The sequence below is a fragment of the Pristiophorus japonicus genome, chromosome 21 (genome assembly GCF_044704955.1).
Source record: "Pristiophorus japonicus isolate sPriJap1 chromosome 21, sPriJap1.hap1, whole genome shotgun sequence".
Classification (NCBI taxonomy): Eukaryota; Metazoa; Chordata; class Chondrichthyes; family Pristiophoridae; genus Pristiophorus; species Pristiophorus japonicus.
In genome coordinates, this window is record NC_091997.1 from 10,473,788 (window position 1) to 10,545,876 (window position 72,089).

The following is a 72,089-nucleotide window of genomic DNA, read 5'->3' on the forward strand; positions in this document are numbered from 1 at the left end:
AGAGAGAGAAGTGTGAAATTAAATCAAAAAGGCGGGAGTGAAGAACCATCACCATAAATGGGTAAAGTGATTACCAGGAAGAGTGGTGAAGATATGTGGTCCTCGCACATATTTGGTCAAGATGTTTGATAGGTTTGTTCACATTGATCATATTTTACCCACAGACATGGAAGTAGTTGAAGGTGGGAGTGATTCCAATATTTCTGGCTCATCAGATAGTTTTGATACACCAGTACTGGAAACAAATCCAAGAGAAAGTCAGAATTTAAGTCTGAGTCCGAGTCAGGTAAACAAACAGTCTGAAGTTAGAAAGAGTTCAAATGGAAATCAAGGGCATCCCTTGGAGGAAAACTTCCCTCAGGATCAGCCTCGAATGAGTTTAAATTCTACACCATGTTTGGAAGGTTCTGTTCGACAGCAAAGGTATCCTCTTTGAAACAGAAAACCCGTGGTTAAGCTTGGTTTGTAAATATGGCAAAATAAGTCCATATCCTTTGTTATGTATAACCATGCAAGTTATGTATGATGATTGTTTGTTATACTAGCTCTTCATTAAGGAGGGAGAAGTGTAATGAATGTAGCGCCACACTGTGGACGCCTGTGTTACTGCAGCTAGTGCTGTTAATAAAGAGCAGGTCACCTGACCAGCAGGTCAGAGGTTACCAGAACCTGCAGCCATTTTACAGGCTGTGTGATTTGTGTGCTCTCTAAGATATAACATTAGCAAATTTCAATAATGTGCTCCCTACATCCAAATCAATGGCCCCAAACTTGGTAGAAGCTAAGTTCTGCCCAAGTGCTGCCCAAAGGACTACTGAGATAACTGATGATACTTTGGGCGGGAGTTTCATGGCAAAGTCCTGGAAAGACCGCCCGGTGGCAAAAAAATGACTTATGCCATTAATCTGGGGGGCAGCGAGGGGGAACCTCTCAATCTTGCCGCCAAATGCAATCCTCGGCAAAGTGCCGCCGAGGATTGAGTTGAGCGCAGGGAGGGAGGAACATATAAAATAAAAAATTTCAAAAAATGTAAAAAAGCACTTGCAAACCTTCAGCGGACCCCATCCACCTGAATCACTGGAAAAAAAGAAAATAAATTTACTAACTTTTTTGCAGGTCTTCATACTTACCGTTGAGGTTAGACCTGTCTCCAAGTGGCAGTCCTTCCCCCTGCTGCAGCAGACTCCCGCCCAGGCAAAACTGGCAGCTTGGCAGGCGGGAAGACATTTTCGTGAATTGCTCGCCAGCGGAGGTCAGCGGGCGGTTCCCACTGGTCTTCCTTTCCCGCTGGTGGGAGGCCCCCACCAAACTCGCTTGGAGGGGAGACCGCCCAGAAAACTCGCCGGCAGCGAGCGGTGAGAGAGGATCTCATAAAAACATATAAAATTCTGACGGGATTGGACAGGGTAGATGCAGGAAGAATGTTCCCGACGTTGGGGAAGTCCAGAACCAGGGGTCACAGTCGAAGGATAAGGGGTAAGCCATATAGGACCGAGATGAGGAGAAGCTTTTTCACCCAGAGAGTGGTGAACCTGTGGAATTCGCTACCACAGAAAGTTGTGGAGTCCAGTTCATTGGATATATTCAAGAGGGAGTTAGATGTGGCCCTTACGGCTAAGGGGATCAGGGGGTATGGAGAGAAAGCGGGAGTGGGGTACTGAAGCTGTATGATCAGCCATGATCTTATTGAATGGTGGTGCAGGCTCGAAGGGCCGAATGGCCTACTCCTGCATCTATTTTCTATGTGAGTCCACCAGGTTCGGGCCCCATATCTATCGAGAACAAAAGTAGAGCCGGACTGACTCCTCGGGTACACAACTGCCAACCTTTTCCAATCTGAACAATACCCACTAAGCATAACCCTTTGGGGGGAGAAATTCCCCAGTGCCCCATTTGGGGGCGGCAACCCAGTTGGGCAGGGACTTCCTGCGCCCGGCACAGAGGTCCCGCCCCGGCCACGAAATTGGGGTTACCGCCCCTCACAGGAAGTAGAGTGCGAGGTAGGTATTAAGGAGCATCTTAGAAGAGGAGAGAGGTGTAGAACAGGGGCTGAGGTTTATGGAGGGAGTTCCAAAGCTTTGGGCCAAGGCAGCTGAAAGCACGGCCACCAATGGTGAAACGATTATCAGGGGTGCACAAGAGGCCAGAATTGGAACAGCGCAGAGATCTCGAAGGCTTGCAGCAAGATTTTTTTGTATTATTGCAGGGAGGGATGGATAAGTTGTCTTCAGTTACATCACCACATCTCAGTAGGACAGCATGATGATGACAGACTAACTCTAAAAACCCTAGGTGGGCTCAGGAACAAGCAAAAAACATCTCGCAGTTGGACAAAAAACAAACGCTGCCCATAATGATAAGCAACCTTTCAGCTGACCCACAGCTTTAACTTAGCTTTAATTTAGCTCAGGTTGCTTTTTATTTTCATCAAGACATGTATCTGTCAAGAAGTCAACCTAAACCCGAGAGATTCTTAATCGGAGCCTTCAGATATCCAGCTTGTAAGAGTCCCACAGTTTAAAAACTGAATTCCCAATTCACCTTCTTGAAGTGCAGACACAAAGGACTCCTGAAAACTCAATTTATATTCACCACAATTTATCATAATCATTGGACAAGAACATCGTGTTGCTTTCCAATATATGTGTCAGTCTCCCTTCTCCCGTGAGCCATTGCATCGCCACATAATTTCATTTAAACTTTGACTGGAGAACTAGAGGTCATGGTTACAAAACTGACAAGCTCCAAGTGTGACTGAAGGTAGGGACGTTTTTTTTTTAGTAAATGTGTGGAACGGACTTCCATCAAAAGCAATTAACGGTGTTGATTCGCTCCCCTTAAAAAGCCGCTGGGTGAATATCTGTTTCAGGACATTAAAGGTTATAAGGATGATCAAATGCTGCCTGATGCCAGTCCTCTTGGGGCCATGGAAATGTCAACCGTAAACTGAAACTAGGCAAGGTTAAATAATCTGCATCTCAATGGCAGACTGAAATTTTACCTCTGGTTATTCATCTCCCTCAAAGATTAAAGAAGTGTACAGACTGTACATGATTTGGTTGAGAAACAGCCTCAATGGACCAAGGCCTAGAAATTAAGGTTGTTTGCGCCTCCAGGGACACTAGAGGAACACAAGCGACTTTTCGCCTGTGCCCAGCGCCGCTAATGATACCCGCTAAATTCGGCAGGAGTTTAGCGGCGGCGGTAACTGTAGCGCCCCCGTTCTGCCGGCAATGATGACACCATCACCGCGCACGGCACCCTGGACCCTAAATTGGGTATCGCCGGACGGGGATAAGGGGGAGGTGGCGACCGTTGAAAAGAAAACTCACTACTCCCTTCTGCGCCCCATTGGCACTTCGATCACAGGATCCGTGCTGCACCACACCCCTGCTCCCCTGTGCGCCAGGCAGGCCCGTTTCGTCACTGCAGGGTTTGCAGCTTTGGCCCTTCTCTTTAACGAATGAAAGAGCACCTCCTATGCGGCATCGCTATGTGGCCCAGTGCATAACGCTGTGCCCCGCCCCAGAAAGTAGAGCATGTTATTTTACGCTCCACTTCCTTTCGGGGGCGGTAACCGGAATTTTTCAAGCTGTGCAAGACTTCTGTGCCTGGAGCACAATGTCCCACCTCCCGGTTGTTACCGCCCCTAAATAGGGTGCAACGGAATTTCACCTCCCCCACCCCCCCCCCCCCACCGCCCCCCCCCCCCCCCCCCGCAAATTTTTTATTTTTCTCATTTCATGTTTTCTTATATAACTCGATGTTTACCAAATAACTCATGCTTACAATTTTAACTATTGGCCCTTCCACTGAATCTTGCGCTGCACACCTCTCCCAATCTTAGCATCTCATTGCCTCTTTAAAGATTCAAGCTTTTCCCTCCACTCCCCTAGCCAAAAGACCATTCCAGTAGAACTAAAACCTGGAGTGCATTTGTACACGTGGGAATGTCCCACTTTCACAGGCACACATTTCTTGCAAACCAAATCCAAAATGAACTTTATGCAACGAGTTAATTTGTTCCATATCAGGAGGATCACAGGATGGTACTTGTATGTGAACATAGGAACAGGAGTAGACCATTCAGCCCCTCAAGCCTATTCCACCATTCATTGAGATCGTGGCTGATCTGTAGTCTAACTCCATCCCTCAGGCTTGGCTCCATATCCCTTGGCTAGCAAAAATCTATCGATTGCAGATTTAAAATTATAAATTGAGCAAGCGAGAGAATTCCACACTTCTGCCACCCTTTGTGTGAAGAAGTCTTCCCCAACTTATCTCGAGTTCTGATGAAAGGTCATGGACCTGAAACATTAGCCCTGTTTCTCTCTCCACAGATGCTGCCTGACCTGCTGAGTATTTCCACCATTTTCTGTCTTTATTTCAGATTTCCAGCATTCACAGTATTTTTCTTTTGTGTTTATCTCCTGAATGGCCTGGCTCTGATTTTAAGGTTATGTTCCCTTGTCCTGGGCTCCTTCACCAGCGGTAAATGTTTCTCTATCTATCTCATCAATTCCTTTCAAAATCTGAAAAACAACAACAACAACACCTTTTATTTATATAGCGCCTTTAACGTAGTGAAATGTCCTATAGGAGTATTATGTGCTAAAAATTTGACACCGAGCTGCATAAGTAGAAATTAGCGCAGGTCAGCAAAAGCTTGGTCAAAGAGGTACATTTTAAGGAGCATCTTGAAGGAGGAAAGAGAGGTAGAGGGGCGTAGAGGTTTAGGCAGGGAGTTCCAGAGCTTGGGGCCCAGGCAACAGAAGGCATGGCCACCGATGGTTGAGTGATTATAATCAGGGATGCTCAAAAGGGCAGAATTAGAGGAGTGCAGACATCTCGGGGGGGGTTGTGGGACTGGAGAAGATTACAGAGATAGGGAGGGGCGAGGTCATGGAGGGATTTGAAAATAAGGATGAGAATTTTGAAAGCGAGGCGTTGCTTAACCAGGAGCCAATGTAGGTCAGTGAGCACAGGGGGTGATGGATGAGCGGAACTTGGGCAAATCGGGACATGGGCAGCCGAGTTTTGAATGACCTGTAGTTTACGTAGGATAGAATGTGGGAGGCCAGCCAGGAGTGCGTTGGAATAGTCCAGTCTAGAGGTAACAAAGGCATGGATGAGGGCGTCAGCAGCGGATGAGCTGAGGCAAGGGCAGAGACGGGTGATGTTACCGAAGTGGAAATAGGCGGTCTTAGTTATGCTGCGGATGTGTGGTCGAAAGCTCATTTCAGGGTCTAATATGACACCAAGCATGCGAACATTGTGGTTCAGCCTCAGACAGAAGTTGGAGAGAGGGATGGAGCTATTGTGCTACACCATTATGTACAAATTAGTACAAATGTCACTTTAATAGTTTTTTAAAAAGTGTTAGCTCTTTGTTCTGTGTAGAATATAATTTTGAAGAAGTAAAATAATTTGTCTCCAGAAACAATAGCTCCCAAATAGGCTGGCTAATGGCAAATAGGAACCAGTCACATGCAGAGAAAGAAAGAGATAGAGAGAGAGAAAGAGAGAGAGACACACACAACGGATTGGATTACCAATCATATGATGAAAGGACATTGCTGTGTGGAGAGCCATCTTACGATTGCAGCTCAGAGAGCAAGCACACACATGGGAAACCCTTTGAAATGTTATTTTGATGTTGTTATCTTTGCAAATGTAAATAAATATTGATATCTTTACCGTGCAATGTATTCTGTGAAGTGTGACTGGCACATGAAGTGATCAGGTTGGCTCAACTTGGCTGCTCCTGAATGCTAAAACTTCTCACCTTGATCAGCACAAAATTCACCCCCAAAATGAGTAGATATTTGTTATGTATGTAATAAAGGTTCAAACTGAGTACTGTTTAACTGAGCAAGGTACAACCTTGCCTCTGCTTTATTTAGGCCCAAAGTGCCTGACTCGCTAAATGGCTGGCCTTTTATACCAGAGCAGCACCATGTGCGTGCTGCTCAGTGGCCTCCAGCAATGACACCATCTGGTGGCTACAAATAGCAAGTACATACATGACAATATTAAATTATTCTTTTAAAAGATCAATTTAAAGACTACTGGTGCCGAACTTGGTGGACTTACCTGTCCGCTGCCGCTGAGTTTTCTGGGCGGTCTCCCTGCCGAGCGAGTTTGGTGGAGGCCTCCCGCCAGCGGGGAGAGAAGACCGCTGGGGACCGCCCGCTGACATCCGCTGGCGTGCAACGCCGCAAGTGTCCTCCCACCCGCCGAGCTGCCAGTTTGGTCCTGATGGTCTTCCGCTGCAGCAGGGGGAAAGACTGTCGTGTGGAAGCAGGTCTAACCTCAATGGTAAGTATGAAGACTTGCAAAAAAACTGTTAGTACACTCCTTTATTTTTTTTCCAGCGATTCAGGTGGATGGGGTCCCCTGAAGGTTTTCTAGTGTTTTTTTTTTACTTTTTGGAAAATTTTTAATTTTATCTGTTCAACCCCTCCCTGCCGAGGATTGCATTTGCTGCTGTGAATGGGAGCTCCCGCCTGCTGCCACCCAGATGCATGGCCTAAGTCCTTTATTTGCCACCGGACAGTCTTTCCAGGACTTTTTTCATGAAACTTTTGCCCAAAGTACCGTCAGGATCTCAGCAGTTCTTTGGGCAGCACTCAGCTTCCACCAAGTTCGGGCCCATTGTTTCTGGAGGATGGAAACATAGTGTAGTCTTGGTTAATGTTAAAACGAGGGCAGGGTTTACGGGGAACTGACAATGGTTGCTACGAACAGTACAATTTTGTTCTCACTGCTTTCTTCAAGTCTCTCTATTTAATGGAGTGGTTAATAACCAGAGAGAATAACAAATGCCATCAACAGAAGCCTGAGGGAATTGAAGACAAACAGTGTTTGTTTGATAGCTAGGAAGAATGCGAAATATCTTTGACAACACCTGCAAGGATTCGCCATTTCAACATTCCTTTGATCTTTAAGTATCTTGAGTTGTACATTCTTGATAGGTGATAACATTTACATAAATAGGAAAAAAAACAGAACAAAGCATTCTTTCATCTGTACCTTCGAGCTTCCTCTAATTATCTCATCCAAGAAAAGCAGAGAGAAGTGAGACATGGTTCATAAATCATAAGTTTTAGGAAACAAATCATTGAAAGAAAATGGACTCCTACCTGCCCACCTACTGTCTTCCAATTGGAAATGTGAAAAACAAAACAGGTGCCAGGTGTTACCATTGGCAGTAACCTGTGTTTATAGAGGATGCTGGCTGTAATATAGCAATGCCATTAGCTGTTCCATCCTTCTGTTTCCTATGCCGATAATTTGTTCCAGGCAGAGTCCGGTCACTCAGTGGGTTGACAGTATTACTAGCATTTTTTTGGTCAATCTTATCACTCACTGATATCGCCCATATCTAAGCAACAATATAATAGGACTGCCTATGTTCTGAATACAGCCTGTTTATACTATGGGGCAGGTTTGGAGTGCCCATCACAACACTGCAACGGCTGTCTGAGGTTTATGGGCACGCAGCTGCTCACACATCATGTTGCGACTTTATGCTGCTGACTGTGGACCTTCTCAATGTCGCAGGCAAGTGAGTGAAGACCACATAACAGCATCGCCGGCCAGTACAGGTGGGCCGAGGGCGAGCCTGCAAATAGGATAAGGTGGCCCTCCCGACAGCAAGTAATGTTGACAGCAGCCATTTACGTTTTGCAACAGTGTGAATGAAGCCAGCACACACAAGAGTGTTGTCTGCATTTGAAGTCATGGAGAAAGTGAGAGAGGTAATTGCCCAATTGCCCAAACTCTAATGCAGGTGCCCTGCACCACACATGAGCAAATTAACATTTTTTGATCCGGAAAAACTCGCTCAACACAATACTGTAGAAATACGAGATGTTTAGAGCTTGAATATTTGTAATCTGAGCTTGGAGAAGATCACTGATAACAAGTAAATGATGCACTCTGTAAAACAATGGAACTCACTGCAAGGGGTAAATATCTCACTGCCTTTCTGTTCTTGAGAAAGCAAGTGATTACCTGGAAGAACCAAATATAAAGATATACAATTAAGTTTAAGTCAGGTGATACAAAGTGTATTAAGAAATTGGTTTGACATTGTTGTAGAACTGGTAGAAAATGTTAAACAAAGATGTTGGATTGCATTAATCATGAAGTTCATTTCTTCGAAGCTTCCCTTCGCATGTGCTTAAATAAATTGCTTTTGTTTGCACTGTGCAAGTGTCCAATTATATGAACTTGGTGTGGGGGAGTGCTGTGATGAGTATAAAAGTGAGGTGTGGCAGAAGCTGATCTTCTCTTTGCCAGACAGACCACCCCGATTGCACTTTGCTTTTTTTAAAAAGAAAGAATTTGAACGGAAAGAATTAAATCAAAACTGAAGTATTCACAAACAACCCCTCACTTGCCAAGTGTGGATTGTTTCATCCTTTGAGTTCACTTTATTGCTCATGCTTATTCATGTTAAAGTTAGAATAATTGAAAATAATGAGGTGTAAGTATGCCTACCTTGCCTGGGGTGAGGTACATTTTCATTGCTTTCACATGTTCCACTTCTTTGTCATTGGAAATGTGCTATTAAACTACATTGCAGGATTAAGGGTAAAAAGCTTATAGCGTCCACGGAACAAATACATTAAATTATGTGCTGTTTCGTTAAGTATTTGGGAGGGGGTGGGGGGGGGGGTTGGAATTACAAGGCCTGCAAGATCAAACCTATGTACTGCCAGGCTTCATGGTGTCTTGTGCCAGTTACCTGTCCTGCACAGACCTGGGATAAACATCTGCATTCTTTCAAAAGGAAATTAAAGTATTAATGTAAATCTCCTCAGCATTTAACTGATCCTAATGACAAAGTGTCTGTCATTTAAAAAAATATATATCCTGCTTGTGGTAAAATATTATATGTTCCCTGTAAAGAAGACAGGATTCTTATGCCATAATATTGTGCTTCTAGATTTTGGGTGATTGTGGTAAGACCAACAAGTCTGCTCCCAGTCCATGAACATGGCACAGTGATTGCAATATTGCAATTTTTTTTAGTTGTTGTTTGGCCCTGTTGTTTCATAATTGTAAAGCTCTCACTAATAGAATCCTCAGAGAAGCCATGGATTGAGAATCTCTTCCATAAACAGTTCCTTTAGAAACTCAAAGTTAATAGGAAACTGTGGATAAGGTGCTCTTGATAGAGGCAAAGGACAACTTTCCCAGTGCAAAAGAATAACAGTACAGCCAACCAGTAAAAAATGCTCACCGACAACAGAGCAAAATAACTAAAAAAAATAGATTTGCCTATATTGGCAAACTCCAGGCACTTTTTCCTCACACCTCTAATGTATTTGCTTCATGGGTTCTTTTTTTAAGAAGTCATAGCAACACATTGCTATTAAGAACTAGTTGGTTTATTAACAAAGGTTTAACAATCACACTACACATTACCAGTTCATCCACTAAGCTTACAACTGCATCCCTTGTCGTGGATGACCTAGACCCAACTGACTGGGGTTTTATTAAGTCTTGTGAACATCATGTGACTGGCTAACCACTCAATGCAACAGCGCTACAACTGTTTTGGTAAAACTTTTAAATCAAGTGCCCCCTTTCTTAAGGGCACCAAAACTCACAAATTAACAATTAAATATTAAAGAGAACCTTGTCAAATCAAATTAAATTAAAATTTTGTGCCCTGTTGAAATGATGCACTCCAGTCCCTCTGGAGCCCACCTCTTGCGGAAGGCCGCGAGCGTACCGGTGGACACCGCGTGCTCCATCTCCAGGGACACCCTGGCTCAGATGTAACCACAGAAGAGAGGCAGGCAGTCGAGCTGAACGACCCCCTCGGCCGCCCGCTGCCTGGACTGGTTGATGGGCCCCGTGGCCAGGCCCAGGAGCAGTCCTACGAGGAGGCCTTCTGACCTGCCCACTCCCCTCCGCAGCAACAGCTCTACAACTCTTTTGGGAGGGGGGGTACAAAATAAACATTAGATCGAGTGCCCCCCGATCTGGGGGACACTCCAGACACTTATAACTGCCTTCTTTTAAAAAAAATTTTTGGTTTTTTTTTTTTTCTTTTGTGATTTTTTTTGGGGGCATTAAAATCGTATAATTTACAAGTGCTCCCTATAAAAAGAGGGGGAGACACTAAAACCCGGCAATTAAAACAAATTAAACTTTAAAACATAAAATCAAATTAAAGTTTGGTTGCCGGGGGTGACGATGCACTCCAGTCCCTCCGGCGCCCACCTCTCGCGGAAGGCCGCGAGCGTACCGGTGGACACCGCGTGCTCCATCTCCAGGGACACCCTGGCTCGGATGTAACCGCAGAAGAGAGGCAGGCAGTCGGGCTGAACGACCCCCTCGACCGCCCGCTGCCTGGACCGGTTGATGGGCCCCGTGGCCAGGCCCAGGAGCAGTCCTACGAGGAGGCCTTCCGACCTGCCCGCTCCCCTCTGCAGCAACAGCTCCACAAACCAGTGAGCAGACTCACAGGTGCATACAGTACAATCTCCAATGCAAAAGATCACAGGGGTTAAATTGGATAAGACGCCAAATCGGGCACGGGGATTGCGATGCGCCCTTTGACTGCGATGCAGGCAGCACACCAAATTTGTGCTGCCTGCTGTTTTAAATGATTGCTATATGGAGCCAGCGCTCCCCACGCTCAATATCAAGGAGCATGGAGGAGTCCAGCACCAACTTGGCACAGGGCGTTGCGCAGAGCTTGAAGCCGATACTTTCCAAAATGGCAACACACCTGTGGAACTAACCATGATGCAGTGTCTGATGACCGATGTATCAGCTTCCACTGCAGAACTAGCAGCTTCCACCAAAAAAGTCTGAGTGTGATCTCAGCTTGCTGCCATCATGGTTCTGGATACTAGTAGTCAAAGGGGGCTTTCAGGGCATCACAGCGGACCAGCAATCTGTTCTCCCAACAGATCACTCGGATTGCTGAGGCTCCGCCCCGGAGTAGTGGGCAGCGGCTCTACGGCACACGAGCCTGCTGTCCTCTCAGGATTGACAACATTCGTGCCCATAACCCCTGCCACTCCGCCGGTTGTCTCTCAGCCAGCCAGCCACAGCCCAGGCCGAGCTGGTGCAGTCCGCAGCCAGGCCTTCAAGGCCATCTGCAGTCTTCTCAACTGGTCACCAGCCCTGCTGCAGCCACTGGGAAAGTATCTTGTAGACGCACTAGGAGAGGCAAAGGCACACGGAAGAGGATGTGCACACTGGGAATTAGTTCATTTTTTATGCATTATGTCACAATTTAATTTGGATTGAAATGTGTGTTGGGTTGGCTTTTATTTTTGCATTGTGAGAAAGAGGACGATGCGATGGTCAACGACAGAGGAAAGGTAAGGTGTGTGGGACTGTTAGTGAATGAGGAGTTGTGATTGAGGTTACTGGGGTTGCTCATGATTTTATCATGTAGAACCTGGGCGGAATGGGGCTCTCTACATTGCAGTCTCCGTTCCTCTTCCTGTTACTCCACTTCCATCTCCTCGTATTCCTGCTCCTCAGCTTCTTGCCTGATAGGTGTTGGCAAAGGCTGCTCCCTCATGATGGCAAGGCTGTGCAGCATGCAGCAAGCACACTGCCACAAATCTTGAGACCTGCTCAGCCAAGTACCGCAGGACTCCTCCAGAGCGGTCCAGACAGCGGAACCGTTGCTGGAGGATGCCTATGGTGTGCTGTTTAATATTCTTTATGGCAGCATGGCTCTCAATGTAGGCCTGCTGTGCATGTGTTCCATACTGGAGTCATGAGCCATGTCATGGGTAGATAGGCCTTGTCAGCATATATCCACCCTTTGATTTGCGTGGTGGGACAGAGGACACAATGAACGAATCGTGACAATTGCCAGGATTACCAGGCACTGACCTGTATGCTGCACTGCCGAGGTCACACACCAGCTGCACACAGAGTGGAAACCCCTTTGGTTCAGGAAAATGACAGAGTTGACATGAAGTGCACATAAATCAATGTGTGTGCAGTCAATGGCACCCTGTGCAATGGTGCTCTGCTCGGAGCTCCGACACGGCAAGCGAGCAGAGGAAACACATCAAGGACACCCTCACAGCCTCCTTGAAAAAGTGAACCATCCCCACCAACACCTGGGAATCCCTGACCCAAGACTGCCCAAAGTGAAGGAGAAGCATCTAGGTGGGCACCGAACACCGAGACTCTTCGTCGGGAGCAAGCGGAAGCCAAGCGCAAATAGCAGAAGGAGCGTACAACAACCCAAGCATTCCATCCACCTGTCCCCCCAACCACCGTTTGCCTCACCTGCGACAGAGACTGTAGATCCACATTGGTCTCATCAGTCACCTTAGAACTCATTAGTGCGGAAGTAAGTCATCCTCGACTCCGGGGGACTGCCCAAGAAGTACCATAGGAAAGCCTGCAATCCAAGCAAACCCTCGTACTCACTCCACCTGCTTCTCTCTGGCAAGAGGGAATGAGATGAAGCTGTCTCTCTTTGTATAGAGATCCTCAGCGAACCCTTTACTGCAAACTGAGAGATTTTGCTTACATCTCCAGCAGCAGCCTGGACGGAGTCAGACGCAAAGGTTCAGAGCCACAGTGACCTTGACAGCTACAGGCAATGCGATCCTTGCCTTGCTCTGCGGTTGGAGATGTGGCTGCACCGGTTGGCAGTTTCCCCCTAAAAACCCTCTGTGAGGTATGGCCTCTTGATGAGCGTCTTTCTCCCCTACCCCTTCCTCCCTCGTCGAGAAGCTTGTCCTGCTCTGCATGGCCTCTCTTCATTCTCCCAGTCAAGCTCAATTGAAAGAGGAAAGCCTGCTTGGCCAACCATGTCTGTAAGCAACTCTGATATGGAGCTTTTAATTTTGTCTTATGTATATACGCTCTGTCCCTACTTGTCCCACTCTGGTTATCTTTACTCCTATCGCTACCCTGCACTTTTGCCTTCTTTCTTTTTGACTTTTTAAATTTCCACTCACCTGATCCCTCCCCCACAACCCCACTATTTAGTTTAAAGCCCTAGTTATTTGATTCACCAGAACACTGGTGCCAGCCTGGTTCAAGTGAAGTCCATCCTGAGACCAGCTCCCTCCTATCCCAGCACTAGTGCCAGTACCCCATGAATTGAAACCCATTCCTCCCACACCAATCCTTGAGCCATGCGTTCATCTCTCTGATCTTATTTACCCTATGCAAATTTGCTCATGGCTCAGGTAGTAATCCAGAGATTATTACCCTTGTGGTTCTGCTTTTTAATTTAATCCATAGCTGCTCATACTCCCTGAGCAGAACCTCTTTGTTCTACCTATGTCGTTCGTACCCATGTGGACCACGACAACTGGATCTTCCCCTTCCCACTCCAAGTTCCTCTCCAGCCTAGAGGCGGTGTCCTTAACCTTGGCACTGGGCAGGCAACATAGCCTTCGGGATTCACGTTCTCGGCTGCAGAGAACTGTATCTATCCCCCGAACGCTACTGTTGCTTACCGCTATAACGTTTCTTTTTATTCCCCCCCAACTTGAATGGCCCCCTGTACCATGCTGCTGTGGTCAGTTTGCTCACCCTCCCTGCAACCCTTGCTCTCATCCACACAGGGAGCAAGAATCTCATACCTGTTGAACAAGAGCAAGGGCTGAGGCGCCTCCATGACTATCTCCTGGGTCCCCATGCCTGCCTCGCTCATAGCCACACATTCCTGTCCCTGACCACGGAGCAAATTTGAGTTAATTAATCCAATTGGTGTGACTGCCTCCTGGAACACAGCATCCAGGGAACTCTCTCCCTCCTCTGATGTGTCGCTGTATCCGCAGCTCAGATTGCAGCTTATCGACACGGAGCCGGAAGTACCTCGAGCTGCAGACATTTGCCGCAGATGTGGTCGCCGTGGACCTCAATGGTGTCCACCAGCTCCCACATGCAACAGCAGAAACACACCACCTGCCCTGCCATCTCTAATGTATTCAATTAGTTACGATTTGAAGTTTTGAACATTTAGTTTGTAATCCCAGCTCTTAATTTAAACTAATGCCCAAGAAAAGAGAGAAAAGCTGACCAACAGAACTGACCAACCCAGCAGCTAGTGAAACATCACTTACCTATATTTACTTTTTTAATTGATTTTAATCTTCCCCAATTTCCACTCTTTCTAAATTCCCAAATAAACCACTCGGTTTACCTTCACTCCGTTTCAGACCTCTCTGTGCTGATCACTCTCTGCTCTGAAAAACTGTTGACTTTTATACCCTTGGGAGCTATACCCAATTTACAGCTCTTTTGATAGGAGACAAAATTAACCAGTTAAGTCAAGTGCCCCCCAATCTGGGCGACACTCCAAACATTTTTCAAGGTCCTTTTTTTTTGTATTTTTTGTAGTTTGCAACAGCTCCACAACTCTTTTGGGAGGAAAAATTAAACATTAAATTAAACATTAAATCGTGCCCCCCGATCTGGGGGACACACCAAACATTTTTCAAGGCCCTTTTTTGTGGGTTTTTTTGTATTTTTTTTTGGGCACTAAAATCATATTTTTTTCAAGTGCCCCCTATAAAAGGGGAGGGGGACAATACCCAATTTACAAGTGTTGACCCAGCACACCTTCTGTCTGTGATTAATACCTATTCAAGACAAACAATTTCAGCTGACTGACAGTTAACTGCCAGTGGCAGGCAACTTCTGTTACGTACAGTTTTAAAGTTCTAGGTTTAAATCAAGATGTTCAACTAGATTTCACTATGTCCAGCTTCTACTTACCCAATACTTACCAGAAATTCCCACTCTTTCCAAATTCCCAAATAAACCACTCCGTTGAAGACCTCTCTGTGCAAATCATACACATAAGACAAAATTAAAAGCTCTATATCTGAACACACAAAGCATTCGTAACAAGAGAGATGAGTTGACGGCACAAATAGAAATAAATGGGTATAATCTGATTGCCATTACAGAGACGTGGTTGCAAGGTGACCAAGGCTGGGAACTAAATATTCAGGGGTATTTGTCATTTCGTAAGGATAGGCAGAAAGGGAGAGGAGGTGGGATAGCTCTGTTAATAAAGGATGAGATCAGTGCAGTAGTAAGAAATGATATTGGCTCAGAAGATCAAAATGTAACATCAGTTTGGGTGGAGATACAATCGTTAAACAATTTAGCTAGACAGAGGTGACCTTTGGCACATGAGATATATAGTATGGAGGAAAGATTGGCCCCTTTGCGCCTCCCGTTAGCGCCTGTGGGGGGAGGGGGGGCGATAACGGGGTGCTAAGGGGTTACCGACCGGGCGTGCAAAATCACTGACATCCACGAACTTCCCTGGCGGTTTTGGGCAGGCGCTAACACTTACCGCCTCGATCTCTTGCACCCCGGAGATCGTGACGACACCCAGTGTGCAGCGCCCCGTTACCGTCCTGGATGTGATATTCGCTCCTGCCCCCAGCAGCATCGCTGGGCATCAACAACGGCAGCTGCAGGAATCGTTATGACCTCGGCTGGCCACTTGGGGGGGAACTAATTAAAGGCAGTGGTGGTCAGGTAGGGCAACATTTTATTATGACCCAGCCTGTTGCATTTTGCTTCTTTTACCTCCGCGACTGCTCAGTCCTGCACTCTCTTCGAGTGCTTGGGGCTGCAATGTGCGTATCGCAGGTTCCATCGCCCAACATCCGCAGCTTTAGGCTTCAATGAGCGCAGCAATGGCCCTTCCCTTTAAGGGATGGAAGGAGCCTGTAAAACCAACAGTGCTGCATGGAACATTGTGCAGTGCTCTGCCAATACCACCACTCTCACCCCTCCTTCAGCACTCTCAGGGAAGTGGTAGTGCTCTTGGAGCACTAAACCAGAAGTTCCCATCAGAGTCAAGTGTGTAGCCCTTGGTGATACTTTTGCACTCCCACAAAAGTTATCACCCCAAACAGGATGCTACGCAATTTCTAGCCCATAATATATATTATATACACACCATAGGCTGCTTCCAGCAAGCAGCAATCAAGTTAAAGTAGCCATTGTATAGACAGGTCATAGATTCCTTACATATATATAAATGTGCAGAAATTCTTTATTAAACGGACAAAACTAAAATATGTCAGAAGCACCTTCAGGACATTCTAAGCACCTCATTAAATGAATTACTTTTGAGTTGCAGTCACTGTTGTTATGTAGGCAAGCAAGGGCGGCCATTTTGCAAGGTCCAATAAAGAACAATGAGAAGAATTACCAGTTATCTGTTTTTTTTGCTGATGTTGTTTGAGGGAGGAATGTTGGATAGGGCTCTGGGGTAGCTTCATGCTCTTCTTTCAATAGTAGATCCAACCGAATTACCAGAACATGTAAACATGGTCTTGGTTTAAAGTTTCATCCAAAAGCTGGCACCTCCAACACCGCAGCACGGTATTTGACTGTTGAGCTAAATTATTTGCTCAAGTCCTTAGAGGGGGTAGAATTGACAAACTTCTGACTTTGAGGTGAGAGTGCTGCTGACTGAACTAAGCTCACACTGCCATTAAATCAGTCATTAAAAATTAAACAAAGCTATGAGCTCCTTAAATGGAAACTGAGAGCTCTTTGATATGCTTTCAACTTTCCTGTTCCTGTCAGTAATGTGTAATGTTTAATTGGATTAGCCAACGGTGTTTTTCTAATGTAGGTACACATGCATAAATAAAAAACATTAATTATAGATTATAGATACACTGATGAAATGCGCTTTTAAAAAAAAGCCTTATAACACTTCCATGCACATGCTCTGGGCTACAAACTGTGAATGTGCAGAGGGTAGAAGTCAGAAGGATACACTTTTCATATTTATAGAATGATGCAGCACAGAAGGAGGTCAATCGGCCCATCGTTCCTGCACAGGCTCTTTGGTGGAGCTATCCAATTAATCCCAGTCCCCTGTTCTTTCCCCTGTTCTTACTGTAAATTTGTTCCCTTCAAGTATTTATTCAATTGTCTTTTGAATGTTACTGTTGAATCTGCTTCCACCCCCCTCCCCCCCCCCCCATTTTCAGGTAGTGCATTCCAGATCATAACAACTCGTTGTGTAAAAAATGTTTTTCCTCAAATCACCTCTGGTTCTTTTGCCAATCACCTTAAATCTTTGTCCTCTCCAGCAGCGGATGAAACCCTGCAAACCTCTCCAGTTGTGCTGCTGGCAGTGGGAGACGGAGAGGGGGACATCCCAGCAACCTGGTGACAGCATTACATCTCATGCAGACACATGGCACACAGCGGTCACTCATATGGTGACTGATGTCAGCAGCCAATGAAGTTTTATCATGTGCATCATGTTAATGTAACCCATTCTTAATATAACACTTCCAAATCATCTCTTTACTCTCGCACAGGTCCATCAAGTGCTCCCCCACACTGTCCAGCCAGAGGAAGCGCCAGTCTCTGAGGATGCACTGTCAGCAGACACAAGTGCAACCAGAACCAGATATGCATACCTCGGAGGGTCCTGTGCGAGATACTGTTGTCCCCTGGTGCCTCACACTGCACGAGTGAGCAAAAGCAGGTGGTGTTGACAGGGACAGCAGTGGAGAGTCCTCGCTGGAGGGCGCAGGGCACTCCAAGCTCTGTTGGGCTGCATACAGCTGCTGAACCTTGGGGGGGCCATCGAGAAAGAGGGTGAGGTGCATCAGCAATTGCATGAGGCTCTGGCAACTTTTGCAGTGGCGGTGTCTGCAAATGTCCAGAGAATGGAGGAGTCCATCTCCAACATGAGTACCACTATCTCGCAGGCTTTTCAATGGGCAGGATGGCCACCTGCACGGAGCAGGAAATGCACCCGTTACATGAAAACACGCTTGCTGTGGACAACAGACATTCATAGACATCAGCTCTAGGAGGGATATAAACTTAGACTTGGGCATTTAGTGCCCCACTGCTGTGCAGCAAGGTGCTCTCCAGCTCCTTATTAGCAGGGAAATGTGGTGGTCCATGAGAGGGATGATGATGAGAGGGGACACTTCTCCCCATTGCCTCCCTCTCAATCAGAGCCCCAGATGTTTCCTCGGATCCCGATGGCCGAGTCAGCCCCTGCACAGTCGCAGGAGGAGCAGACCAGCAGGGCCATCACCGGCTCCAAAACCCAGAGAATGTCCGCTAAAAGTGTCTGACGTGCTGAAGTCGCAGCAGGGAAGTGAGCAGCCTGCCTATACCTCAGCTGAAGCCACAGGAGTTGCACCTCGTAGGAGCAGTTGGAAACAAAAAAAAGACACAAAAGTAGATGCACAAGGGTATGCACATGGGTTTATGAAAAAATGTTAGCGTTAAGTTTCAGTTATTCTTATGACATAGATAAATGTATTCCTTTGCACCACTTTCCTGTCTTGTTCATTTTTGCCTCCGACCTTGGAAGTGGCTTTGTCACTTGGAGTGAATGGTGAGGCATTAATTAACCTCGAGCAATGGGGGTTTGGGTGAGAGGAATGGCTTGGTCAGTGTTGGGCTGCTTTATGGTATTGTTGTGGGGGGTGTTCCTCGTACAGTATCTGGGAGCCATATGGGTGCACTGGAGCAAGTTAAGTAAACCTTGCCATTACGAGAGCATCCTGGGCCTCCCGGGCAGCAATGCGCACTGCTGCTGGTGCCATCTCCACCTCAGGTTCCCCCTCCTTGTCTTTGCACTCTGCGCCTTGCTCCTCCTGCAGCTCCAATCCTCGCTGCTGTGCTATGTTGTGCAGCGCACAACAAATGACGATCGTTCTGGGGACCCCAGGCTGGTGTGTACTGAAGGACTCCGCCACATCCGTCAAGGCATCTAAGGCGCATCCTCAGCATGCCTGCTGCTTGCTCTATGACACATCTGGTGGACATGTGACTCTCATTTTAACCCTCCTCGACCTCATTGCTTGGCCTCCTCAAGTGTGTCATGAGCCACGTCTTCGATGCACAACCCTTGTCTCCAAGTAGCCAGCCGGTAAATCTGGTTGGAGGTGCGAAGAGCTGAGGGACGGTGGACTGACACAGCACGAAAGAGTCATGGCATGATGATCTTTTTATGGTTGTAGCCAAGCTGCACATTGAGGGAGTGGAAGTCCTTGCAGTTCACAAAAACTCCTCGGTGATGTGAGGGTGACTTGATGGCCACATGTGTGCAGCTGATGTGGGGAAGCCAGCCAGAGCCGCAAGGTCGTGCGCCTGCTCAGTAACACTGGCTTCAATCAGTGGCAAAGTTGACATTGGCTGATTTGTCAAACAGGGTATTGGTCACGTGGGTGACCAGCTGACTGAGAGATGCCGCAAATGTCTGCTACAGATCCCTGGAATGAGCCGGAGGCGAAGAAGTTGAGGGCAGTGGTGACTTTGACAGCCACTGGTAAGGTGTGTCCACCAGGTCCTCTGGGTAGCAGGCCTTTTTCCAGCAAGCTACAAATGTCTGAGATGGCCTGGCACGATAACCTGAGCCTCCTGAAGCACTGTTGTTCAGTCATGTCCAGAAAGCCCATCCGCTGCTTGTATACCCTGTGTTGAGGATATCGCCTCCAGTGTGGTTCAGCCCTGTGCTGACCCCCTCTCTCCTGTGCAGCATCAGGTTGTTGAGGGGAAGGCTGCTGTTGTGGCTGCTGCTGGTATTTTGGCTGTTGCTGGTGTGGCTGGTGATGTTGCTGCTGGGGCTCAGCTTGGTCCGATTCTGAGGTTTAAGGTGTGAGACCAGAAGCGGCACCTATGCTGATGTAATAGATGGCAAGTCAGGTGGAGGTCAGAGGGCCAATCGCTCAATGTTGTGATAATGACCAGCAATGTGGTGAGAGTGGGTTGTGAGGTTGCAGAAATGAGCTGCAAACTGCTGACAGCTAAATCTCTGCATAAAGAGCCTTTTCTTTAGCCAATTAATCAGGTTTAATGCGGGAGTATTTATGTGTTTTTCCCAGCTGTCAGCTCATAGCCTCGCACAATGGCCACTGAGTTTACAGGAACTTCACAGGAGGTTCCCGAGGTGCGTGAATCCCGTGCTCCTGAAGTTAAAGACAAAAGCTGGGGGTTAAAAACCCTTTTAAGGGTCTCTCAACAAGCCTTTCATTACTTGAATGAGGTCACCCGCCTCTGCTGATCATGTCCGTGGCATGCTGGGAAACGCCCACGGTAAATGCGGAAGTCGGTGGGATGACAGCGGGTTCCCGACGCACCGGTAATTTCGCTGATTTTTACTGCTAACCCGCCCCAACGCCCGCACGGTCGTCAAGGGGAAAATCCCAGCGTGCTGGAGCGTGGAGCGTGCTGGCTGACACATAGCAGCAGGTTTCAGGATGGCTCGGGGACTGACTGACAGGGCGCGCAGGATCACGGGCGCGGTACTGGAGGTCCTGGTGGAGGAGGTCCAGAGAAGGAGGGATGTCCTGTACCCACAGGGGGTGGAGGGGTTCACTATGACCTCCTGTCCCTCCTGTCTCTCTCTCCTCCTCCTCCTCCTCCTCCTCCTCCTCTTGTGGCCCCTAAGCTTGACCCACTGGCACAATTGCTGTTGGTAATGGCGGTCTCTGAGATTGAATCACGTGGCTGAGATTCAAGTTTGCATTTAACTACTGTAAATAAAAGTCTGAGCTTATCCAAGTTTCAACCGAGCAAATGCCTATTCTATTCTGTCATACTACTTCTGGAAAATATCACATTCTGACTGGCTGTGTATTGCACCTCAAAAGCTACTGATTTAATGCCAAAATTACTAAGAACACCCACATGTGACAAAGAAGAGAAAGTATCCTTAGGCAGTTTTTTTATTTGAATAACTATTCTCTGAGGCGGTGAATATTTTGCCTCATCTCTCATTCTTCCAACCTACATCTAATTTGTCAGTCTACCATCAATTCCTCTGCACCGATCAAATTTATACATTTATCATAAGTAGCAGAGCTCCATGTAGTCTATGGTTTTGAATCTCAATATTGTCCAATGCATATGTTTACAATAAGGTTTTAATGTCACTCTTATGAGTAGAGATACTTCTCCTTGGTTCCTGGATCATATATTTTGTATCATTCATTTAAATCCCACCCATGGCAATTTGAGAATTTGAATTCTGTTTTCAATATCTGGAAATTAAAAGCTGGTATTGGTAAATGCAACCATGCTGCTGTTGGATTGTCACAAAACCCAACTGGTACAGGAATGTCCTTCAGGGAAGGAAATCTGTCATCCTTGCCCGGTCTGGCCTGTATGTGGCTTCAGTCCCTCATCAACGTGGTTGACTCTTAACTGTCCTCTGAAGTCATAGAATCATAGAAATTTACAGCAAGGAAGGAGGCAATTTTGGCCCATTGTGTCTATGCTGGCCGACAAAGAGCTACCCAGCCTAATCACACTTTCATGCTCTTGGTTTGTAGCCTTGTAGGTTATGGCACTTCAAGTACTTTTTAAATGTGGTGAGGGGTTTCTGTCTCAACCACCCTTTCAGGCAGTGAGTTCCAGACCCCCACCACCCTCTGGGTGAAAACAAATCCCTCTAAACCTCCTACCAATTATTTTAATTATGCCCCCTGGTTGTTGACCCCTCTGCTAAGGGAAACAGGTCCTTCCTATCCACTCTATCTATGACCTAGTAAGCCACTCAGTTGTATCAAACCACTACAAAGAATGGACTGCGACAGTTCAGGAAGAAGGTACATCACCTCCTTTTCAGGACAGCAACAATAAACACCAGCCTTGCCAGCGATGCCCATATCCCGAGAATTAATACATATTTTTAAATTGCTTCCAACAAAAATGTCAAAGTAAAGTTGGGAAGAATGAATGTATATTATTCTTGGACAGAATCACTCTCAAACAACATCTTAAAGATCAGAGAAGCATAGTGCAAACTAGGAAATAAAGCAGGAAAGTGATCAGTTCAATTTCAGGATTCACGACAGATGCAAAATGGTTAAGGACACCGAAAGAGATGTGTACAAAATATAAAGGGATACATCAAAAATGATCCCGTAAAGTGACAACAGCAGCTTGAATCTGCCTCAAATTCACTGCACTTTTTAGTATCAGCTGTGGCTCAGTGGGTAGCACACTCACCTCTGCGTCAAAAGGTTGTGGGTTCTAGTCCCCTTCGAGGGACTTGAGCACATAAATCTAGGCTGGCACTCCAGTGCAATGCTGAGGGAGTGCTGTACAGTTGGAGGTGCCGTCTTTTGGATGAGACATTAAACCGAGGCCCCGTCTGCCCTCTTCGGTTGACGTAAAGGATCCCATGGCACGATTTTGAAGAAGAACAGGGGAGTTATCGCCGATGTCGTGGACAATATTTATTCCTCAATCAACATCACTAAAACAGACTATCTGGTCATTATCACATTGCTGTTTGTGGGAGTATGCTGTGTGCAAATTGGCTGCCGCGTTTCCCACATTACAACAGTGACTGCACTCCAAAAGTACTTCATTGTCTGTAAAGCACTTTGAGACATCCGGTGATCGTGAAAGGTGCTATATAGAAACATAGAAAATAGGAGCAGTAGTAGGCCGTTCAGCCCTTCGTGTCTGCACCACCATTCAATATGATCATGGCTGATCCTCTATCTCAACACCATAAATCTAAGTCTTTCTTTTTTTAAGATGTGAAATCACATCATTTCCCTACAGGCTACTTCATAAAATAATCATTAATACACATGCCTTTATGGCAGAAAATAAAGGGTTCATTGCTTTAATAGTATATCTGTCAAAGCTCATGTATTAAGCATGAAATTGAAGTGTATACAGCCTTACAGCACAATCCAGTGCCAAAGTATTAGTGTAAAAAATATATTTAATATATTCCACCAGCAGCAGAGCAGAAATGACCATCTAGATCTCATCAGCAAGGTAAATCACTAAAAGGAAGGAAGGCAAGAATAATAGAAACATAAAGACATAGAAAATAGGTGCAGCAGTTGGCCATTCGGCCCTTCGAGCCTGCACCACCATTCAATGTGATCATGGCTGATCATGCAACTTCAGTACCCCATTCCTGCTTTCTCTCCTTACCCCTTGATCCCTTTAGCCGTAAGGGCCACATCTAACTCCCTTTTGAATATATCTAATGAACTGGCCTCAACAGCTTTCTGTGGTAGAGAATTCCACAGGTTCACAATTCTCTGAGTGAAGAAGTTTCTCCTCATCTCGGTCCTAAATGGCTTACCCCTTATCCTTAGACTGTGACCCCTGGTTCTGGACTTCCTCAACATCGGGAACATTCTTCCTGCATCTAACCTGTCCAATCCCATCAGAATTTTATATGTTTCTATGAGATCCCCTCTCATTTTTCTAAATTCCAGTGAATATAAGCCTAGTCGATCCAATCTTTCTTGATATGTCAGTCCTGCCATCCTGGGAATCAGCCTGGTGAACCTTTGCTGCACTCTCTCAATAGCAAGAATGTCCTTCCTCAGATTAGGAGACCAAAACTGTTCACAATACTCAAGTTGTGGCCTCACCACCTAATATTGGTAACTTCCACACCATTCAAAGGGAAGATCACTGCAGTCCTCCTACTCCCAGCCTTAGTATACACTTTGAGGAGGCAAGATAGCCAATTCTTGTTGGAAACTCATTACCAACAATTCTAGCCTCTAATCCTCAACCCACCCACAACCCTCCCCCCTCATTGTAGGCTCTCATGCTCTTACAATTGAATGTTTTATATTGATATTCTGCAACTCTGGTACTGGACTTGCCTGTTCGTTAACACAGGCAAAAAGTGTGGCATAATAATTAAATGGGGATGATCATTTTATACAAGGCACCAGCCTTTCCATATTGAACAGAGGCAAATACACCCAGATCTCTTTTTTCAGGACAAGAAGTTCCCATCCATAGCTACATGACCACATTTCAAACCAAGACACTGAAGGCATTTAGTTAATTTTAGAAAAAAAGTGGGTGGTCTGTAATTGCATAGTTTCCATCGCTACCAATACCATAGCACAACCAGACATAAACAGTTGTAAGTGGCCTCAATTCATCTCTCACGATATTATAATAAAGCCTGAGTTCAGCTTTAATAGTATAACAGTAAAATCGGGGGGAACTTTAACCCCCAAAAACGGGTGGGTTTGGGTCGGGTGGCATATAAAAATGTAAAAACTCTGAAACCCGAACCCGACCCACCTCCAACCCGCCCAGGCCGGACGAGGAGCAGGCAACCAACACACTCACAGGAGGTGGGCCGGTCATTTGAATATTATAATGAGGCTGCGTGCCTCAGAATTAACCACCATTTAAAATTTAATCCTGGTCGGCCAAGTTTACCAGGCCTCGGGAAACCCGACAGCTAAAGGGAGGTGAGGACTGCTTTCCACTTACCTGCTGGCTCCAGTTTACCTGATTTACCCACTCCCCACAATCAGGTACCCCATCACCCCTTCCGATCTATACCCCTAAGACTGCGGATCTCCCCCCACCCCAACAGAGGCCTCTGATCTCCTTCACCACCGACCCTTCCGATCTCCCCCTCCCCACTCCCCCACCGCTGCTCCCCCCCCCCCACCCCCCCGAGGCCTTCGATCACCACCACCACCCAATCTCCCCCAAGGCCCTTCCATTCACCCAAACCACCAGCCCCTCCCCGAGGCCTCCGATCTCCTCCACCACTGATTATTCCGATCTCTCACCCAAGGACTCCTCAATGCCTCCCTCCTTCCTCTCTGCTCTCCAGCTGTGGCCTGGTGCCAAAGGGCCTACCCGCCCGCAGGCCAGCTAGCCTCTCAATGTGGCTGGTGTGGCCAGGAATCACAAAAAAAAATTGGCAGGACCTGAGGGAAGCCCGTTCTTCCAGGTTTCCCCATCTCAAAACAGCACCCCGCTCCCTCCCTGCGTCTGAGCTAATATCGGGGCCACTATATCTACAAGCACTTTCCATTATAATGCCATCTCATATAGAATTGTTCTTCTCTTATTTCCTTGAGCATAAATCTGTAAGTGACACAGTCAGCAATAACTTCCAGTGCGTTCGAATGAATAAAGAAATCTTTTGTCACTGTATTATATTTTGGCTACCGGATTTGCAACTATTAGACCTCAAGGCAGTTTTGAAGGCCCTTAATTAAACAGACAGTTTTAACACAATAGGATTAAATTGCTAGCCAAATGCCAGGCACCAATTAATCTCTTTTAGTGCCAGGATGGAATGTTTTTGCTAAATACACCTTTGACAGTTTCGTATTTTGTGTCTTATTGTTCTCAGCAGCGAGCACAGACTTTCTCTTTGTTTGGAGAAATGCTATTCATGAAACAGCTTCTTTTGATTTAATGTGTCGTTTTGAAGGTGCGTTGTTTCAAGGTTTCTCCGTTCAGGAAAGCAGAGCCTGGCAATGAAAATGGGTAAACCTCCATGCCCATGTTGATGCACACTGAACTTTCCTTGATAAGGTCATGGCGGAGTGGGACTTCTGCCTATCAGCAAGAGCGAGCCCTCTGCTGCAAGACTGGAAACTTCTAGCAGTCCTGCAGCAGGACAGCATTGCAGCCAATGATTCAAAGGGTGTGAAAGCACCACAAAGCAAACGGAACAATGTTTTTTTATAGACCTCAGCCATGACTAAGACAGAAATAAGGTAAGTTTTTGAGATCATTATTGAGGGAGAGGAAACTTTACTGGGCCCTGTCTCCCCGCCACAGATCAAGCAACTTTGTGGGCTGCTACCTCACTGCCTACCATCATCTTTCTTTGGCAGTCTCTGGGCTTGGCAGAGACAGAGCGGTAAGTAGAAAAATGAGTCAGGAATCCGGGCCCTGCTCTCAGCCGGCATGTACATGAAGTAGGTAGGCAGGGGTGCAGAGAAGGAAATCAAGGTCAGGGTGGAAATGCAGTGATGGGCCTCAATGCCCAATTTTGTCTCATTTTCTCTCATTTGGGGCAGGACAGCCGAGGACAATACAGGCCAGGTGTCCCATGCAATCTTTTCTGTAACAAGACCCAACAGGGACAATTTTCCCACTTGTGTTTCATAGAATGATACATCACATTCGGTCCATTGTGAAACCTCAATGCTGCAGAACACTGACAGCACAAATGTCAAAATGTGTGTGGGCGTGGTCCCTTTAAGGAAACCGGCTGATGATGCGTCATTCAATGATGTCATCAGATGACATCATCAGACTTGCTTCCTTTTAATTGGCTGGTTCCTTTTAATTGGGGAACCTCACAGGGTGGGCTTAACGAACCCCATCATCGTAAAATCACGTCGGAGGCCTGGATCGACACAGCTGCAGGGTCAGGACTTGCCAAGGATGTTGCCTGCCCCACACCCATTGTAGTTGGTAAAATCAAGCCCAGAAAGTCAGAAACAATGATTGGTTGGAACGTTCCACTGCCAGGGCCTTGGACGCAGAGGACATCATAGCAGAAAATCGCAAATGCTTTGCCCATGATTTTCCATCCATTGCCCCGCAATGTTAGATGAGCCTCCCACTCTGTGTGCTGTATAGCGACAATTGAAGTACTTTAAATTAGTGTCTGGAACAGGCCACTAGGAACTGCAGATTTCCTTCCAATCAGGGATTTTGGCAAAGTGGTTTATTTAGAAATGACAAGTAGACTGTCCATTCAAATTGGGAAATGAGACTGGGATCTAGCATAACTGCAATGTTATCCCTGGCCAAGGCTATCAAATTACCATCCAAGGGGCTCAAAAAGAATGAGAACCCCTAGTCTGTGGTATAGAGTATTAATGCATTGCACATCAGATCTCCCTTGTCATTGCCTTTTTATGTACGGATGCCAAGAAGGAAGAAAAGTATGTGGTGAATACTATTGCTACTGGTTGCAGCCTGGATTTCATAACATTGTGATATATATGACTGCTGCTGCTGGAGGAACTGCAAACCATCTCAGGAGCTGTTCCAAGGCTGTTCTGTAGGCATCAGTGGCAGATGTTAACGGATGGCAGCAGTGTCATTGCCACTACTTTTCAGCTCAACCCACTCCTACAGGCCAGCAATCCAATGTTGACATTGCTAACATACACATCCATCCTGACATTGCCAAAACTGCAAATGCTAATCATGACTTTTAAACAACTGTGCATGCACTGTTTGTTGCTGCTGATTCTGTTTAAGGAGGCCAGCAACGTAAGTGGGGCAGATTCTACAGCGCGAGGAATTCCAGCACATTACTGTGACATCTTCTTTACGACATCACACACACACACATACACAAGATGGCTCCACAGGAACTTGTCATAAGACCTTATCACATGATCCTTTATTGTATTTACATCAGCTGTTACATTTGCACCGTAGTCCACTAGGCGGAGCAGCAGTCCACAAGGAGGAGCTCGATATTACACTTCTCCCTCCTTAATGAAGAAGTAATCATAACAAAATAATCATCATACATAACTTGCATGGTTATACACAACAAAAGATATGGACTTATTTTGCAATATTTACAAATCAAACTTAACCACTGGTTTTCTGTTTCGAAGAGGATACCTTCGCTCTTGAACATAACTTTCCAAACTTGGTGTCAAACTTCGACTCCTTCTAGGCTGAACCTGAGAATAGTTTTTTTCTCCAAGGGCAACCCTTGATGTACATTTTGACTCTCTGCAACTTCAGACTGTTTGTCTGCCTGATTCGGACTCAGACTTGAATTCTGATCTTCTCTTGTTTCTAGTACATCTGATACAGGATTTGCTATTGGTACTACCTGACTCATCAGAAATAATCAAATCATTCCAACTATCAACTCCTGCCACATCTGTAGGTAAAATATGATCAATGTGAGCAAACCTAACCTTTCCATGATGAAACATCTTGACCAAATATGTGCGAGGACCACACTACTTCACTACTCTTCCTGGGAACCATTTTAACCATTTATGGTGATGGTTCTTCACTCTAACCTTCTGATTCAATTTCACACTTCTCTCTCTTACTCTACCTTTATCATGATTCTCTTTCTGCCATAATTGTTTCTCTTCTACTGATTGTGTCAAGTTTGGCTTTAACAATGAGAACCTGGTTTATAGATGTAATTTGAGAAACAGTTCTGCTGGTGTTCTACCAGTAATTGTATGAGGAGTATTACGATAAATAATGAGAACATTTCCCAATTTGTGATCAAACGACAATTGTAATTTCATTGGATTTGGCTCCAACATTTGCTTGATGAGGGCACATTTTACAATTTGTACTGTGCGCTCTGCTGCACCATTTGAAGCAGGGTGGTAGGGTGGAACTTTGGTATGTTTCACACGGTTTCTGCTCATGAACTGTGCAAATTCTCCTGAACAAAATTACCACCCATTATCAGACAAAATTTCTTCTGGGAGGCCATATGAAGAAATCAATCTTCTCAAATTGTCTAGTGTTTTACTTGTTGTTATTTTCCGCATCGGAGACACCTCTTCCCACTTCAAATCGCTATCAATCACAATGAACAATTGCTGTCCTTCTAGCTTAGCAAAATGTATATGTAAACTTTGCTACACCGTGGGATGCCATTTCCATGGCTGTAATGGTACTGATGGTGGTTTCTTGCTTAGTGATTGACATGTTGTACACTGACTAACGATGTACTCTATGGGGCCGAAAGTGATGGCCTTGCCGCCCACTGCCGCCGACATTCCTTCTCGAGTTGCGCCCAGTGTCAGTTTCGATTTGGTGTGGAGTGGGCGGGAGGGGAGAACCGCCGGGAGCCGCCCGCTGACATCAGCGGATGGCCAATGGGCGCAACTGATCTCCCACCCACCGAGAGGTCAGATTGGTGTGATTGGGAGTCGGCGGGAGTTGGCGCCAGAATGGGGGTGGACTACTGCGAGGAGGCTGGTCTATCCCCAACGGTGAGTATGAAGAGCTGAAAGAAAAAAGGTTAGTAAACAATTAAAAAAGAATCTTTTTACAGTGACTTACCTTGGTGGGGTCCCCTGAAAGTCTTGCGATGTTTTTTTCATGCTTTTTATTTGCAGCTCTTTGGCCCTCCGTGGGCCTGACTCCATCCTCAGCGAGAATAAGAACTCCCGCCCTCTGCCATCCAGGTTGACTGCGTAAGTCCCTCTTTTGCCGCCGGCTGCCCTTTCAAGAACCTTTTTGCCGAAAACCCCGCCCAGAGTACAGTCAGGTATCTCTGCGGACATTGGCGGTCCTTTGGGCGGCACTTGGGCGGCCGTTGCCCTTCACCAATTTCGGCCCCTATATCTTTATCTAAATCTGGCCACCATAAGTAACTGCATGCAAAACTTTTGGTCAAGCACATTCCCAGGTGCTGGTCATGAAGATCACCTAATAATTTGACCTGAACTTATTTGGGATAACTACTCTTGCACGCCACATGATACAATTTTTATCCACTGATAATTCATTTCTACAAATGAAGCATGGATGAATATCTTCCTCAGATACCTGGTTTGCCCAGCTATATGCTATGTAATCATACATCTTTGACATAACTGGGTCAAACTTGGTTGCTCTACCAATCTCTTCCGCTGTGACTGGCAGTTCATTAGTGTATGAAAATTAGAATACTTCTTCCCTATTGGATGTAACTTGTGATGGGTATGGCAACCTGGACATAGTACCAGCATTACCATCTGACTTAGGTGCAACACCAATGGGTGTAGACCAATTACTTAGATCTATCTTAGAGATAATGTTCTCAGTTTCTAGTCTTTTGAGTTCTTGCTCAACTTTTTCCTTGAGTGTGTATGGTACGGGACATGGCTTGCATTAAACTGGCCTAGTGTCCTTCTGTACTCTAACACTCACCTTGAAGCCTTGGATCGGACTACCTGTTTCACAGAACACCTTCAAATATTGGTGGATGACATCATCCTTCGATGCAACTTTCATTTCAACTCGAAAAAATCTCATTCCAATCCAGGCTTCAGTGATCCCAACCAATTTCTACCTATTAAGGCAGGCTTGTCTCCTGCCATTACTAAGAGAGGCAAGGTCTGAAATTGATCCTTGTATTTGACCGGTACGAAGATACATCCTACCACAGGGATTTGATCTCCAGAGTAGCCTCACAGCTCTATCTTCGACTTCTCCAGTGGAAAATCACTCAACTTGTCGAGATATAGCGATTCTGGTGCTACACTCACAGATGCACCAATGTCGATTTCCATGGGAATCCTGGTTCCTGTAACGTCTACTCGGATGGCGATACTTTGCGAATCGTTGTTAGGTACCCTTGTGCTCCTGACGTGAATCTCCAAAAGCTCCTCATCCTGTTGCTTCTCTTCAATGCTACGTAGTCTCTGGTGATTTCTACTTATAGCATTGAACATCGGTTTACTCTTCAGTCAGCATGCCTTCACAAGATGCCCTGTTTTCTTACAGGAGAAACACTCTGTCTTCACATATGGACAGCTTTGAGCGATGTGTTGTCCCAGACACCAATAGCACGACATGCTCTGTGACCATGGCCAGTTGCTAAGGCCTTGGGGCCCAACTGCCTTTTACTTTTAACCTGCAGGCGATTTACCTTGGTTGTCTGACGACTGGAAATGGCGCGAAATTCTTGGGAGTATTGGTCGGCCATATCCATCGACATAGCTGTTTGATAAGCTAAATCAAAAGTCAAGTTAGGGGTTGTCAACAATTTTCTTCTGATTGCTTCAATTTTCATCCCACAAATAAAGCGGTCACACAATGCTCGGTCCTGAAAGTTTCCGAAATGACAGTAAATGGGTAGCTTTTTTAAAGCTACAATGTACTCACTGATACTCTCATCATTTAATTGATCTCATGTTCCAAAATGATAACTTTCAGCAATTTTAGAGGCTTAGGACTGTAATGCTGTTCTAGTTTGGTTAGCGTCTCCGTCAGTGGCGTGTCCTTTGGCTTGACAGGAACAAGCACATTTTCAGAGTTTTATACACCTCAAGGCCTGCTTCAGTCAGGAAAATAGCCCGTTTTCTTTCGAACACCACTCGGTTACGGTTTTCAACATTGGGGACTTCGATGATACTATTTACAGTGAAAAACCTTTCTAACCACTTCATATATGCTCCGAAAGTTTCTCGGTCAAGATGGAACTCACACAAACACTCTATTATTCCCATAGGTGTGGCCACCTGGACTCTGGCAATGTTAACAGTGTGCTTGAAATTTACCTTGGTTTTTAACTGTGCTGCAAAACAAAGAACCTCTCAAGGTCTCTCTGTTGTTTGGCAGGAATCATCCACCAACAGAAATTTCAGCTAAAGAATCCAATTATCCTACCCTCATCACCAATGTGATATCTCCTTTATGACATCACAAACGCACACATACACAAGATGGCTCTACAGGAACTTGTCATGTGACCTTGTCACATGATCCTTTATTTTATTTACAGCAACAGTTGCATTACCACAGTAGTCCACTAGGGGAGCTCAATATTACAGTTACAGATCCATTTCAAGTAGAAGGCCTTTAATGTAGAGACTTTAGTGTGGAGATGTTAGAATGGTCCTATAAAAATGAGCAATTTACAGATTAGCATTTGTAAAATGAGAATTAATGATGCCTGTAGTTAATTCACTGCATTGCATTGTGCATAACCGATATGGCTTCTACAATAATGATAAAGGATAGAGTAATTTGCCTTAAAAACATCATAAACTTAACTAGGTTATACACTTTGTCACAGTAGTACATAAGTAAGTGGAGAAGGCTGTACCTTGGGGAAACCCTGACTGCCTTGTCAATAGACCTCATTTAAGGCCAGGAAAAATAAAATATCTAACATTAATCTGTCAGCTGCTGTTAGCACCAATGTCTAAAATTTCAGGCAGCTTGAAATCTTCTGCTGTGACATAATCACTTCGGGCTAAATGAAACGGAATATTCTCAGTAATTCCCAGACTTGGGTGAAAGATTGAAATGAAGATTTTTGTAAAATTCTTGACCTTCACATGCAAAAATCAAGGAATCCAGTGATAATAAGTCCTGTGCATACTTTCTAATTTCCAACTAACTTGGAGGAATTCCAAGTATTTATTTTAGAAAGTCAATCGATTTTAAGAGCCATGAAATTTCACAACAGGGCATGAGAAAGAGAAACCAGAGCTCCCACAATGCACTCAAAGATATATTTTTACGACATAAGTAACATTACGTAAGGAGCCAAAGACATTATAAAATTCAAAAAGAGCAGGAAAGAAGATGGGATAAATCAAGAAGAGATGTCAAGCATGAGTTTTAAAAGCTTGCAGGTTGTGAGGGAAGGAACGATAAAGGGAGATAAGGAGTTCCATAGTTTTGAGGTCTTGAGAAAGCATGAGCTAACAGCAGGAAATGAACCATGATTTCAACACAGCGAGGAAGAGCAAATAGGATGGTGCATTTAACATATTGGTATCTGTTGGGCACAACATTCATTCAGTGATTGAGCCCATGTGATAGGATGTGTAGCGATTTAGAGTGTCCCGGTTGGATAAATAATGTGGGTATGGGTACCTGGTAATGGTACCTGACGTGTTTCACATTTATAACATAGGTCAAAGCAGATGTGTTCAATTTTAGGTAAAAACTAAAACGCTCAGATTACAGTGTGCGATACTAAAATTCAGATTTTTTTTCTTACTGCATTTGTCTGAAAATCCTTTCTCTGCTGGTTTAGTGGAGGTGTTAACCATTTTAAAATAAATGAGTTAACATCGCCCCTAAATCAAAGAGCGCAATTTTAGACAAGTGAGTTAATGGCTTGTCCATTAACATCTCATGGAATTGAAATTCTTTCATGAACTGAATGGTGAGATCAGCGCAGATGCCAGTGATGTGGTGAAGGCCTATCACAGAGAATGTGCTGTCAGCAAGAACTAAAATAAGACTATTTGAGTATGCATCATTTTCAGTGTTTCTATTGGTTGTTGTCATGCCTGTAATTATGGGAACTATTTTCATTGGTTAGCTTAGATCACAGTATATGGTGTTTTCATTGGCTGTGGTACAGTTGCTAAGGCACTGTTTCTTGCCAACATATGATTTTTTTTCAAACACACAGATGAAAAAGAAAATTAATTCTCGATTGCCCATGTAAAGAACAAAAGTACCTCCATTAAAAAGTATGGGTGTTACCTCTTAAATCAAACACTACTATCAATGGTATTAAGGTCCTCTCACATCAGGTGTTAATGGAAGAATTTACCAATAGAATGATTCTACCACATACAACGTGGAATGACTTTTGTCATTTTTTTCCACACAAATTAAATTTATTCTTCTCAAAAATGTTGAACACAGAAGAATGGCTCCACCTCTTTCAACAGATCTGCCATGCTGCATTTGTGTCAGTACAACAACAGTGTAACCAGAGATGTCAGCGTCAGGTAAATGTTCAAAGTGACATTCGAAGAGTGCACAGCCTCCAAACTACTTCAAGAACGGTTTACATCAAAATAGGCCATATTTGTTTCACCAAAATGAACAATTGTCACACCTAATGAACGTGGGACTTGGTAAGTCTGGAGATTCTATATTCCTTGTGGTCTCTCCCATTTTTATAAAATGCAGGGTATAATGACAAAAATAAGAGGGTCATTGAGATGTTTATTCCCATAATTGGCATGCAGTAGGCATGTGAAACTGACATGTTGAAGGCCAAGGTGGTGAGATATAGGACTCAAACTCTTAGGCTGATTATGACATGGGGCCTCAAGTATACAACATCCTATTATTGAATTATGACACCGTTTGATTGGTTTATAAACTTGTCACATATATTAGTTATTTCATCTGTGCTCCGTTTCCTATTTATTTTGCCCATTGGATTTGGTATTGTAACAATATAAACATTGCTAATCAGTGCACTTGTATCTGCAGATATTCATTCACCTTCCCCCCCCCCATCCCAAGAGTGATGCCACAAGGAGCATTTTTTTGTTTTGCTTAGATTTGGGACAAATAGTACTTGTTCCCGCTTGCCAAATATTTACTATAAAATTATTTGATAGCCACAGAAACCATCCTTCCTGTCCAGTTTCTCTTGCTATCTCAAATCAAGGTAATAATTCAATCCGTGGTGGCCACATAACTGTCTTTTATCTGCCTTTTCAACATCTAAAAGAATGCAGCTGGCATTCTTCAGGAAGAATTTTTAAACAGGCACAGGAAGCACGGAAGTCTGAGTACACAAAACAATCCATTTCAAAAAGCAGGGCGACAAGCACGCTAATCTGAAAAAAAACCCACCGCACAATATGACCTCACATATCTCTGAAACGGGTATAGTTTAGCTAAAGGTTCATCTTTCTCCTCCTGCTGTATTCTCCTCTCCTAAAAGTGGTACTTCATGGTAGCAACAGTTTGACTGGCACTGGTACTCTCAGGTACCGAGTTCAAAGTGAAAGCCTAGGTACTGATTGTCAGATGTCTATTCATCTATGAGAGCCACTATAATCTTGTCCCACATTCATCACCATCATCATAGGCAGCCCCTTGGAGTCGAGGATGACATTCTTCCACACTAAAAATTAGTTCTCAGGTGACTGAAGAGTCCAATACGAGGCCTACAGACTCTGTCACAGGTGGGGCAGACGGAGGTTGAAGGGACGGGTGGGCGGGGTGCCTGGGTTGCCGCGCACTCCTTCTGCTGTCTGCGCTTGGCTTCAGCTTGCTCTCGGCGAAGAGATTCGAGGTGTTCAACGCCTTCCCGGATGCTTTTCCTGTTATATATGTAAACCTGTAAATACCATGTCTAACCACCAGAGGGCTTATCCCCTGGAGTCCCAAGGGATCCCACAATCCCTTGGGAGCACCTGTATATAAGGAGGCCTCACAGGCTGGAGAGGCACTCTGAGATCTAAACGGCCACACCTTACTTTCAGCTTGCAGCATCTAGTCTGACTCTTTATTCAAGACAGTAAGTAGAAAGTAGTTGAGGCCAATTCACTAAATATATTCAAAAGGGAGTTAGATGAAGTCCTTACTACTCGGGGGATCAAGAGGTATGGTGCGAAAGCAGGAAGGGGGTACTGAATTTGCATGTTCAGCCATGAACTCATTGAATGGCGGTGCAGGCTAGAAGGGCCGAATGGCCTACTCCTGCACCTATTTTCTATGTTTCTATGTTTCTACATAACATTTCCTACACTTTAGGCGGTCTTGGGAGGGATTTCCAGGTGTCGGTGGGGATGTTACATTTTTTCAAGGAGGCTTTGAGGGTGTCCATGAAGCGATTCCTCTGCCCACCTGGGGCTCGCGTGCTGTGTCGGAGCTCCGAGTAGAGCGTTTGTTTTGGAAGTCTCGTGTCAGGCATGTGGATGATGTGGCCTGTACAGTGGAGCTGATCGAGCGTGGTCAATGCTTCGATGCTGGGGATGTTGGCCTGAGCGAGAACACTGACGTTGGCATGCCTAACCTGCCAGTGAATTTGCAGGATCTTGCAGAGGCAACATTGGTGGTACTTCTCCAGTGTTTTGAGGTGCCTGTTGTACATCGTCCATGTCTCCGAGCCATTATAGGAGGGCGGGTATCACCACTGCTCTGTAGACCATGAGCTTGGTGCCGGGTTTGTGGTCCTGGTCTTCAAACACTCTCTTCCTCAGGCACACTGAAGGCGGTGTTGAACTTCATCGTCGAGGTCTGCCCTTGTTGACAGTAGGCTCCCGAGGTATGGAAAATGGTCCACGTTGTCCAAGGTCTTGTCGTGGATTTTGATATCTGGGGGGCAGTGTTGCATGGTGGGGCAGGTTGGTAGAGAGCCTTTGTCTGATGGATATTTAGTGTAAGGCCCATGCCCTCATATGCCTCAGTGAAGGTGTTGACGATGGCTTGGAGTTTGGCCTCCGAATGCACGCAGACACTAGCGTCGTCTGCGTACTGTAATTCGATGACGGAGGATGGGACAACCTTGGATCTGGCCTGGAGGTGGCGGAGGTTGAACAGTTCCTGTTTGTGTTGTAATTTAGCTCCACTCCAGCGGGGAGTTTGCTGAGGGTGAGATGGAGCATTGCAGCAAAGAAGATCGAGAAGAGCGTTGGTGCGATGACACAGCCTTGCTTGACCCTTGCTGGTCCAAACGTGAAATGGGTCTGTAATGGATCCCTTGGTCAGGATTACGGCTTGCATGTCATCATGGAGCAGGCAGAGGATGGTGACAAACTTTTGAGGGCAGCCAAATTTGAGGAGGACGCTCCATAATCTCTCACGGTTGATAGTGTTGAAGGATTTTGTGAGGTCAAAGAAGGCCATGTACAAGGGTTGGTGCTGTTCCCTGCATTTCTCTTGTATCTGCCGCGCGATGAAGATCATGTCCATTATGCCCCTTAATGGGCGGAATCCACATTGCGACTCTTGGAGGAGCTCTTCAGCCATGGGGAGAAAGCAAAGCGATTGATGAGGATTCTTGCGATGACTTTCCCGATAATCGACAGCAGGGAAATTCCTCTTCAGGTACCGCAGTCAGACTTGTCACCTTTCTTGAAGATGGTCACGGTTACAGCATCTCTGAGATCTCCTGGCATGATCTCCTCCTTCCAGATAAGAGAGATCAGGTCATGCATCCACACCAGTAGAGACGTGAACCATGTACAGTAGACACCTCAAGTCGCTGGAGAAATACCACCAACGATGTCTCCGCAAGATCTTATAAATCCCCAGGGAGGACAGAAGCACCAACGTTACCGTCCCCATCCAGGCCAAAATCCCCAGCATTGAAGTACTGACCACACTTGATCAGCTCCGCTGGGCAGGCCACATAGTTCGCATGCCAGACACGAGACTCTCAAAGCAAGTGCTCTACTCGGAACTCCTTCATGGCAAACGAGCCAAAGGTGGGCAGAGGAAACATTACAAGGACACCCTCAAAGCCTCCCTGATAAAGTGTAACATCCCCACTGACACCTGGGAGTCCCTGGCCAAAGACCACCCTAAGTGGAGGAAGTGCATCTGGGAGGGCACTGAGCACCTTGAGTCTCATCGCTGAGAACATGCAGAAATCAAGCGCAGGCAGCGGAAGGAGCGTGTGGCAAACCAGGTTCCCTGCCCATCCTTTCCCTCAACGACTATCTGTCCCACCTGTGACAGAGACTGTGGTTCTCATATTGGACTGTACAGCCACCTAAGAACTCATGCTAAGAGTGGGGGCAAGTCTTCCTCGATTCCAAGGGACTGCCTTTGATGATGATGATGATGCTCGTCCGCCATGCTAATTGATTCCCCCCCCCCCCCCCCCTCCCCTGCCTCACTCTCTTTATCCCACAGTCACGAAGGCCAAATGTAGTACTCAGACCCACTGAAGTTAACAAACTCACTGAGGCGCCGGGATTCCTAAAAAATGGGCCCCTTGAATTTAGCACTGGGATGACTTGAACCCATTTTGTATCGGCGTTATACAAAATGGGTTCAAGCCATCCCAATGCTAAATTGCTATGATTTGATCCCATTCTACGCCCAAGAAACAGGAACAACACATACCAATTTCTACCCCCTTAAAGTAAACACAATCCCTGCAATTATAGCCATGACAACCAAGCATCCAATAAAGCCAGGTTCAGGCTCAGCCTCCCATAGTTAAAGAGCTTGCCAATACTAATCATCTCGGCTCACCCAAGGACATTGACCATTTGTTGGCAGTCTGGGCAGTGACCAGCTCCTGTGAAACTGAACCCCATCTCAAAATCCAGGCCGAACATTTAAAAAAAAACAGATAATCAGACTTTCTAAAACGTAACACTCACAGTCATTTGGATATGGCAGGAATTTCTTGTTCCTGAAAGGGAGATTGTGAGTAGATGATGCTTGACTCTGGAAACTGCTGACTGCATCATTAGGTTCAGAACTATTAAAATCCACATTGTGTTGGGACTGTATGATATGTTGAGATTTTAGCAAAGCTATTACTTTCTTGAAGAAAGATATATTTCTGGCCATTTGATGGGAAGCTAATTAGGCAGTTATAATGGAACCAAATCTGTCAATCACAGAATAGATGATTGATTAGTCTGAGGGCAATAGTTTTCTTGATCATTATTTCAGATGAGACGTTAAACCGAGGTCCCGTCTGCCCTCTCAGGTGGATGTAAAAGATCCCATGGCACTATTTCGAAGAAGAGCATGGGAGTTATCCCCAGTGGCCTGGCCAATATTTATCCCTAAATCAACATAACTGTTTGTGGGAGCTTGCTGTGTGCAAACTGGCTGCAACATTTTCCACATTACAACAGTGACTACACTCCAAATGTACTTCATTGACTGTAAAGCGTTTTGAGATGTTCGGTGGTCATGAAAGGCGCTATATAAATGCAAGTATTTTTTTTTCTCACTGGGACATGATCACCAACTTTGATTTGACAAGGTTGGGTGTGATGTTTCCAATCAGAATACTCCTTCATTTATTGCTTTAGCATTACAATCTTACTTTGTGATGGGTTTGCTAACACAAGACGCTGTGATTCTCAGTTCACAAGGTGGGTGAATTTCCTTGGGGCTGCTCCTGCTCTGACACTGTAACTTCAGTGGAAATCCTGCTGAAACCCCCAGTTACACACATAAGTGGGGTTTCTGCCGAATTTAAGGCGGTGAAGCACATTAATAGCTTGCAAATTTTCTTCCCACAATACAAAAGGACAGATCTCTTTTGCATAGGATTGCTGATATCTAAACCTGACATGGTGCTCTCAAACTATTTTGACCATTTCTCCAACCTTAAAGGGGCTGAAGGTTGGGTCATTATTTAGGTCGAATGGGGTATATAATTAGTATAATTGGTATATAATTAGTGTAATTGTATTGTTACTCAGATGATACACGGGCTACACTGGATCTTTTGTTATTGGCTCATTCTAGATGTACAGGGGCCTACAGTTAAGCAAAGCCTGTGTTATGCACAGGAGTTAACTAATCATGTGCATATCTCCTGAACTTATCTTTAATTCCCTGGAAATCATTCAGAAACCTCTCATTAATATTTTTAAATGATTACCAAAATGTCCCATTTGTCTTATAAAAACAAATTATTTATTTGCAGGAATAGTCCCTCATTGCTGCAAATCCTACAATGGCCCCATGATCTTTGTACCAGTAGAAATCTCCTAGAGACCTTTCTTGTCTCTGGATGAATACACAACACAAATAACCTTGAATGTTCCACTCTGTGAGTGTTCCCGTGGCAATGTATCATAGAGATCCAGGTGGCTCTGAACACATGCTAGCACTTTGTACAGTTGTAGTGATTGTGTGCATGTCTTCAGATGTAGCTGAGTTCTGGGATCCGAATGTTTCATGTTCTCTTGGAAAGAGAGTGCACAAGCTGTATAAATAGAGCTTGACAGTCCAAGAGTATGTATCTACTCCATGGCAGATAGAATTGTTATCACAGATTCCACTTCTTATCCAGGAAGGTGCCTTGGAAAGCATAAGATAAGGAAGGCACTGACCATTGTCGCTGACAGATTTACCCATTTTGGCTTCCATCACTCCATCCACTTTCCAAGCCAAAAATTCCACGACAACGCCTTTGCGTGGCATCAACACTTTAATCTTCTGTGGCCCACAACTCTTAGTTTTACGTACCTCTCAATTGAAAGCTAGATTATGCTTGTTTTTCTTCTTAGCCTCATGGAACCTCTTCCGATGAATCGTCTTTGTAGTCAACATTTCCATTTTGGCTCTCAAATTTCTTCTCAGTACGTAAGAACATAAGAAATAGGACAAGGAGTAGGCCATCTGACCCCCCTCGAGCCTGCTCCGCCATTCAATAAGATCATGGCTGATCTGATCTTGGCCTCAACTCCACTTTCCTGCCCGCTCCCCAGAACCCTTGGCTCCCTTGTAGATCAAAAATCTGTCTATTTCCACTTTAAATAGATTCAATGACCCAGCCTCCACTGCTCTCTGGGGATGGGAATTCCAAAGATTGACAACCCTCTGAGAGAAGAAATTCCTCCTCATCACCTCTGCATATTTGTGAAAAGTTTGCTTCACATAAGAGTCAAGAGGCTCATCTCCTGCTTATTAAGGTGCTAAACTGATTATTGATCTGCGATCATTGTTTCCACGCCATTTGATAAACTTAACAAATAGCAGGAAGCATAAGTATGCCGAACGGAAATTTCAGCTATCTAGCCTGTTCCAAAGTACTTCACCTTTGATTCATTAAAGGCCCAGATTTCCAATATGCCGAACTTTGACCCTTAGTATGTTTGGTTAGTTCCTTTTTATTTATTGGCAATTATTTTTTCATGAAGACTGTCTGCTTTAACTTTCATATCCTTTTATTTTTCTCAGTGGATTTCTGTATTTTTCTTATGCTGTGGATTAAACAGTGAGTGCTGCTGATTTCATCAGGAGAATGGGCCTGAAGGAGTATCTGATCCCGACAGTGCATGGGAGGTCAATTAATGTGCGCAGTTAATTGACTCCCACACAGTGTTGGCATCAGATTCTCCTCCAGGCCAGTGAACAAGATTGCTGTTGCACTACGGCTGAATTGCTGATTTTAGCTCAGCTCATCTGTCGTCTGCCTCAGTAACTGTTCCCAGGCAGTTCCCCTAATAAGGTTATCCGAAGCTGCTGCTTAGACTTTTAAAAGTAAAGAAGCAAAAAGCTTATCTCACCATTACACATTATAATCTCCCAGATGCATCTCAAAACACTTCACGTATGGTGGATTGCTTTGAAGTGCAGTGACCGCTGTTTTGTAGGCAAATCCACAGAAATAGACATTGGTCTGAAATTTCCTGAAAACTTGCAACACAGTAAAGATGCAGCTACAGCGGGCAGTATTATTATAGAGCAGGAGTTCCAGGAATTGTTGGCGTATCGTCATGACTTACGACACTCCATCGTTCCTTGGGACTATTGCGGCCACGCCCTGCCACGCACTAACAACTGTGAGGAGTGAATTTGCATAGCTTCGCCAACCCATTAAAATCAATTGTGATTGGCAATACCCTGAATTGACACCACTTTGATCACCGCCGCAACTTAAATAATGGTGCAGGTGAACCCCTGGTGACCTGGTAGTGGTAATTTAACAGATCTTGCTATTTAATTTAAAGAGTCTGTTTTATATAACCCCCAGGGACACATGAAGGAAATGTACATAACATTTTAATTAAGTGTCAATAAGTATTTTATTGTAAACTTGTGTCTGTTTGAAATATCAATTTAAACAGAGAATCTATTACACTGATAAAGCGATGCCTGCACAATATATTGGATCATCAATATAGTCTATTTCCTTCATTAATTTCAGGTTAGTTTTATAAGTTAACTTTGTTGCTTTAATAAAAAGTAATTTTTTAATCGAGAACAAAATACTGTGATGATGTTTGGGTTTCAAAAGATTTACACAAATAAATGCTAATAACAACACAGCCCTCAAATCCAAGGGTGAGTCCAACTTATATTTAATTTTCAATATCAATGGTATCACCAGAATTGTTCTTGGGTGGGAATCTCATTGCATTTTGTGTACACTTATGATGCAGCCTTGATGTAGGGTCCAGAATGGTATTTCCCTGATGTTCCTGTGAGAATTGCAGTGTTAAAGCAATGGAAGGGTGTTGCATGCAACCCTTATCAAATCTGAGCTTGCAACGTGTCAATACTGTTGTAATGAAATGAGTAAGTATCGACAGTGGATTGGCACTCGTTGCTAAATGCAGCAAATTTACTGATAATTCAAACAAGGTATCTTTTTAATGTATAGTGGCCTAGAAATTCGGCCGTGCAGGGGCCCGTTTAACGGAAGATAAACTGCTACCTAAACCTCCAACATGGAGCGCAGCAAGCGCACACTCATTATGAGTCGAAAGTTCACTGCTCGCCATATTGGCACAGGCCAAAACATTGGAGTGTAGTGAAACAGGCGTGAGCTCATTTGCGTATGAAAATAAGGAAAAAAGTACATAAGCAATAGAAGCAGCAGTAAGCCATTCAGCCCGTTCAGTCCACCTTCTCGCATTAGCCCCATATTCCTTGAGTCCCTTAGTATCCAAAAATCTATCGACCTCGGTCTTGAATATATTCAACGACTGAGGTAGAAAATCTCTCTGAGGTAGAAAATTCCAAAGATTCACAACCTTTTGAGTGAAGACAATTCTCCTTATCTCAGTCCTAAATGGCTGACCCCTTATCGTGAGACTGTGACCCCTAGTTCTAGAATCCCTAGCTGGGGGAAACATACTCCCAGCATCTACCCTGTCAAGCCCCTTAAGAATTTTAAATGTTTCAACAAGCTCACCTCTCATTCTTCTAAACACTATGGAATATAGACCTAGTCCACTTAATCTCTCCTCATAAAACAATCCTCTCATCCCAGGAATCAGCCTAGTGAGTCTTTGTTGCACTCCCTCTATGACAAGTATCTCCTTCCTTCGATAAGGAGACCAAAATAAGGGGCATATCGCCTGTTTGAGGCCCTCACTGCAACATTGGTTTGCTCTGAGGCAGCCAGCAGCCACCGATCCCCCTAAACCGGCCACGAATCGCCCCACCCTCCCACAGCTCTTACTCTCCACAGCTCGCTGGCTTGATAAAACTGAGGCTCGAGGCCCAATATCAGAGCTACCATGGGCCTCCGCTTGCAGGCGCAGGGATTGAACCATGCGCCCCGAATCTCTAGACCAGTTTCAGACCATTTTAACATGACCTCAACAACTTTGCTTCTTGAATGTCCCATTCAAGATAAAAGTTAAAAATAAATTCCACCTCTAAAATTAGTGCCTTCTTAGATCAGACCTTGTGGTGCTCGCTAATGGTGAGGGCCATTTCCATGTAATGAGGAAAATGTTGATCGCCTGAGGGAGGGTCGGAGAGCAAATTTCCAGAGTAGTTCTTCTAGGTTTTTTTCTCTGTCTTTTTGCCTCTCCCAGGAGATTACATGACTGTGGGGCGGCGGGGTGGGGTGAGAGGGCGAGTTGTGTCAAGCCATGATGCCCCAGCCATCATGAGTGTGGGGCAGGCTTGATGGATTAGCTGGGTCTTTTCCTGGTCACTCCCTACCCATCAACTTCGTATCTTTGGCACTGCACAAGCCATTGGAACAGCCAAGATTAATCTTTCACCAAAGTGGACCTGACAGCCTACCACTTCTGATTTACCACTATCCTCGCGGTGGTGGATTCAAATCCATTCTGCAGCAAATTTAGGCATTAATTTGCCACTGGAGGATCATGGGTGCGCAATGGTCTAACTAGTCACAAATGTCACTGTTCCAGGAAATTCCGAGCCATTTCAAAAGAATGTTAATCTTAAATTCATTCAATCTTGTTTACTTGAAGCAAGAAATACTGAAGACACATTCCTGTTGGCTGTATTGTTTGAGCTGTGAATTCCTGTGAATGAAAATGTTTTTTTGTCCATTTCCGTGTGCATCAGTCATCCTCTGTGTAGTGTATTCCAAAGCTTCTATTATTTTAACAGTGTACTAAATTATAGCAAGTTCAAAGTGGTGACAGAATGGAACGTTTTACTTTTATTTGGAAAGTCTTCCATTGCTATTGAAAAAATGCTCGCTTTGTGTAATAGGAAATTCTTACTTTGTACTAAACTCCTTATAATTAATCCAGTGTGGACAAAAATAGTTCAATCACTACAGTCAGAGGCTGCATGTGAATAGAGCTAATAGGAGTCCAAGGAACATCAAAAGTCCCGGTATACACACCGCCTTATATACTCCACACCCGATATACTTCCTGCCAATATACTTCCCACCTTATATCAGGTGGCATTGAGTTCTGGGTGTCATTTGGTCTTTGAATGTTGCCTTTTATGTCAGTCACAGTACTGATAATTGTAACATAGGCCTTGACTTTTGGATTGGTGACTGCTAAATAGTTAATGCAAAAAGTGGTTCTGATCCTGTTTCTGAAAATTCAGTGGGTGAGGAATAATTCCATGATCCTTGTCTCTGATTGTCTTTCTCTCTGTTATTAGCAGGCAGGATAACATAGGTGTGATATATTCTTTACGATGTCACAAACACACACTTACAAGATGGCTGCATTACACAGGCACTTGTCAGGTGACCTTGTCATCTGATGCTTTTATTGTATTTACAGCAGCAGTTACACTACTACAGTAGTCCACTAGGTGAAGCAGTAGTCCACTAGGTGGAGCTCTATATTACACTTCTCCCTCCTTGAAGAAGTAATCACAACAAAGTGATCATTATACATAACTTGCATGGTATGGACTTATTTAGCCATATTTACAAATCAAACTTAACCACTAGTATTCTGTTTCAAAGAGGATACCTTTGCACTCGAACAGAACTTTCCAGAACTTAGACTCATTCTAGGCTGAGCCTGAGGAGAGTTTTTTTTTTGGACTCTCTACTTCAGACTGTTTGTCTGCCTGACTCAGACTTAAGTTCTGACTTTCTCTTGGACTTGTTTCTAGTACATCTGATGTAGGATTTGCTACTGGTACTCTAATTTGTAACAAGACTATCTGACTCATCAGAAACAATCAAATCATTCCAACTATCAACTCTTGCCACATCTGTAGGTAAAATATGATCAATGTGAGCAAACCTAACCGTTCCATGATCAAACACCTTGACCAAATATGTGCGAGGACCACATATCTTCACTACTCTTCATGGTAACCACTTTAACTATTTATGATGGTGGTTCTTCACTCTAACCTTCTGATTCAATTTCACACTTTTCTCTCTTGCTCTACCTCCATCATGATTTTCTTTCTGTCTTAATTGTTTCTCGTCTACTGATTGTGCCAAGTTTGGCTTTAACAACGAGAACCTGGTTCGTGGCAGTCCTTTGAGAAACAACTCAGGTGGTGTTCTACCATTAATTTTATGAGAGTATTATGATAACTAATCAGAAAATTTGCTCATTTGTGGTGCAACAACAACTGTCATTTCTTTGGATTTGAATCCAACATTTGCTTGATGAGAGCATGTGTTACAATTTGTACTCTGTGCTCTGGTGCACCATTTGAAGCAGGGTGGTACAGTGGAACTTTGGTATGTTTCACACCATTTCTGCTCGTGAACTGTGCAAATTCTTCTGAACAAAATTGTGGCCCATTATCAGACACAATTTCTTCTGGGAGGCCAAATGAAGAAAACAATCTTCACAAATTGTCCAGTGTTTTACTTGTTGTTATTTTCCGGATTGGAAAAACCTCTACCCACTTTGAATGGCTATCAATCACAATGAACAATTGTTGTACTTCTAACTCAGCAAAATCTATACGTAAGCGACTCGATGGCATTGGCCGCGCGCCTGACGTCGGCCCAGGATAGGCGCCATGCCAGCTCCTCCGCCATTGAGCAGGTCCCTGACTCTGGTCACCTCGCCAGCCACAGCCCTCTCGTCCGCCTGCCATCTAAAACCGCGGTCGTGGAGGTACGGATTCCTGAGCAGCGGCTCCCGAAGGAGAGCCGCCACTCCAGACGGGGGAGAACTGCGCTTGGTGGCGACTCTGTTCCAGACCCTGATGAGTACTTGGTAAAAGACAGGCGGCCCCCGCACGGTGGTCCTGACGCCCCCCCAGGTTCACAAACAGGAGCTGCGTGTCATAATTGAGTTAGTACTGCTAATGGAAGAAATACGTCGCCAGTATCTAGGAGGGTGCTCGACGTACAGATATCTCGCGACAGCATGCTCACAGGTGCATACATTACACCTAGCACTCCAAATGATAACACTCATTACAAATTGCTCTGGCACTTAACCCATGATTGTTTTTTCTGAGTCTCCGTGTTACTGTTGGCGATATCAGCAGAGGAATGCTTAAGTCATTCAATTACTATTCTTTGGTCCACTATTTTAGCAGAGATGTTAACCCATTAAAAATAAATGTACTAATGTCTGTGTTTAAGGCATATATAGGTATGTGATACAAACTCGCTAAGCCTTCATTCACTAATATTTCCAACACATGTTTCTACACTCTCATCTTTTTTCTTTCACTGTTCAGCACTTAGTAGGCCAACTTTCCTCTGTATTGCAGCCTGAGCATCTATCTCTCGACATAACAGCAAATGAGGTAAATATGTGTTATGCTGGGTCTCTGAACTTTCTATCCAATGGATGACAAAAAAGATTACTCCATGAAGGTGGACCTCCAAGATTGCAGACAGTCCCTCAGATTAGAGGATCTGAAAAGAACTGGCAACAACCTCCTACAATCTCCAGGAAGGTAAACTTTCCATTGTTCTGGGCTGGCAAAGAGAATTGCTGGAAGCCTTCTTGCCGGTGCTTGAGACAGCAAACAGGAGGCCCATAAGATGCTGTCAATTAGGCCTGCAACAGCTCACGACCCCTCCCATCAAACTGAGGCGCTTGCTCATTGTTGAGGCAATCTCCCACCAAGGTCCTTGCCAGGCCATGCTAACAGGGAAGCCCAGAAATCATCGGAGTTCAGCGATGCTCCATTCAGGTGAATGGGAAGTACACACCATCCAACAAATGCTGGAGTGCAGGAGTGGCAGGGAGGGAAGTTGTTCCTAGTACATTTCCCTGGCAAGAATGAAAGGGTTTGACAACTGTCCTAATTAGAAGCAACCTGTGACATAAACATTTGAACATTCGGTGACTAAATAGATCAAATCTTGGGTGTTGTTTTAATTCCTAATATGAAATCACTTCTCAGGAATTTAATGTACATTGTGCAAATATCGGCATCAATTGGGTATTGTTATTTAGAGAAACAATAATAATGTTTGATGTGGAGCTACATAAACTGTCATACTGGAGCAGTCATTTTGAGGTTGAGGACAAGATTTTCCCCTTTTGCACGATTGAGGAGTGGTTACTTAATGTTCCACCTGATGGCAGCAGTAGAAGCAAACTATTGTGAGGCTTCTGATTTTCTCAATACAGTACACCAACAGCAGCAAAAACCACCTTCTGGTCTCAGGGAAGGGGGCAAATGCAAAAGCATTAAGATGGTCCCAGTATGCGACCTAATGTTCCACTCGTTCTGATGATAATGGAGGAACACTGCATTGTTGGAGGTACTACCTTTTGGATGAGATGTTAAATGAGACCTTGTCTGCCTGCTCAGGTGGACATGAAGGATCTCCCTGCTCTATTTAAAGATGAGCTGGGGAGTTTTCCTGGTGCCCTGGCCAATATTTCTCTCTCAACTATCTGGTCATTCCTCTCACTGCTGTTTTGGGACCTTGGTGCCACATTGGCTGCCACATTCGCCTACAAAACAGTAATGACCACATTTCAAAGATAACTCTGACTGTGGAGCGCTTTGAGATATCCTGAAGATGTGAAAGGTGCTATATAAATGCAAGTTCCTTCCATTTTTTACTATCCAGTAGCGGAGATAAGTCTACAAAGAAGAGGTTGTAGCTCCACCAACAATGGAATAGTCGGTTGCCTGGGTTGGCACAACCACTACTGTCGATGATTACCTGGAGTCCTGTGTGCTTTAAATTACTTTTTGTTAATTTAGGTCATTGCCATACTACACGGGCAGAATTGCTGTCTGCTCAGTACTGTCTGGGAGCCTGCAAGAAAATATAATGGCAACTTCAGCATTTAAGGTCAGCTTGGCAGTGATTGGGAGCCTGACATTGAACTGATAGTGCTTGCAGGTCGGGGCCACCGCGCTGAATGCCAGGTCGAGCCGGACGCTGCTTCCATCAGCAGGTCGGGGCCTTCAAAGGAGCAGACCACTTCAAGGTACAGCGCGTGCTGGAGAGCGACGGCTGCGAAGAGGGCGACTGGATTGGGCGTCACCAAGTTCCAGGTCGCTGATTGGAGCGTGGGCAGGTACAGCAGGAGTCGTGAGGTTGGGGCACAGGAGCGGCGAGTGATCATGGAGCGACATGATCGGGGCCCAGGAGAGGCGTGAGTTCGGGGCCCAGAAGAGCTGAGGGCCCAGGGGCAGCACGGGCCCAGCCCACACTGCAATATGTGTGCACACTAGGTCTGTGCAGCAGAGCTGGTCTCCAGTCGCCTTGGTGCCACTGGACCAAGACCTAACTCTGCCAAGCCCGTGTGGTGGCTGGTGTGTTAAAAAATCCACGCACAGGCATCTTCCACCCTTCAACATGTAGTTCGGGACCTGGAATATTCGGTCCTTAATTGAAATACCTGTGAACTCATCCCTTTTTGGTGTGGAAGCAAGTCATCCTCGATACAAAGGACCGCCTATGCTGATGGACAATCGACACTGTACTCCTGATGCATTGTCAGTGCAGGGGCACTTTATGCAGTGCATTTTACAACGCCAGCATACTGTGGTGGTCTTTCCAGATTTTGCGCTGCTCCCTCATAAACATATGGGTGCTGTGGTGCTAGCACATTTGCCTGGTGCTGTGAGGGTGCAACGGGAATTGGAAGGCACAATTTTTGGAGCAGAAGCTTAAAGGTGCAGGTGAGCTGGTGGAATCCCTAAAGGAATGGTACGGTTCAAGACACCTTAAGCAGGCAAGGTGGCTGGATGTTTTAGAGTCAAGTTCCTAAACACATCCGCGAATGGCTGCCCTGCTCCATATTGGACAGAAGTGCACAGAGCTTGCAGAACTCTCGCAAATCAAAAAATAATATTCTGGCACAAGCAGCAAACTCACCAAGTTTCCATACGTAGACAGTGGGGGTAATTTTGACTTTGGGCGATAGGCCGGGCGTTAGCAAATCCGTAGCCTCTCCCGATTTTAATTTCCATTTAAAGTTTAGCGAGTGAGATGCAAAATGGACTGCCGATCCACTATCGCCAGTTTTACACAATCACCTGAAGTCAAAATTAGCCCTCAGTGACTTCACTTTTAAGGGGTTCTGTATGGATTGCATGGACCTCTGCTCCAGTTTTTCCTAACAAACCAAAATGGTGCTGCGCCAGTGGTGCAAAGGAGTGTAATGTCTGGAGAAACCTGAACACTCCCCTGGTGTGTCCCTGAGACACATTGAATGAAGCTTTCCCCTTCGAGCACTGCATTTTACACCCCCTGGCACAAGCTCAACAGAACACACAGGGCTGGTACAAGACTGGTATGGGAATCAAAGTCCACCTTATCCAATCCCTCTGTGCCACTCCTGTGCTTCCAGCGGCATAAGGGAGTTTAAGTTTGTGCCCTAGATTGCGTTTACTTCTCAATAATGTTGGCAAAGGATCAACTTCATTTTTCACCACTTCCCCTGGCACACTCGAAGGTAAATCCATTAACACTTACCCTGATGAAGACGTGATAGCATATGACCTGTACTATATGAGGAATGGGTGTACTTGATGCATAAACTGAGTTCAAAAAGTTAAAATAATAAGTTAATCCCCAGCACTGACAGCTGTCACTTGGTAAAAGCAACAATTCAGCAAAAAGGTTTTTACAATGTAAAACAACTGAAATAAAAATACTTTTACACGCTCCAAAGTTTGTTCTTCTAGTATGACAGTTTTATCCAGTCTATAAATCATACATTTGCACAGGTTATAACCTGCAAATTTACAGATGTGCAAATTTTTTTGCTACTCAATTTCAGCTTTAATGTTGACTACAAGTCCCACTCCAGAGACTTGAGCACAAAATCTAGACTGACATGCCAGTGCTGAGGGAGTTCTGCACAATCTGCACAGTTGTTTGGTTGAGAAGTTAAACCGAGGCCCCGTCTGCCCCCTCAGGTAGACGTCACATTGAATGAAATGTTCATGCAGATCAATTGTATTTAATTTTCTGAGTTGAACTGTCCTCTCTACTGTAATGGTACCAATCAAAGGATGAATATTTTGGCATAACCACTGCAAACTCACATTTTCCACAGACCATTAAACAAAGTACCGCTGCATAACTGCACAATAACTGAAGCAATAATGCGTAGATTTAGCTCTGACTAAAATAAGCCAACCTAGAATTTTCTGCAACCTTATTTGGGTTAAAAATGTAAATTACAAGGAATTTTGCAGTAGATCTCTGTTTGAGAAATACTTCGTCACATATCTTCCATCAACACTTGACTCCATCTGATGCTGCAGTGATTTATAGAATATTTGGCACTGGGAGCTTCTCAATGTTATAATTATAGAATAGCTAAAGGACATTTAAGTAGTATCTGTCTGGCTACAATGATAGCATTGTATTACATTGTATGTTTATAGCAACAGTAACAAATAAAAGATATGTGTAATTTTCAATACATGCAAACTTCAATGGGTGGATAGACCTTTCCTTCTCTCTTATTTTGTTCTTAATTTCCTAACACAAGGGAAGCCACTTGCCACATAAATATATTAATAAATATTAAGAAAATAGTAAAAGAAATAAAAACTTGCATTTATATAGCATCTTTCATGACCACCTGACGTCTCAAAGCGCTTTACAGCCAATGAAGTTCTTTTTGGAGTGTAGTCACTGTTGAAATGTGGGAACCACGGTGCACAAGCAAGCTCCCACAAACAGCAATGTGACAATGATCAGATAATCTATTTGTGTGATGTTGATTGAGGGATAAATATTGGCCAGGACACCGGGGATAACTCCCCTGCACTTCTTCGAAATAGTGCCGTGGGATCTTTTATGTCCACCTCAGAGGGCAGACTGGATCTCGGTTTAATGTCTCATCCGAAAGATGGCACCTCTGACTGTGCAGCACTCCCTCAGCAGTGCACTGGAGTGTCAGCCTAGATTTATGTGCTCAAGTTCTTGGAGTGGGACTTGAACTAATGAGCTAAAGAGTAAAAGCTCAACCTGCCAGAAAATTCAAGAAAGCATAGTACCAGCTCTCTCACAACACTCACTTTACGATTATTATTTTTTTAAATTAGAAATTGTTTTCTGCTATTGAAGAAAAAAAAATTAAGTAAAGAAGTGAAAGTGACCTTTTATTTAACAATCCTCAATTAAAAAAAGGGTAAAAACCAAAATAAAACTTTTCTCCTGAAATAATCCTGTGGGAAAGAACCATATGAATATTTAACTGAGCCTTCAACCAATTTAAAATAATCTAAATGGGTTGAACCCATCTAAAATTGCAGGTACATGAAGTTCAGACACATTTGTTAAGCATGTATCTGGTATCCCTTGACATACTTGCAGAGCATTATGGAAAATTCTAATCAATGTGGGTGAAATTGGTCTTCAGCAGTAGCCCAACACAGGTAATGGCAAGTCTGGAGCTCTTGACGTCAATGGGAGTCAAGTCGGGCAGGGTGTAAAGTGGGTTTTGGATTCTTTATCGCCCATTTTACCATACTGCCCAAGGCAAATTTCATCCCCATAGATTTTTACAAAGCAAAAAGAAAAATTTTCTGATAATTATCTTTGCGGAGAAACTTTAAAATTTGGAGGGAAGTGTCATCATCTGAGAGGGGTGACATCTCAGGCACGGTGGAACTTGAGCTGCTGAAATAGGCATGCCAGGGATACAAAGGTGTGACTAGCAAAATCCACAAAAGAAAAAGTAAAAAAGACTTGCATTTCTATAGCGCCTTTCACGACCTCAGGACGTCCCAAAGCGTTTTACAGTCAATGAAGTACTTTTGAAGTGTCATCATCATAGGCAGTCCCTCGGAATCGAGGAACATAAGAACATAAGAATGTAAGAAATAGAAACAGGAGTAGGCCATACGGCCCCTCGAGCCTGCTCCGCCATTCAATAAGATCATGGCTGATCTGATCATGGACTCAGCTCCACTTCCCCGCCCGCTCCCTATAACCCCTTACCATTTAAGAAACTGCCTATTTCTGCCTTAAATTTATTCAATGTCCCAGCTTCCACAGCTCTCTGAGGCAGCGAATTCCACAGATTTACAACCCCCTGAGAGAAGAAATTTCTCCTCATCTCTGTTTTAACTGGGTGGTCCCTTATTCTAAGATCATGCCCTCTAGTTCTAGTCTCCCCCATCAGTGGAAACATCCTCTCTGCATCCACCTTGTCAAGTCCCCTCATTATCTTATACGTTTCGATAAGATCACCTCTCATTCTTCTGAATTCCAATGAGTAGAGGCCCAACCTACTCAACCTTTCCTCATAAGTCAAACCCCTCATCCCCGGAATCACCCTTGTGAGCCTTCTCTGAACTGCCTCCAAAGCAAGTATATCCTTTCGTAAATATGGAAACCAAAACTGCACGCAGTATTCCAGGTGTGGCCTCACCAATACCCTGTATAGTTGTAGCAAGACTTCCCTGCTTTTATACTCCATCCCCTTTGCAATAAAGGCCAAGATTCCATTGGCCTTCCTGATCACTTGCTGTACCTGCATACTATCCTTTTGTGTTTCATGCACAAGTACCCCCAGGTCCCGCTGTACTGCGACACTTTGCAATCTTTCTCCATTTAAATAATAACTTGCTCTTTGATTTTTTCTACCAAAGTGCATGACTTCACACTTTCCAACATCATACTCCATTTGCCAAATTTTTGCCCACTCACTTAGCCTGTCAATGTCCTTGCTTCCACTCTTAAAATGAGTTCTTAGGTGGCTGAACAGTCCAATATGAGAACCACAGTCTCTGTCACAGGTGGGACAGATAGTTGTTGAGGGAAAGGGTGGGTGGGACTGATTTGCCGCACGTTCTTTCCGTTGCCTGCGCTTGATTTCTGCATGTTCTCAGCGATGAGACTCGAGGTGCTCAGTGCCCTCCCAGATGCACTTCCTCCACTTAGGGTGGTCTTTGGCCAGGGACTCCCAGGTGTTAGTGGGGATGTTACACTTTATCAGGGAGGTTTTGAGGTTGTCCTTGTAACGTTTCCTCTGCCCACCTTTGGCTCGTTTGCCATGAAGGAGTTCCAAGTAGAGTGCTTGCTTTGGGAGTCACTGTTGTAATGCAGGAAACATGTCTGTCAATTGGCGCACAGCAAGCTCCCACAAACTGCAATGCGATAATGACTAGTGATATTGGAACGAGGGATAAATATTGGCCATGACACTGGGAATAACTCGTCTTGCCATGGGATCTTTTACATCTACCTGTGTAGGAAGACAGGGCCTCGGTTTAGCTTCACATCTAAAAGTCAGCACTTCCGACAGTGCTGCACTCCCTCAGTAATGCACTGGAGTGTCAGCCTGGATTATGTGGTCAAATCTCTGAGCTAAATAGAGAATGGTAGCAATTCATGGACTGCTGTGTTCATGTAACTGTAACTCATGTACACTGTACCTGTACCCTGGAAATGCACACCCTGACCACAGGGGGTGAACTTGCGGGAGACACTCTTCACCTGGGTTTCCAGGTATAAAAGGGGAGGTCCCACCCAGGGTCAGCACTCCTTGGTCCTGGGAATAAAGATGAAGGTCACAGAGTGACCGTGTCTGATATATCTATGCCTCGTGTGAGTTTGTAGTAAGGTGCAGGGACATTACATTTGGTGACGAGAAATGGGAATCACCGAACCACGAGGATGGCCACCGGTGGCACAGAGGAATGTTACTGTGTGGGTGAGGACTGGGACGACTTCGTGGAAAGACTCCAGCAGAGCCTTGTCACAAAGTGGAGGGCGCATCTACTGACCAGCTGCGGACCACAGACGTATGCGCTGATGAAAGACCTGCTCGCACCCCAAAAGCCGGCGAACAAGTCCTTTGAAGAGCTCAGCCAGCTGATCAGTGAGCATCACATGGCCCGGCACCGGTTCTACTCTCACCGACGTCGGGAGGGACAAAACGTCTCGGACTTCGTGGCAGAACTGCGGTGCTTGGCCAGTCTCTGTAAATTCTCCGATGCCTGCAGGGTGGAGATGTTAAGGGACTTTTTCATCGAGGGCATTAATCATGTCGGCATTTTCAGGAAGCTCATAAAGATTAAGGACTTGACTTTAGAAGGGGCGGCATTGATAGCTCAGACCTTTATGGCAGGGGAAGAGGAGACCAAGCTAACTTATGCGCGCAGCCCTGGTCCAAACGTGGCGACGGACCAGGGAGTTAACATGGTGAACGTGGCTCAGGACCCCGCAGGCAGGCAAGGGCATTTCAAAACCGCCCAGGCAGCAACAGGCTCTAGGGTGGGCCCGCAACAAGAACAATGGAAAGGGGATCAGCAATTCATGCCATCTCGAGGAACAATGCGTCCCGCGATGGGACCATTAACACCCACCATCAGAGTGCTTAGAAACAGCCAAATGGACAATCAGAGAGGAATGCCTGGTAATAGTCCTTTTGTTAACAGCAATCTCAATCTCAGCTCATGCTGGAGGTGCGGGGGTAGACACACTGCGAAAAGCTGCAGGTTCCAGCAATATACCTGTAGGATTTGTAATGTCAGTGGGCACTTGGCCAGGATGTGCAAAAAGGCAGCGAGGCTAATCTGCGAGACAGAGGAACCAGACGAGGGGTCTGCAATGCAGGATGAGGCCTGGGGTAAAGCCATAGATGCTGAAGTTCAGCGGTTTCATGTGGCTGATGTCCATAGCTCATACACTAAAACACCACCCACGATGATGAAAGTCTTACTGAATGGCATCCCGGTGCGCATGGAGCTGGATACGGGAGCTAGCCAGTCACTCATGAGCGCCCAACAATTTGAGAGACTATGGCTACACAGAGCTAGCAGGCCCAAACTGGAACGCATTGAGACGCAGCTACGGACGTACACCAAAGAGATCATCCCAGTGCTGGGCAGTGCAAACTTGGTGGTAACACATAATGGATTATAGAACCGGCTGTCAGGTATAAAAGGGGAGGTCCCACCCAGGGTCAGCACTCCTTGGTCCTGGGAATAAAGGTGAAGGTCACAGAGTGACCGTGTCTGATATATCTATGCCTCGTGTGAGTTTGCAGTAAGGTGCAGGGACACTACAGGTATCTCTGATGAGAGATTTTTTGTTTTCATTCTCGGGATATGGGCGTCGCTGGCATGATCAGCCTTTGTTGCCTATCCCTAATTGCCCTTTAGAAGGTTGTGGCGGGCTACCTTCTTGAACTGCTGGATTGTAGCAGTTTGATACAACAGAGTGGCTTTCTAGGACACCTCGGAGGGCAATTGAGAGTCTAGAGTCACATATAGGCCAGACCAGACAAGGATGGCAGCTTTCCTTCCCTAACGGAATTAGTGAACTAGTTGGACATGATATAAATAAAAAATGAACAGAAAACTGACAAAAAAATGAGAAAAAATTATGAGTGAAGAAAAGAAAGAGAAAATTGTCAAAGAACAACAGAAAAATATGTTAGAAAAAGCTAGTAGACTTGCTGCAAATACTCAGTAGTTTTTGTACTGCACTTTCTTTGTATCTCTTTCTCCAGGGCATTTGACAGGAACTTACTTCATCTGTTTATTCAGGCAAAGCCATCTCCCTCTTCTTATATGTGTGAATATTTTTGAGTGTAACGTGTCCCATGAAAATCAGTGAAGCATCCGCTTCATTCTAAAGTATTATAATCCTTCGAAAAGCATATTGACAGATTCATTCCACACTCAAATTGTCTTGAAATGTGAATGTAAAAAGATTTGTCAACACTCTATTGGAAACTCTTTCATAGTCACAGCTGGTTTCAACATAACCTGCATCCTGTATATTCTCTTCATGGCTTACAGGGCTTAAATCATTTTCTCCAAGGTGCAAAAAGCAGCTCGATAAACTTTCTGGAGTTTTTCAATGAATGGTGTGACGTATTTAATCCAGAACCACACCTAACAGTCAGCAAACATGGCCGTGTTCTTGGGGTGGGGAGTTCAACTCTTGTTTGCCTGACACAGAAACAGATATTGATGTACCCTCGCCGTCAATGCGAATTAGATCGTGACTGCAAGAACTCACACCAATGTGGGGCCATTAACACTTGGGAGAATGAGAAGTGAAACTTATGAGTTCTGGACACCGTGCTGTTAAGTAGCTGCTATAACCATTTCTAATTAGCCTGAGTATCTTGTGTCATAAGCTTCCATGTTTTATGTCCTGTGGAATGTACCTACAGGCAGTAATGCAAGTGGAGAAAAATATGTTGTTTTATCATAATATTGAACACAATGGGATCAATTTTAACTTGCATTGCCTGTCATTAACAGGCTCAAAATGGGGTTGGTAACCTTACCACACTGTTAGCCCCAACAATGCAGCCGATCCATTTTGAAAGTGGCCTATCACTGAGCGCCCAAAGCACCTCCTTCTTTCAGCCCATAGGCCCATTTCAATATTTGCAAACCGGGTTCTGAGACTACGGATTGCCATTTTAGGTTGGAAACGGACGGAGCATGCACTGTGTCAATTTTTGCATTATGTGATCCAAGCACTGTACAAAACTTTAATATGGAAAAGGCAAAACTTGCATGGGAAGTCATGTTACTGTGCTATGTTGTCGCTCTAATGTAAAGGAAAAAAAGTTGAAGTTATTTGACTTTTGGTACACTAGCCAGTCAGTAAATTTAACAAATGTCAGTTGCAGAATTGTTCAAATATTCTGGTCAAATTGAAACTGATTGAGATGTGAGACTCTGCTCAATCCAAAATAAATCCTTTTTAATATTAGCCCAGTAAACATTCCACTGCATCCAGCACTTTAGTTACTCAATCCTCCTCAATGCAGGCACATTAATGTCCTCTTGTCTGCAATCAGAACAAGATATACTCCATCTAATTTCATTAATTTTAATTCCTCTTTTCAGCTATTTGCAGTCACTTGAAATATACTGGAGTTTTTAATTTGCATGTCTGTCAGGACATTGCTTTTTATTGCCCTCATCTATCATATATTTAACACTTATATTTTTCACATTCTCAAATTAAGTTTGTGTTGCCTAGTTAGGTCAGTGTTCCTATGAAATTAGTTAGGATTGCAAAGCTATGTCTATGTGGTTAGTAAATTTGAGTATTCTGTTTGGTTCACTGTTTTGGATTTCTAGATGGTCCATAAGTTGAGTCTTTGAATAGTTCCAAACTGCAATCAAGCCCATGTCCCTTTGCAGTATTTACCCAGTAGATAATCTACAAGGTCCCTCAACCAGCTGCAGAGTTCCTCATACTTCAGTGCATGTACAGTTAAGATCAAACCTGAGATCTAACAGTGACTGTATTTACCAGAGCCTTACCATTGCTACCATTCTTCATAAAAAGGGCTCATTCGCTCAAAAAATACATCAATCCTTATAATGATAAGTAAATCGAGATCTGTATCATGTGGTTAATCCCCACCGCTATTATCCAAACTATCATGTTCCACCATAACTTAATGAGCACTTAAGAGGTTTATGGTATTTCCTGAAATGTCAAGGGAATTAGGATAGCAATGTTGTTTTGAACAGAGACTCTTTGCTTTGTATTGTAATGGCTAACCTGTGGGCTCTGTGTGGCTGTTTGGCCAAAGTCACTTACTGTCCACAAAGCCTTTGAATAACCACAAACCATTTTCAAAATAACTGCAAACTTATATTTTAGGTTTGAACAAAGTGCCCTCAGAATAGCATAGACAATATAATTTAGGACCCCCGACATCTTAAAATATAAATAGTTCAAATGACTGTCATTAAGATCATTGAATGTATTTATGTGTTTCTGTTGGTCTTTTTGGAATATGCTTTTGAAGCACTGGTAACATCATTAGAGGCACAGGCTTGACATTATACGGGTCCTGCTTTCTCAGTGAAGGACAAAGTGACTTCTGCTTTCATGGTAAAAGATGTAGGCCCCAAGTTTCCACATGATTTACTCCTGATTTTTAGGAGCAACTGGTGTAGAACGGAGTATCTTAGAAATCGGAATTCTCGTCATTTAGTTTGCTCCAGTTCTAATCAGTTAGAACAGTTTCACTTTGGAACAGAATTTTTTTTTTCAAAAGGGGGCGTGTCCGGCCACTTACGCCTGATTTCAAAGTTTCGTGAGTGAAAACTTACTCCAAACTAACTTAGAATGGAGTAAGTAAAGATTTTTGTACGCTCGAAAAAACCTTGTCTACACTTTAGAAAATCAGGCGTAGGTTACAAATCAGGCGTAGGGAATGGGGGGGGGCGGGGTTTAAAGGGAAGTTTAGAAACATTAAACACTTCAGTTTTACAAATAAAGAGCCATCATCAATAATAAATGATAAATACATCAATAAATCAACCAATAATTCAATCAAAAAAAATTAATAAGAAATCATTTTTTTTTTAAATCAATAAATAAAACATTTTCTACTTACCGACTGCAGCACCGGGAGCCCTCCAACAGCATGCTGGGATGCCCCCCTCAGTGTGTCTCTGTCAGTGTCTCTATCTCTCTGTCTGTCTGTGTGTCTCTCATTCTCTGTCTGTCAGTGTCTGTGTTTCTGACAGCGAGGGGAGGGGGAGGAGGGGGGTAGAGGGAGAGAGGGGGGAGCAGAGGGAGGGAAGGGGGAGAAGGGGGAGGGATGGGGGAGAAGGGGGAGGGATGGGGGAGAAGGGGGAGGGATGGGGGAGAAGGGGGAGGGATGGGGGAGAAGGGGGGGAGAAGGGGGGAGGGTGGAGAAGGGGATAAAGGGGAGAAGGGGGAGAAAGGAGAGGGGGGAAAGGAGATGGGGGAAAGGAAATGGGGGGGGAAAGGAGATGGGGGAAAGGAGATGGGGGAAAGGAGATGGGGGAAAGGAGATGGGGGGAAAGGAGATGGGGGAAGGAGATAGGGGGGAAAGGAGATGGGGGGAAGGAGATAGGGGGGAAAGGAGATGGGGGAAGGAGATGGGGGGAAAGGAGATTGGGGGGAAGGAGATTGGGGAGGGAAGGAGATGGGGGGGGAAGGAGATTGGGGGAGAAGGAGATGGGGGGGGAAGGAGATTGGGGGGGGAAGGAGATTGGGGGGGGCGGGGGGGAAGGAGAAGGGGGAGGGAGGCTGAACGGGCCGGGCCCGAGACTTCGGGCAGGGCCCATCCCCAGCACCAGATTTACAGGTAGGTGGCATTGGGTCGGGTCGGGGGGAGGGAGGGAGGGAGAGGGAGGTCAGGTCGGGGGGAGGGAGGTCAGGTCGGATCCAGTCCGGGGGCGGGGGGGGGGGGGAAGCGGGTGTCGGGTCCGGTCCGGGGGGGGGAAGGGGGAGCGGGTGTCGGGTCCGGTCCGGGGGCGGGGGGGGGTGGGGGGGAGCGGGTGTCGGGTCCGGTCTGGGTAGCGGGTGTCGGGTCCGGTCCGGGGGCGGGGGGGGGGGGGGGAAGCGGGTGTCGGGTCCGGTCCGGGAGCGGGGGGGGGGGGAAGGGGGAGCGGGTGTCGGGTCCGGTCCAGGGGCGGGGGGGGTAAAGCAGGAGCTGGCCGTGGGAGGAGCCTTATGCACGCAGCCCCAGTGAGGCCATTGGGCCAGGGCTAGGGGCTGCGTGCTTCGGGCCCCTCCCACACAGTTTCGGGCGCCTGGAGCTTACTGCACTTGCGTGCCCACTGTAGCGCGCATGAGCAGAGGTCCCGGCACTGTTTTCAGCGCAGGGACCTGGCTCCGCCCCCTACAGCTCCTGCTGCGCTGCGCCGAGGGCCAGAGGACCTGCAGGGAGGTGGAGAATACGGAGGTTTTTTTTTAGGCGCACTTTGTGGCGCGAAAAACGGGCGTCCAGGTCGGGACTGCGCCGTTGTAGGCGCGGCTCGAAACTTGGGCCCATAAAGGGGGAAATTTTATATCAGTCTCCCAGTGCAGAGCTTGGCACAACAGGACGTATATCAGAAATTATGGCATTGATTTTTCCTACCGGGTCGGGGGAGAGGTGGGTGACGTCAGGTGTGGATTGGAATGCCGCTCCCAGTTGCAGCCAGCTCTGTTGAAGTGATTTTACCCGGATTGGGCTTGTTAAGCCCGTCCTGCAAGGTTCCTGGTCAATTAAAAGGAAGTGGGTCAGATTACGTCAATGGGACCGTGCCCACATTCATTTTGACAGTTGTGCTGTCAGTGCCCTGCACAAAGGTGCACGGCTGCAAGCAGGCTCTCTCCCATGACTCCCTCCATATGCTTATGGAGGGAATCACAGGATGCAGGGAGGTTCTCTTCCCGTCCAATGGGCGAAAGAGACCTCCCCAGGATAACACTGCAGCCTGGTTGCACATTGCACAGGAGGGCACAAGCCGGGACGTTGTCAGGAGGACCTGGCTGCACTGGCGCAAACCTTTCAATGATCTCAGTAGGTCAAGAAAGGTTCCTGCAAAGCCACACTCAACCTCATCCTGCTGTGCCACTCATCACATCCCCATCATAGAAACATAGAAAAATAGGTGCAGGAGTAGGCCATTCGGCCCTTCGAGCCTGCACCACCATTCAATAAGATCATGGCTGATCATTCACCTCAGTACCCCTTTCCTGCTTTCTCTCCATACCCCTTGATCCCTTTAGCCGTAAGTGCCATATCTAATTCCCTCTTGAATATATCCAATGAACTGGCATCAACAAATCTCTGCGATAGGGAATTCCACAGGTTAACAACTCTCTGAGTGAAGAAGTTTCTCCTCATCTGAGTCCTAAATGGCTTACCCCTTATCCTTAGACTGTGTCCCCTGGTTCTGCACTTCTCCAACATCAGGAACATTCTTCCTGCATCTAACCTGTCCAGTCACGTCAGAATTTTATATGTTTCTATGAGATCCCCTCTCATCCTTCTAAACTCTAGTGAATACAGGCCCAGTCGATCCAGTCTCTCCTCATATGTCAGTCCAGCCATCCCGGGAATCAGTCTGGTGACTCTTTGCTGCACTCCCTCAATAGCAAGAACGTACTTCCTCAGATTAGGAGACCAAAACTGAACACAATATTCCAGGTGAGACCTCACAAGGTCCTGTACAACTGCAATAAGATCGCCCTGCTCCTATACTCAAATCCCCTAGCTATGAAGGCCAACATACCATTTGCCTTCTTCACCGCCTGCTGTACCTGCATGCCAGCTTTCAATGACTGATGTACCATGACACCCAGGTCTCGTTGCATCTCCCCTTTTCCTAATCTGCTGCCATTCAGATAATAGAAACATAGAAACATAGAAACATAGAAAATAGGTGCAGGAGTAGGCCATTCGGCCCTTCTAGCCTGCACCGCCATTCAATGAGTTCATGGCTGAACATTCAACTTCAGTACCCCATTCCTGCTTTCTCGCCATACCCCTTGATCCCCCTAGCAGTAAGGACCTCATCTAACTCCTTTTTGAATATATTTAGTGAATTGGCCTCAACAACTTTCTGTGGTAGAGAATTCCACAGGTTCACCACTCTCTGGGTGAAGAAGTTCCTCCGCATCTCGGTCCTAAATAGCTTACCCCTTATCCTTAGACTGTGACCCCTGGTTCTGGACTTCCCCAACATTGGGAACATTCTTCCTGCATCTAACCTGTCTAACCCAGTCAGAATTTTATATGTTTCTATGAGGTCCCCTCTCATTCTTCTGAACTCCAGTGAATACAAGCCCAGTTGATCCAGTCTTTCTTGATAGGTCAGTCCCGCCATCCCGGGAATCAGTCTGGTGAACCTTCGCTGCACTCCCTCAATAGCAAGAATGTCCTTCCTCAGGTTAGGAGACCAAAACTGTACACAATACTCCAGGTGTGGCCTCACCAATGCCCTGTACAACTGTAGCAACACCTCCCTGCCCCTGTACTCAAATCCCCTTGCTATGAAGGCCAACATGCCATTTGCTTTCTTAACCGCCTGCTGCACCTGCATGCCAACCTTCAATGACTGATGTACCATGACACCCAGGTCTCTTTGCACCTCCCCTTTTCCTAATCTGTCACCATTCAGATAATAGTCTGTCTCTCTGTTTTTACCACCAAAGTGGATAACCTCACATTTATCCACATTATACTTCATCTGCCATGCATTTGCCCACTCACCTAACCTATCCAAGTCGCTCTGCAGCCTCACAGCATCCTCCTCGCAGCTCACACTGCCACCCAACTTAGTGTCATCCGCAAATTTGGAGATACTACATTTAATCCCCTCATCTAAATCATTAATGTACAGTGTAAACAGCTGGGGCCCCAGCACAGAACCTTGCGGTACCCCACTAGTCACTGCCTGCCATTCTGAAAAGTACCCATTTACTCCTACTCTTTGCTTCCTGTCTGACAACCAGTTCTCAATCCATGTCAGTACACTACCCCCAATCCCATGTGCTCTAACTTTGCACATCAATCTCTTGTGTGGGACCTTGTCGAACGCCTTCTGAAAGTCCAAATATACCACATCAACTGGTTCTCCCTTATCCACTCTACTGGAAACATCCTCAAAAAATTCCAGAAGATTTGTCAAGCATGATTTCCCTTTCACAAATCCATGCTGACTTGGACCTATCATGTCACCTCTTTCCAAATGCACTGCTATGACATCCTTAATAATTGATTCCATCATTTTACCCACTACCGATGTCAGGCTGACCGGTCTATAATTCCCTGTTTTCTCTCTCCCTCCTTTTTTAAAAAGTGGGGTTACATTGGCTACCCTCCACTCCATAGGAACTGATCCAGAGTCAATGGAATGTTGGAAAATGACTGTCAACGCATCCACTATTTCCAAGGCCACCTCCTTAAGTACTCTGGGATGCAGTCCATCAGGCCCTGGGGATTTATCGGCCTTCAATCCCATCAATTTCCCCAACACAATTTCCCGGCTAATAAGGATTTCCCTCAGTTCCTCCTCCTTACTAGACCCCCCGACCCCTTTTATAACCGGAAGGTTGTTCGTGTCCTCCTTCGTGAATACCGAACCAAAGTACTTGTTCAATTGGTCCGCCATTTCTTTGTTCCCCGTTATGACTTCCCCTGATTCTGACTGCAGGGGACCTACATTTGTCTTTACTAACCTTTTTCTCTTTACATATCTATAGAAACTTTTGCAATCCGTCTTAATGTTCCCTGCAAGCTTCTTCTCATACTCCATTTTCCCTGCCCTAATCAAACCCTTTGTCCTCCTCTGCTGAGTTCTAAATTTTTCCCAGTCCCCAGGTTCGCTGCTATTTCTGGCCAATTTGTATGCCACTTCCTTGGCTTTAATACTATCCCTGATTTCCCTTGATAGCCACGGTTGAGCCACCTTCCCTTTTTTATTTCTATGCCAGACAGGAATGTACAATTGTTGTAGTTCATCCATGCGGTCTCTAAATGTCTGCCATTGCCCATCCACAGTCAACCCCTTAAGTATCATTCGCCAATCCATCTCAGCCAATTCACGCCTCATACCTTCAAAGTTAGCCTTCTTTAAGTTCTGGACCATGGTCTCTGAATTAACTGTTTCATTCTCCATCCTAATGCAGAATTCCACCATATTATGGTCACTCTTCCCCAAGGGGCCTCGCACAACGAGATTGCTAATTAATCCTTTCTCATTACATAACACCCAGTCTAAGATGGCCTCCCCCCTAGTTGGTTCCTCGACATATTGGTCTAAAAAACCATCCCTTATGCACTCCAGAGAATCCTCTTCCACCGTATTGCTTCCAGTTTGGTTAGCCCAATCTATGTGCATATTAAAGTCACCCATTATAACTGCTGCACCTTTATTGCACGCACCCCTAATTTCCTGTTTGATGCCCTCCCCAACATCACTACTACTGTTTGGAGGTCTGTACACAACTCCCACTAACGTTTTTTGCCCTTTGGTGTTCTGCAGCTCTACCCATATAGATTCCACATCATCCAAGCTAATGTCCTTCCTAACTATTGCATTAATCTCCTCCTTAACCAGCAATGCTACCCCACCTCCTTTTCCTTTTATTCTATCCTTCCTGAATGTTGAATACCCCTGGATGTTGAGTTCCCAGCCCTGATCATCCTGGAGCCACGTCTCCGTAATCCCAATCACATCATATTTGTTAACATCTATTTGCACAGTTAATTCATCCACCTTATTGCGGATACTCCTTGCATTAAGACACAAAGCCTTTAGGCTTGTTTTTTTAACACCCTCTGTCCTTTTAGAATTTTGCTGTACAATGGCCCTTTTTGTTCTTTGCCTTGGGTTTCTCTGCCCTCCACTTTTCCTCATCTCCTTTCTGTCTTTTGTTTTTGCCTCCTTTTTGTTTCCCTCTATCTCCCTGCATTGGTTCCCATCCCCCTGCCATATTAGTTTAACTCCTCCCCAACAGCACTAGCAAACACTCCCCCGAGGACATTGGTTCCGATTCTGCCCAGGTGCAGACCGTCCGGATTGTACTGGTCCCACCTCCCCCAGAACCGGTTCCAATGCCCCAGGAATTTGAATCCCTCCCTGCTGCACCATTGCTCAAGCCACGTATTCATCTGAGCTATCCTGCGATTCCTACTCTGACTAGCACGTGGCACTGGTAGCAATCCCGAGATTACTACTTTTGAGGTCCTACTTTTTGTTTTTGCCACCAAAGTGGATAACCTCACATTTATCCACATTATACTGCATCTGCCATGCATTTGCCCACTCACCTAACCTGTCCAAGTCACCCTGCAGTCTCTTAGCATCCTCTTCACAGCTCACACTGCCACCCAGTTTAGTGTCATCTGCAAACTTGGCGATATTACACTCTATTCCTTCATCTAAATCATGAATGTATATTGTAAAGAGCTGGGGTCCCAGCACTGAGCCCTGCGGCACCCCACTTGTCACTGCCTGCCATTCTGAAAATAACCCGTTTATCCAGACTCTCTGCTTCCTGTCTGCCAACCAGTTCTCTATCCACGTCAGTACATTACCCCCAATACCATGTGCTTTAATTTTGCACACCAATCTCTTGTGTGGGACCCTTGTCAAAAGCCTTTTGAAAGTCCAAATACACCACATCCACTGGTTCTCCCTCTGCCTTCCCTACCCTACTCCTGCACATCCTTACTCACACCAACTTACCTTGCACCTCCACCCATCCCTCTCTCTCTCTATCTACATTATCACATCCCCATCTCACTAGCCACCTGTCCCACTCACCCTCATTCTTGTCCGATCATCCCAACTAACAGCACACAAGGGTAGGCACTTGGGTCTTTTAGCCAATGTTCATTCAAGTTTCTATTAATGTGTTGCCAAACATTGAAATCTTTATTTTCAAAAACTTTGCCTTCTTGGACAGATTTGTGTGGTCCTTTGGAAGTGGCTCAGTGAGTTGCAGTGAATAGTGAAACATAACGGTACTCCCCGCAATGGTGATGATGTGTGAAAGGAGTGGCTTGGGCACTGGGGGATGCTTTATGGAGCTGGCATGGGGCAGTGCCAACCTAGTGCATCATGTGGCAGCCAGGGTGTACAGCATCAAGTGAAGTAAATCTTGCCATGGTGAGGCCACCCCTGGTGTCTTGGGCAGCAATGTGGTCAGGTGCTGATGCCCTGTGTCCTGTGCAGCATCCGGTGATTGCAGAGAAAGTTGGTGCTGTTGGTGGTGATGCTCGTGTGTTTAGTGATGTTGGTGTTGGGGGTGATCGTGGTAGGATTCTGAGGAACAAGGTGAGATTTCTTCAAGGGCACCGATGCTGCTGGAATAGATAGCAGCTGAAGTTGAGATGACAGAAGAGATCTGTCAATGGTTAGATAGGTTGTTCCAAGGAGGTAACAGTGGCTAGAGAGTATACTCAAAACATGTTCAACCTTCCTAAAGTTTAAAAGTGGATTCCAAATCCTGAAGACTCCAGCTTCTAACATTGGAAAGTGGACAGCTGTGAAATGGTAGCTTTTATATCACTTTTGCAGTTGTCACCTATTCAAAGCAATGGAGAGTTATTGAAAACCCGATGTACCTGACATGATCCCCGAGCAACGGGAACCCCCTGAAAAAGTTGTAAAAATGGTCAGTAGCTGGTAAATTGCTGCTTAAATACCTTTAAACAGCTTCTTAAGTAATTCAACTGCCTGACCCGCTGCCTAGTGCCGGGTCTGCACAGCCCAGGCAGAGCCCACACTTGGGAAACTTACAAGGAGGCAGGTTCAGAGCGGGATATCGCCGTGCGGTCAATCTTTTAGATTTTGACAGCGGACCTGCCTCTGAAGCCGCGCTCTGACCGCCGGCAAAATCCCGGCCTAGGTGTGGAGGTCAGCGCATCCTAAATGATTATCTGTCCATTCGGAACATAAGAGCAGCAGTAGGCCATTCAGCCACTCGAGCCCGTACCATCTTTCAATTAGATCATGACTGATCTGTACCTAAACTCCATTTACCTGCCTTTTCTCCTTATTCCTTGATACTCTTACCTGATAAAAATGTGTCGATCTCAATCTTGAAAATTTCAATTGACCCAGAATGCACAGGCTTTTGGGGGAGAGAATTCCACATTTCATTTGCCCTTTGTGTGAATAGCCGCTTCCTGGTCTCATTCCTGAATGGTCTTGCTCTAATTTTAAGACTGTTCCCCCTTATTCTGGATTCCCCCACCAGAGGGAATAGCTTCTCTGTATCTACTCTATCGAATTCGTTTATCATTTTAAATACCAAAAGGAAAGTTAAAAAAAATCAAAAATGTATCTTTTTGGACTTCAACTTGCCCCCATTCACTTTCTTGCTAGTTTGGCCCAGTGGGAAACTCACTGTGGCTTCCTACTTAGGCCACCAGGTAAAAATTGCAGTCAGGTCCTGATGCTGATGTTTGTAAATACCGGCTTTGGCGGGGTTTACGTGCCACCTGCTCAGTTGAGCAGCTTAAAATTGCGATTGGTCAATTCCTGGTAGCTTTAAAGCGGGTTAGTAACATGAACAATTTTAATTGCTCACTCACCCGGATTATGCCGGACATATAGGCCCCAGAATTTCTAATTCTGCTTTCTTCTCATTTGCTGTTATGAAATTCATGATACAAATAATTATTTACAATATCAGGTATTAAAGGGTTACTTTACAAGTGACCAGGTTCTCAATTTGGGTAGGATTTGAATATATTTTCAATAGGTTTCTTGTGGGAAAATATGACGATGGCTGGAGTCAAGCAGTTATTTCCAATTATTCCTGTGGTCGCCTTGGAGCCGGTCTCATGAAAAGAGGGAAATGGGTGCAGGAGTAAGTATTGGGTATAGTATGTACTTATCCTTCCATAAATCTCAGGCAATTCAGTCTTCTCCTTCATTAGTTCTTTTCCATAATTCTGGTTACAGATCTGCTCCATGGAGCTCTGCCTCGATTCTGTTCAGAGAAGGGGATGCTCTGGAGTGCCAAATTTTTGGCAGAAATGTGATTGGAGTGAATGGGTTTCTTGAAGAACTGACCACATGGAATTGTTTTCTGTCTCTGCTGAGAGGTTGCTAAAATATAGCAAATGCTTATCAGTAGCTGAAGAATTATGGAGAAGAAATTGTTGGTCATCAGTTTAGCAACTCATCAACCCATTGCCACCAATGACAGGGAGTGAACACATTATTGTGTGGGAATCCACTTCATTCCAGAACATCCACTCCTCCAAGATGGATGGTCGCAGGGACCATGGGACTCTTGTGAATTCAAGTAATGAACAAACTAATAGAGAAAATGAACTGATCATTAACTATTATTATTGTACTGATACTAGGCCTACTAGATTGGCACCCCATCCACCACCTTAAACATCCACCCCCTCCACCACTGGCGTACCGTGGCTGCAGTGTGTACCATCTACAAGATGCACTGCAGAAACTCGCCAAGGCTTCTTCGGCAGCATCTCCCAAACCCACAACCTCTACCACCTAGAAGGACCAGGGCAGCAGGCACAAGGGAACACCCACCTCCACATTCCCCTCCCAGTCACACACCTGATTTGGAAACAGGTTGCCGTACCTTCATCGCCGCTGGGTCAAAATCCTGGAACTCCCTTGCTAACAGCACTGTATGAGTACCATCACTACATGGACTGCAGCGGTTCAAAAAGGTGGCTCACCACTGTCTTCTATGGGGCAATTAGGGATGGGCAATAAAAGCTGGCCTTATCAGCGTCATCCACATCCCATGAACGACAAATTTTGTAAAAAGGCGCAAAAGGGCCTGCTCCCCTCAACACTAAATTCCCCCTTAATATTTAGCTCCAGTCTACTTTCCTATGAGTTCTGCACAAATTTACTGTAGCAGTTCAAGCTGAACTTTTGCTTGATGTTGCTCTGGTTATTTGTTCTGTAAGGCTGCTTCCTTCATTACTCGCTTGAATCACAGAGACGTGCAATTGTCAGGAAGATTAGTATTAGAGTCAGCACTCAGGAGGAATGACTTCAACCCTAAACTGAATTTGAGAGTAGGGATCATCTGGAAGCCAATCCGGGTAATTCTATGTTTGGCTGGAGCCAAAGTAAATTTTAAGCAGGAGCGAAAATTGATTCCATAGCTCCGGTATGTCCACCACTGAGGACCTTTCTTCTGGACCTGATCCTATTCCATCGCACGCATATGAAATACAAATTTCAGAAAACAAGTTTCCATTTTAAAGATAGCCTTGAGCTGATGTACACACTCAATGACCTCATTCATGAAGTTAAGCAAACTTGAGTGTGATTGATTAACCCCTGTAATGTTTAGAACGTGGTTCGCTTGTAAACCTGAACATGCTCATTTATCACTAATCAAAAGGACGCAACATCCTGATTTGCATCTGCAGACCCACACTATTTGCCAGAATAGTAGGAAATTAATTTACCTTCTTTTATTTGCAGTGCTGTTGATGAAATAATGTGTATTTCTCCAAAATCTACCGAATTGTTTTAAAGTTAGAAGACCTTATTGTGTAAAACTTGTGATACATTGTTCACCCTTTGAATACTAAATAACTTTTGCAAAATAGAGCCAATTTTCCATACCTTCCAACCTAGGAAAATATGAGAGCCCATAACACAGAACTGTATTAGTTCACAGTTCCCATCCAAGACATGTGTTTTCAATATTGGGTACCATGAAAAAAGATATTTCCAAAGCAGCCATTAAGTCACCAATGAATTTAATGTGAAGCATTAAGTTAAAGTGCCATTGAAGCAATTGGTGCTGTTTTCTATCAATGGAACACAGTGTATAACATCTGTCTAATTCAAATTTGCAAACCCTTTTTTTTGTAGAAGATCCAAACAAAAGAGTGGAAATTGTTTTACCGGGATGGTGAAAAGGTTTATCAATACGGTTAAAAAACTACAAAACCTATAAATACTGCAAAGCTGAAATAAATCGAGACAATGCTGGAATTTCAGCAGTTCTGAGGATTCTATCTATCTAGTTCTATCCTACATTATGATAACTGACGTGGGTCAAATATGCGGTGCTTGGATGAGGAAATGCAATTGAAATTTGAAATGGCACAAAGAAAGTTTGTGTTCCAACGAATCCTCTGCTCAAGTTCAAAATTGATAGTGTTGGTCTCTGAAAATCATTGGCAGCTTTCAAAACAGGTACATTTTACATCATACAACAACTGACAAAATAATTTTCAGTATACTTCTCATGCTAAAACTGAATTAGAAGCTTAGAATCCTACAGCACGGAAGGAGGCCATTCTGCCCAATGTGCCTGTGCCGGCTCTTTGAAAGAGTTGTCCTTTTAATGCCACACCCTTCTCTTTCCCCATAGCCATGCAAATGTTCCCTTTTTCAGTATATATTCAATTCCCCTTTAAAGGTTGATGTTAAATCTGCTCCCACCGCCCTTTCAGGTCGTGCATTCCAGATCGTCAGAATTCACTGTGTAAAAAAAAATACTGCTCATCTCCCCCCTGGTTGTTTTGTCTTAAATCTGTGTCCTCTGGTTCATAGAATCAAAGAGTCATAGAAATTTACAGCACAGAAAGAGGCCATTCGGCCCATCATGTCCGCACCGGCTGACAAAGAGCTATCCAGCCTAATCCCACTTTCCAGCTCTTGGTCCGTAGCCCTGTAGGTTACGGCACTTCAAGTGCATATCCAAGTACTTTTTCAATGTGGTGAGGGTTTCTGCCTCTACTACCCTTTCAGACAGTGAGTTCCAGACCCCCACCACCCTCTGGGTGAAACAAATTCCCCTCAAATCCCCCCTAAACCTGTGACCATTACTTAAAATCTATGCCCCCAATTGTTGACCTCTCTGATCATCGGACATCCCGACAGTGGAAACAGTTTCTCCCTATATCAAAACCCTTCAATCTTTTAAAAATGGTGATTTTGAGCACAAAAGCTCATTTTCAGTGTGTACTTGTGGGATATAGCCCAACATATTCATTCAGCCGCTGTGTGATTATGTGCTTTGCTCAGATCTATTTTCTTGACGGTCAATGAAATATCATAAAATAGCAAAAATTGTAGCAAAATTCAATAAAGTTTTACCATTTATGATTCAAACAAGTTTTTTTATATAATTATTTTGCATGTTTATTCCTTTTTTGTTTCAATTTTATCTGATTCCTGCTTCTTTGCTGCATTATCTGCAGCTATTTGTTAAAAACATACTTGTTTTCGATATTTCCACATCAGTATTGTATTTCTCAAATGCTTACTAGAGAGAATTATGCTCTGTTCATAACTTAGCTGAAAAATGTATATATTGTACAGCTATACTATATAAACAGCAAGGAATCTCATATTAAATCCATCTGATATCCTTTGTAATGCATTTAGCGTAGCAATCCAGTAATAGCAATGATTAGGAATGCACATTATAGCAACATCAAATATTAAGATTTACTTTGTTCTGGTTTATGAACATTCTTAAAGAAGGTTGATAAAAGATGATCAGGCCCATCAATACTCTGCCTATCCATTGGACAAGACAACTTCATGCACCACCCTCCCCAACTCCAGTAACGGAAACGGGAAGGCAATTGAGCAATTCCTGTTTTATTTTTAAAGTTAACTTTGTGTTCTTGAAAGCATCATAAAACTCATGCTCTTCCACTTCCACCAATCGATCATTCCTAGTGACCCCAATATATTTTCAGAATTTCTTCATTGAGGTACTACCTCTAATCTAAATCAACACATATGTCCATCTGTGTTGGATCTAACCATAAACCCAAAGGGCACATTAGAGCAGGGGAGTTATCACCGCTATCCCGGCCAATATTTATTCCTCAATCAACATAACAAAAACAAAACCAGATTATCTGGTCATTATCACATTGCTGTTCGTGGGAGCTTGCGGTGCGCAAATTGGCTGCTGCATTTCTCTACATTACAACAGTGACTACACTTCAAATGCATTTCATTGGTTGTGAAAGGTGCTATATAACTGCAGTGTCAGCTGTAGCACAGTGGGTAGCATGGTCGCCTGTGAGTTAGAAGGTTGTGGGTTCAAGCCTCACGTGAAAAATAAATCTAGGCTGACACTCCAGTGCAGTGCTGACGGAGGTGCCATCTTTCAGATGAGCTGTTAAAGTGAGGCCTCATGTGAATGTAAAAGATCCCCATAGCACTATTTTTTGAGGAAGAGCAGGGGAGTTATCCCCAGTTAGTCTGGCCAGCAATATTTATCCCTCAATCAACATTAAAAAAAAAGAGCTGGTGGGAGCTTGCTGTGTGTAAATTGGCTGCTGTCTTTCCTACAACAGTGACTGCACTCCAAAAGTACTTCATTGGCTGTAAAGTGCTTTGAGATGTCCGGTGGTCGTGAAAGGCATAATATAAATCCAAGTCTTTCTTTCTTTTATAGACACAGTGCTATTTTATCATCTGTGATGCCATATGCAGTCATCGAGCATTCTGTAGTCAAGAGCATGTTTGTTCCTGTCTCTCTGTTGCTCAATGTGCCCTTTCTGCCAACTAAAAGTAATTTATTTGACTTAAGCAATTGGGTTGAGTAATGATGCACAAAACAAGACAAGGACATGAGTATGTCAGTTTTGGCTACTTTAATTTTCATGACATTTAAAAGTCTGCAATCATACAATACTTTATATGGCAAGAATAGTTCTCACACATCTACATGAAACACGGCGGTATAAATAATTTAAATGAGAAAAATAAATATGATTCATTTTTTTTTAAACAATTACTTGTGTCTATGCACTTTGGCCACTTATCTCAAAATCCCTTTAGGAGGCTACAATAGTTTCTTGTACCATTTCATCACACTGTGGAAACTTTACACATAAAACTTCATAAAAAGAGCTCATAAACACAACTTCACAAAATAGCCATTGGTGTGGATCCCATATCCTATTGTTATTAAATTAAATAAATGAGCGGTGTAAGGTTTGAGATATGTACAGCAATTTTACATTTATTGTTTCAGATTGCAAATATAAGAAGCAAACAATGTAACAGAAAGTTATAAATGTAGTGGTAATTTACGTTAAAAATAGAATGCCGTTATTCACAGAAGAAAGGTTGTAAGGAATGTTTACCAGAGGGAGGGGGGGGGGGGAGGATCAAAGATTGTGTGTGTTACCCCACCACCCCCAACAAGTGATATGATTCACTTCAGGAGCTTGTTTTTTTCCCCCCCTTCAGAAATTACTGTGTAAAATCTTTTAGGTAGGAAATGTCTGAAATACACATCAAACTTATTTATGAATAAGAATTTACAAATTGTTCCTGGATTATTTCTTTTTCCCCCACTTTCCTCTCTTCTTCCTGAAAGAGTGCAGCCTTTCCTG

At 44.8% G+C, this 72,089-nt stretch overlaps 1 protein-coding gene across 1 annotated transcript in view; it reads right to left on the bottom strand.

Moving 5' to 3' along the window:
• Positions 1–71,342: 71,342 nt before the first annotated feature.
• sost (sclerostin) overlaps positions 71,343–72,089 on the bottom strand; it is a 5,992-nt gene continuing 5,245 nt past the window's right edge. The window contains exon 2 of the mRNA XM_070864002.1: positions 71,343–72,089. This exon is cut by the window's right edge and continues 1,481 nt beyond it. The gene's annotated coding sequence lies outside the window, so the exon portion shown is untranslated.